The 56,965-nt window shown below is 30.4% G+C and overlaps 5 protein-coding genes across 5 annotated transcripts; 4 read left to right on the top strand and 1 right to left on the bottom strand.

The window, feature by feature from the left end:
* Nucleotides 1-22,524: 22,524 nt before the first annotated feature.
* Nucleotides 22,525-26,610, top strand: PAB5 (poly(A)-binding protein 5). The gene is made up of 7 exons (XM_068634912.2): nucleotides 22,525-23,034; nucleotides 23,467-24,239; nucleotides 24,579-24,656; nucleotides 24,765-24,854; nucleotides 25,173-25,472; nucleotides 25,563-25,745; nucleotides 26,101-26,610. Exons 1-7 carry the CDS (start codon nucleotides 22,779-22,781, stop codon nucleotides 26,326-26,328), a joined length of 1,908 nt encoding a protein of 635 aa, XP_068491013.1. The 5' UTR covers nucleotides 22,525-22,778; the 3' UTR covers nucleotides 26,329-26,610.
* Nucleotides 26,611-32,507: 5,897 nt separating this feature from the next.
* Nucleotides 32,508-34,472, top strand: HGPT (Hypoxanthine-guanine phosphoribosyltransferase). The gene is made up of 3 exons (XM_068635380.1): nucleotides 32,508-32,895; nucleotides 33,356-33,520; nucleotides 34,196-34,472. Exons 1-3 carry the CDS (start codon nucleotides 32,596-32,598, stop codon nucleotides 34,292-34,294), a joined length of 564 nt encoding a protein of 187 aa, XP_068491481.1. The 5' UTR covers nucleotides 32,508-32,595; the 3' UTR covers nucleotides 34,295-34,472.
* A 5,954-nt stretch (nucleotides 34,473-40,426) lies between these two features.
* On the top strand, nucleotides 40,427-43,901 carry LOC137828796 (uncharacterized). The gene is made up of 3 exons (XM_068635498.2): nucleotides 40,427-41,671; nucleotides 42,002-43,434; nucleotides 43,531-43,901. Exons 1-2 carry the CDS (start codon nucleotides 40,432-40,434, stop codon nucleotides 43,396-43,398), a joined length of 2,637 nt encoding a protein of 878 aa, XP_068491599.2. The 5' UTR covers nucleotides 40,427-40,431; the 3' UTR covers nucleotides 43,399-43,434; nucleotides 43,531-43,901.
* A 2,978-nt stretch (nucleotides 43,902-46,879) lies between these two features.
* Nucleotides 46,880-47,847, top strand: LOC137828603 (embryogenesis-like protein). Its single transcript, XM_068635244.2, has one exon. The coding sequence runs from the start codon at nucleotides 47,070-47,072 to the stop codon at nucleotides 47,526-47,528; it is 459 nt and encodes a 152-aa protein (XP_068491345.2). The 5' UTR covers nucleotides 46,880-47,069; the 3' UTR covers nucleotides 47,529-47,847.
* A 3,832-nt stretch (nucleotides 47,848-51,679) lies between these two features.
* On the bottom strand, nucleotides 51,680-56,155 carry LOC137828722 (Leucine-rich receptor-like protein kinase family protein). Its single transcript, XM_068635406.2, has 2 exons — nucleotides 52,714-56,155; nucleotides 51,680-52,462 (listed from the first exon to the last, which is right to left on the bottom strand). The coding sequence occupies exons 1-2, from the start codon at nucleotides 55,574-55,576 to the stop codon at nucleotides 52,080-52,082; spliced, it is 3,246 nt and encodes a 1,081-aa protein (XP_068491507.1). The 5' UTR covers nucleotides 55,577-56,155; the 3' UTR covers nucleotides 51,680-52,079.
* Between the last annotated feature and the right edge of the window lie 810 nt (nucleotides 56,156-56,965).

Here is a 56,965-nt window from a genome sequence, read left to right as displayed (position 1 = left end):
TTATTTCCCTATCTAGCACCCTTTTATTTTTTATTTCTCTATCTAGCCCCATTTCAAAAATAAATAAATAAATAATAAATTATATTTTTTTTGATAATTTTAATTTGGAATGCATTAAAAAATAAGTATTTTTAATGTTTAAAATAGTTAGAAATATAATTAATAAATAAAGAAATGAGATTTTACAAAAAAAAAAATTAAAAATGTTTAGTTTAAATTTTTTTTTTTTTAAGAATGAAGAAAATAAGAAATTAAACCCTACAACAACATAAAAGTTGAATCTATAAACATAAATTAATATTTATTTTATTATTATTGATGATGTAATCATGTTAATTTCAAGTGAAAAATACAGGACATAATTATAAAAAAACAAAAGTCAATTAGTATTAATTAAGGACACACAACTAATATTGAGGTGACTATCCTAAATGCAAAATCCTAAAAAAAAAAACTAATGCAAATACAACACTTAATGCTTAAAAATGAGAAGAAAAAAAAATACAAAAATAAATAAGTATAGAAAATAAAAACAGCAATAATAAAATAAAAACAAAAAACAAAAATAAATAAACAATGGCAGAAAAAAATAATAACTAAAAACATAAATATACGAGATATAAAAAGAAAATTCAAACAAGATAAAGATAAGAGATATAAGACGATATTAGATAAGTAGATGTTGATCATAAAAAGAAAAATAAATGAAAGATGATCATTTATTTAATATTTTCTTCAATGGTACATTAAATAGTTTGTGTCAAAATTTATGATCATTTTTTTGTTCGATCATGTTATTCTCTTATGTACATATCAGTCCTTATTTGACTTGACTTAAGTCTCCCATTTGAGGTTATTTTCATGTCGGGACTTGGACATAGTATTTGACCAGTGTATGCAGGCCAATACTCTTCATTTATGAGTTCCATCAAATAGTATTTCGTAACATGCATGAATATCCGGGAGGAAAGAAAGATCTATTGCAATGTTGTTGTTTTTATTTTCTATATTGATTTATTTTTACATTTTTCTTCTTCTCATTTTTAAGCATTAAGTGTAGCAATTGCATTAGTTTTTTTTAGGATTTTGCATTTAGGGTAGATAGACACTTTAATATTGATTGATAAAGTAGTACAGTGTATAGTAATACTTAATAAATGAATTAGGAAAATAAGATAAGGATGATAGATAATAAAATAATAAAGATGATAGATAATGAAAGAACAAAAAAATATAATGTAAAAGATAAATTAATTATTACTATTAAAAATATAATATATTAACTTATTTAATTAATTTAATAATAAAAAAGATATATGCGCATTCTGTATACAATTTCTTTAATCATAATTTAAGTTAAACTTTTGTCCTCATTAGAGCACATTTGTTATGCATATATTAACTTAATATTCAATGTGGGGTTATTAATACAATTTTATGATTTATGTAAATATAAGAACTCAAACATAACATTGTGATGAAAAAATAGGATAAAAACATCAAAAGTATGATTTTATAAATTTATTTTTAATTTTTATTATGCTCACTGAATCGTTTTTATATTTTAATTACTTTAAAAGTCATGATTTTTGTAACGACATTTTTTTTTTTAAAAAAAAAGACAGAAACAGCGTGCCCACACTATCACTTTCTTCTCCATTCTTCCAAATCACTTTCTCTCTCTACCAACTTCTCTCCTCTCCCTTTTCTCTTAATTTCTCACTTCATACCTCATTTATTTTAGAATTTGATCATACCACGCTGTAGCAGAGGAGTTAAGGAACATTTCTACCCGATCAGATTTTCAAACAGAGTAAGTTCATTTTTACTATAAATATCCTTTGTTCTCTGTTTTTCCTTAGGATTTAGTCATCAATCTTGGTGGGGTCAGTTGAGAAGTTTAATCCTCTCAACTTATTCTATTATATACTGAAATTTTGTTCTGTTTGGATAATTTGCATTAGGCCCGTAAATCTTGAAGCTTATCCAAACAGTGGGGAATAAAATTCTAAAAGTTGCTTGGAAAGCAAGCAATTAAGGTAAGGGAAGCTAAATTTAATTTTTAATAGCACCTAGGATAGAAGATCTGAATGCGGAAGGGACGTGGTCTCAATATTCAATTTCTCTTGCAGGAATGTTGTGTGTTTATATATTGGGTTGTTTGTTTGTATATTATTTAAATTTGTAAAAATATTATATGGAGACATTTTCTTTACGGAGTTAGTTTTAATGTGTTTAGTGATCATAAAAGCTTGAAGTATTTGTTTGATCAGAAGGAGTTAGATATGAGGCAGAGGAGATGGATTGAATTTTTAAAAGACTATGATTTCCAGCTAATATATCATCCTGGGAAGGCAAATGTTGTTGCAGATGCGTTGAGTTGTAAAAAGATACAAATGTCTTCGATTATGATTAAAGAGTTAGCATTGATTGAAGATTTCAGGGGTATGAATTTGGAGGTTTCCATGTCTTCAAATTGCATTAGTTGTAATACCCTTGTTATAACTAATGAATTTCTAGAGAAGGTGAAGGAGAAGCAGTTGGAAGATTCAAAATTGAAGAACTTCATGGGCTTATTAAATACTAACAAAGCTAAAGACTTCTCTTTAGGAGTGGATGGTATTTTGAGATTCAAAAATAGAATATGCATACCAGAGGATAATGAACTAAAGCAAACAGTATTATCTGAAGGTCATAAAAGCAAACTCAGTTTACATCCAGGAATGACCAAGATGTATCAAGATCTCAAGAAGTCTTATTGGTGGCATGGCCTGAAGAATGATGTAGCTAAGTTTGTAGCTGCTTGCTTGACTTGTCAGAAATCAAAGATTGAACATCAATGACCTAGAGGCATGTTAACTTAGTTAAACATTCCAGTGTGGAAGTGGGATAGTATCTCAATGGATTTTGTTACCCACTTACCACGTACTTTGAGGAAGCATGACTCTGTTTGGGTCATAGTGGACAGGTTGACAAAGACGACACACTTCCTACCTATAGACTTGAGAATCTCTATGCGGAAGTTGGCCCAGATTTACATAGATGAAATAGTCAGATTGCATGGTGTACCCTCCAGCATAGTTTCAGATAGAGATCCCAGATTCACCTCCAGATTTTGGCAAACGCTTCAAGAAGCTTTGGGGACTAAACTCAGACTTAGTTCAGCATATCATCCTCAGACTGATGGACAAACAGAGAGAACTATACAGTCGTTAGAGGATTTGCTTAGGAATTGTGTGTTAGATCATTTGGGCAGTTGGGATGAAATTCTACCTTTGGTAGAGTTCACTTACAATAACAGTTACCAAGCTAGCATAGGAATGGCTCCTTTCGAGGCATTGTATGGAAGAAAGTGCAGGACACCTCTTTGCTAGTTTCAGGATGGTGAAAGTGTGTTAATTGGACCAGAATTAATACAACAAACCAATGAGAAAGTCAAAATGATTCAAGAAAGATTGAAAACATCTCTCAGCAGGCAAAAATCTTATGCAGATCAAAGAAGAAGACCTTTAGAATTCTCTGCGGGTGAACATGTCTTTTTAAGAGTTACACCATTCACTGGTGTAGGAAGAGCACTAAAATCCAAGAAATTGACTCCTAAGTTCATAGGACCTTATCAAACTCTCAGGAGAATAGGCCCTGTGGCTTATGAAATTGCTTTGCCTCCTTCTTTAGCTAACATTCACAATATTTTCCATGTATCGCAGCTAAGAAAGTATGTACCTGATCCTAGCCACATTCTAGAGTCTGATTCCATCCAGGTCAAAGAAAATTTGTCGTTTGAAGTGAAGCCAATCAGAATTTTAGATTCACAAGTGAAACAACTTCGTGGAAGAAGTATTCCCATGGTGAAAGTATTGTGGGATCTCACCTCTGGAGATTCCACTTGGGAAATTGAAGAGGTGATACGAACATCATACCCTAATCTCTTTCTTGGTAAGTTCATTTTCGATGACGAAAATTTTTGTAGTTGAAGATAATGTAACGACACTTTTTTTAAAAAAAAAACAGAAACAACGTGCCCACACTATCACTTTCTTCTTCATTCTTCCAAATCACTTTCTCTCTCTACCAACTTCTCTCCTTTCCCTTCTCTCTTAATTTCTCACTTCATACCTCATCTTAGAATCTGATCATACCATGCTGTAGCAGAGGAGTTAAGGAACATTTCTACCCGATCAGATTTTCAAACAGAGTAAGTTCATTTTTACTCTAAATATCCATTGTTCTCTGTCTTTTCTTAGGATTTAGTCATCAATCTTGGTGGGGTCAGTTGAGAAGTTTAATCCTCTCAACTTATTCTATTATATACTGAAATTTTGTTCTGTTTGGATAATTTGCATTAGGCCCGTAAATCTTGAAGTTTATCCAAACTGTGGGGAATAAAATTCTAAAAGTTGCTTGGAAAGCAAGCAATTGAGGTAAGGGAAGCTAAATTTAATTTTTAATAGCACCCTAGGATAGAAGATCTGAATGCGGAAGGGACGTGGTCCCAATATTCAATTTCTCTTGCAGGAATGTTGTGTGTTTATATATTGGGTTGTTTGTTTGTATATTATTTAAATTTGTAAAAATATTATATTTTGATGATTTAGTATTAAAGTGTTATTTTTTTCATGCCAAATAGACTTTTGAATATTGTGGATCAATTTTTGAATGATATTGTATGATGAAATGGTGTGGAATTGAATTCATACATTTGGGATAATGTATGGACTGATGTTTGATGTGTATTAAGTATTGATGCCTATGTGGTAACAGAGATCTCCGAGCTTCACTGATGATCTAAGTCATATAGACTAAGATATCAGGTGGTGAGAAGCTGATGGGGGAGTTCATGCACACCGTGACATATGAGATGCACGACTTGGGTTGTATTGAACTTACCCTGATCCTTTCTGTTGGATTCGCTGGTAATCTTTGGATCAGGTGTTAGTCTCTGGTAGGACTTACTTAATACGGGTCTTCCGGAAGACGTTGTTTGTTGAATATCTTGGATGTGTAGATCCATGTGAGATCTATGTGATTGTTTTAATGTTGGGATTTGAAGAAGATTGTATAATTTGAGAAATTGATCATGTAACTTGGTTTTCTCTTTTGATTTAATTGCGTATATTATAAAATTCTATTTTCACTAGCTTACCCTTGTTTTTCTTGTTGTGTTTGAACTGCGATGACTGTACTACGTACACAAGCAGATGATCTTATAGGTGTCTGATGATCAGAAGAGTTTTAAGGCGTTGATTTTGAAACTTATATTGTAAATATTTGTATTTCTATATGTCCTAATCACGTATTAGGAATGTTTTGAAAAACTGTAAGCTTGTATAGAAATATGTAAAACCGGTATTGTAATAGTTATATGTAAATTATGGGTGTTACAATTTTTATTTTATGTTATTTTCATGATTACGAGTGTCCACATACATAAACTTATCATAATTTTATTTTTGTTTTTTAATTTCTCCATAAACTTTAAATTAAATGAGTTAGACTTTGTAAGAATTTTGTGTGTAAGTATGAATTCTTTTACTTTAGTTTTTATCTTAAAAAATGAATATATTTAATAATTCCATCTATTATAAAGATACTTTATGTTTTCTCCATTTATTTTCTTAAGTCTAATTTAGTTTTATAATTTTAATTTATTGTACGTTCTTATTTAGTCAAAAACTTTTTAAATTATTATTTTTAATCTCAACTCAGTTGAGATAGTATTATTAAGTTAATTATTTTATTTGAAATATTTTGTATTTTGAAATTTGGAATTTCGTTACAATTTGATTTTGTTAAAAAACGTTTAAGTGTGTAAAAATAAACTAAACTTACTTTGATCTTATTCCTATTCTAAGCGTAATTATATTGAAAATATCAAAATACCTATTTTTAGAATTTACATTATTGAAAATATTATTTTTAAGTTCACAACAATACTTATTTAAAATTCATTCATATTAAACGTGGAAAAAATATACATAGTTTAGTTTGAAAAAAAAATCTGAATCAAGCTAAACCAACTTTTGTGGTTTAGTTACGATCAAATTTTATGATTTTTAATTTTTAATTATATTTTTTTATTAAAAATATTCTTTCTTTTTATCTTTTAAAATAAAATAATACCAAAAAATACAATCAATTTGAAAGTTGCAATGAAAAGAATAATATAAATTAAAAAACAAAATTTGGAAGTTATAATTCGAAATTCTCAAAAGAGAGAGGGATGAGGGAGGTAGGAAACTATTCTAGCTATAGATGGAAAGGTTTGAAGATTTTTATTACAAGTTCCATTTTGTAATGAGATTTTTTTTTTGGTTACACAGCTATAACAGCAAAAAGCTACATGATTATATTTCCAACTAGTGTTCCTTTTTTTCTACAAGTGTTATATAAAATTTATATTATTCTATTTTCCTTTCATATTCCAATATATAGGATATTGTTTGAATGTTTCATATTCCTAAATATAGGATATTGTTTTAAAGCCTTATTTATTTATTTATTTTTTGGGTTAAAAGTTAATTGGAACAAAATCCAAATCTTCCTCCCTAACTTTCTCCTTTTCCTCGTTTCTTTATTTTGAGAAGCAAAAAAAATAATGAAAGAAAAAAAATCCTAAAAGGATAAAAAGAATCCAAATTATATAATATATTGGTTCTCATATTTTCACTTCTTTTAAAAATCATAATTCTTATCCCTTATTTTCAGTTCATTTTAGTTGAGTATCAGTTATTTCTTTTGCGAAAGAATAGTGATACGTGGATTCTCTTTATATTTAATTGAATTATAAAAAGAAAGTTTATTAATATTATTGTAACATTCTGTTGCGTGAAAATTGCACTAAACTTTCCTTTTTCTTCCTAGTTTAGACTAGTCTGGATGATTGATTCTGCCAGGATAATGGCTCATTTTGTTTAGACTAGTTGTTAATTAAATGTCTATAAATATCTCCTTGTTAATTACAAATAGATTATAAAAATAAATTTATTGCACAATTTGCAATTTAGTCTCATAAGTTAAAAAAAAGTTTAATCTGTCAAAATTCTTTTATTGGATCACATATTTCTTTTATTCAACTATAACTCAGTTTTTTTTTTTTCAATTTGGTTTGTGAAATATTCTTGATTAGTTCTAAACAAAAAAAAATGTAAGTTTTCATTGTTAATTTTAATTTTAGTCTATGTAGTTTACAAAATTTGTAAATATTTTTTTTTTCTTAATTTTATTCTTGGATTTTATTTTATTCAATATTGATAATTTAATTTTTAATTAATTATAATTTTGTTTCAATTTAATTATTCATACCATTTTTAAAAAAAAATTAGGACATTTCAATTGCAAAATCATCCATAATATCATAAACTTCAAATTTTCTCGTTAAAGTATATTGATATAACATAACAGTTAATATCTGAAAGCATAAAATAAATATCTTTGGAACACACATTTCTTCTTACAACAAATAAATCATTAATTAAAATATATGTTTTATAAGATTTTGCATTAAAATAAAAATTAAAAAAATACTTTAATAAATATATGTGATAATAAAACCTCCCGAATTAAATTAAAATATTATCAGAAACACCTTCCCAATATAAATGACCTAATAAACTTTAAAAAGAAAGTACAATATTCTCACTATATGATTAGAAAATATGTCATTTAGATAAATTATTATCACAATAATGATTAAATATAACTTTTTTTTCAATTTCCAAAATTGAACAAAGTAAATAATGATTAAATTGAAGAGATTTAAATTGGGTTAATAAAATTTATAAATCAAACTTATGAATAATGTTAAACAATTCTAATTTATTTGAGGTAAAAGTAATTTTTCTTCTCAATGATTTTAAGAGATAAAATGGAGTACCTTAGTTCTCATATAATTATTTAAGCATAAAATAGTGAAATACAAAATATTGATATAATAGAACTTCTTAATCACATTGTATTCATTTGATTCAATGGAGAGATAAACCACTGACCTGGTTAGACTAATCCACTTTTTCGTAAGTTATATATTTATTTATATAGTTTTTTTAATTATAAATTTAATTAATTTAATGTTATTTGAGGTGTCAGTCGTTGATATATTAAGTTATATAATGATATCTAACATGAAAATTTTTATAAAAAAATTGGTTAATTTCATTATTTATTATATATATATCTAGTAAGAATATAATTTTATTGAGTATTTGAATATTGAGATTTTACTCGACACTTTGGCATCTCGACACATCACACAAACTCACAGAAAACTTATGAAGTTTAACTAGGAGTGGCAAAGCGGTCCGACCCAGCTCGCTTAGTCCCGCCAAATGCAGGCCGGGTTGGCCCATCCCGCATGTGGGTTGGCCCACCTAACTTTTATAAGTTGAAGACACCATATAAGTGAAGACCAAGAAAACAAAGATGACTCTCAACAAAACTAGACATTTTGCATAATGCAAGCTCAACCCAACATACACTTACATACATAGGATTTGCATTTTCTAGCATCCATAACAAATTATCAAGGAGGAAGGGATAAAACCTGGAGGAAGATGGTGGTGTTCGCGGTGGAGGACGATTCGCGGTGGAGGAATCTGGTGGACGACGATCGCAGTCGCAGAGATGGTGGTGTCCGCGTCCCAGTGGAGGACGAAATCGAGGTGCTGGAGGAATTGTGGTGGTGGTTTGCGGTGGTGGTTCGCGATGGTTGTTATCGAAATCGAGATCTGGCAGTATGCTACGGATTCATCAATCCAAAACTGAATATATTTTTTTCTAGATGAGGGAGTGTTTCAGAAGCAAATTTTGCATAAATTATTGATTTCTGATTGCTGAATCTGGAAGCTTAATTTTGTTACGAATTGGTGAATCCAAAATGCTTTTTTTTAATTATGAATTTCTGAATCCAAAATGCATATTTCTGTTATGGATTGGTGGATCCGAAATACTTTTTTTGAATGATGAATTTTTGAATGTGAAATTCATATTTTGAATTACGGATTGGTGAATCCGAAAATTTACGGAAAGTGTCAATTCAAAATTTTTCCGAATTCAATAATCCAGAATGCAAAAAAATAAATACAGTTCAAGTGCATTTTAGAGTTTTTAAGAAATAATAGAGACAATTTGATCTTTGCATAACATTATGGGGGTGCAGTAAGAAAAATGTAGGGGTGCAAAAAGAACCTGCCCACATTTTTTCGTACGGGCTACGGGTTGACCTACACCGTCTGTCCCGTTTTGCGAATCCTAAGTTTTTTTTTTTTTTAAATAAAAGCTTTCATGTTAGGTATCACTATGCCACTTAAGATCTCAGTTAGGCCGACACCTCAAGTAACAACAATCATTTACCATCACATGAAAAAAAATATTATTAAACAAAAAAAAAGAAAAAATACAAAAATACGGAGGAACTAGACCAAAATCCATATGTTAACAAAAACGATACATAGGTAGACTATATCTATTCATAAAGAATTATAAGTTTAACACCCATATTTACTACCATTTCACATTAAACACCTAACAACTTATAATTAGAGACATTTGAACCTATCAACTTAATCATCCGTACAAATAAATACTAACATAATCACTATAAATAAAACACCCAGTAATGAAAGATAATAAAATTATGATTTTAAATATATATCTTAAACTAACTTGAAGTATAATCACAAATACCACCAAAAACATTCGAGAGATTGAAGACTTAAAAACTCCAAAGATCCAGTACCAATAACATGAAAAGAAAAAAAAAATCTAATTCTACAGGAACAAACATAAATTATTTATTCTTAATCACAAGTTAAAATTAGAGTTACAATAAAAGCTAATATATTGTTGTGTTTTGCTATCACAACTAATAAAAATAGACAATCCCCAAATATGAAATCTTCTTGAAAAAAAAAAAAAGACTTTTTCTCATGAGATATTATAATAGTGCTATGGGAGTGACATCTAACAAAGGTTTTGAAGATTTTTAATATAGATGAAAAGTAAATATATCTTCTACAATAACATTTAATGAGATTAAAAAAATATAAATTGTAATTTCATTTTGTTAGTTAAACAGTTATGACACCAATATTATTCTAATTTCCATTCATATTCCTAACTATAGGATATTGTTTTAATGCCTTATTTATTTTCATTTTTTTAGTTAAAGCTTAATTGGAATCAATGACACTAACTAGAATAAAATAAAATAAATCCATAAATAATATTAATGTTAGATTTGAATTATAAATTAGATGAGAAATCATAAATCAAATCACTAAATATTTTAAAATTAAATCAATAAAACTCAATTATAAAAGGGAAATATTTTAAAATTATTGACTGATTTTTTTTAATCACTAAATATTTTAAAATTAAATCAATAAAACTCAATTATAAAAGGGAAATATTTTAAAATTATTGACTGATTTTGTTTTCAAATACAAAAGATCCTTCAAGTAATGATATAATATTAATAATGTACTTGATTTAGTAATTTACTTTACCATCTACTTAATGCAACTAATTATTTAATATTTATACATATCCTATAATAATAATAATAATAACAATGATAATAACAAAACAATTAATAATATAGATGATTTTGAAAATTAATAGGAGAAAGGAGTGAAAGTAGTTGTAACAATGTTTTGGTATTAGGATAACAGTACGAGTAATATATTTTACTACAACGTTTTAAAAAATTATTTATAAAATTCTGAAATTATATTTTAAATTATTTTAAAGAGAACAACAACTACAAACCATTATCTTTAATTTAAACTCTAAACTATAATTTTTTTTTTAATTTTACAAAATTAAAAAATATAATTTAATAAATTAAATATTTATCTTAAATTATTGATATTAAAAATTATTAATAACATAATCCATTAGAGAATGGTTGAAAAATATCTATATAAATTTATTCTAATTTTATTTTTTAACAATAATTTACATAATAAGGATGACAACTCATAAGTTGGAATTCACTATTCAATCTCTATTATCAAAGTAAAATTTCATCTTCATCTCCATTATCTCCATGCACGTCTACAATATCTTCATTTCTGTCGGGAACCATTTCTATTCCAAATATTTGAAAAAAAAATAAAGATCATAACAAAGAAAATAACAAAGAAAATATGATATTAGCAATTGTTTAATTTCAAAAGATACATCTCTTCTTTTATCCACGTCAAATGTTAAAAAAAATTATAATCGTATAAATATCAAATAAAGTATATATAAATGTCAAATGATTATATAAAAAAGTAAAAATCATCAAATGTGAAACCTAAAAATTATTATATAAAAGAGTAAAAATCATCAAATGTGAAATCTAAAAATAAATTACAAAACTAAGAAATTAATATAAATTTATTAAGTTATATTATAAATTAAATGTATTTTAGTAATTTAAAATAGTATTTATACGCACAAACATCTTTCAATAAAAAAATTGAATATTATATTTGTATCCGTACCATTCAAACACACATTCCCCTTAAAATCAAAACATGTTCGGACAATTTCCAGAAACAATGATAAAACTTTTGTTACCCCAATTTTTATATATATATATATAATAATAATAAATTAACAAATAAATAAAATAATTTTATTGGCCATTATTTTTCATCCCAAATTATTCTATGAATACAACATCTAAATAAACACTTTTGGTATTTTTTTAAAATTAAAAAATGATAACAAACCAAAACTTATCACCAAAAGTATTTTTTTTTATAAAGTTATAATGTTAGACACCACTATGAAATTTGACATCTTAGTTAGGTTGACACCTCAAATATCAATAACCATTTGTTATCACTTGAAAAAAAGTATTATTAAAAAAAGGAAAAAAAAAAGAAATACAAACAAATATGGAGCGATGAAGACAAAATCCATATATAAAAAATCTAATAAAAACTATATTTAAGTAATTTGTACTTGTTAATAAATAATTTTAAGATAAACTAGATAAAAGTCTATTATATCAATAAAATTATTTTCTATGAATGAACCTAAGGTAAAAAAACTTGTAAGTACATGCATTACCTCCATGAAAGATGTGAGAAATCTTAAACCTGATTTTTTTAACCTATTTCACCTATTATGAAAAATAAAAATATTTGATAGAGATTCAATTTACTTTTATAATTAATATCTTCTCATAACAATTACACCAAACCAAAATGTATTCTTCATATATTAATAATATTCATGAGTTACTTATAATATTTACATGATATCTTTCTATATAATCCTGTAAGGTCAGGTGAGAGGCACAATTAATACTGTTCCTGCACCATACACCCTGTACCAGAATGGCCCCTTAAAACATGCCTATAAAAACAAATATTATTTTCCTTTTGAAGATCCCTTGCTCAATTCCAAGAGGTTATACCTACAACCAGTTATCAATCCCACCATACAATAAAACCATCACCCTATTTCTAGCCGCAGCTTATCATGATCACAGTAGTTATCAACGAATTGTGTTACTACCACCATTCGTCATATACTAATAATATTCATATGAGTTACTTATAATATTCACATAAGATCTTTCTATATAATCCTGGTCAGGTGAGAGGCACAATTAATACTGTTCTTGCACCATACACCCTGTACCAGAATGGCCCCTTAAAACATGCCTATAAAAACAAATATTATTTTCCTTTTGAAGATCCCTTGCTCAATTCCAAGAGGTTATACCTACAACCAGTTATCAATACCACCATACAATAAAACCATCACCCTATTTCTAGCAGCAGCTTATCATGATCACAGTAGTTATCAACGAATTGCGTTAGCCATGTCATTCCACCATCTTCTCCTATCCATTCATTTGACTCCAAAAACACTTTCGAAAATATGATTTCACCCTCCACAGTGAGGGCAAACTCTTCACACATTCACCAATCATTTCATCAACACCTCATCAATACCTTCCACCCTTTCCAACTTTCCACCCTTTCCAACCTTTTATCTGGCATCCTCCCCTCAAAAGATATTTCTAGCAGTAACCGTGCCACGACTTCTTTCTTCATGTGGCACTTCTTTCTTCATACGCACTTCAATTGTGCTTAAACAAGCAATCTTTGCTCCATAAGACTTTGAGCACCTTACTTCATTCACCTTTCAACCTTCTGTAGTTCAGACCAGTACCACCACTTTGACCAGTTGGCACAGTCTCCTTATTCTAGACTCCAACATGCCAATCACACATCACCACTGTATATTTAATCACTGTTGCAGCAAGGCTCGTGCACCTACCTCCAGTGCCTACAACCATGTAACTTCCTGTACCATTCCTTGTTGCCAACACCACTCACCTATACCATCTGCTTTGCCAAATTACTGGATTAGGGGAGCCCCAAACCTGCACCTACACATCCTGTAATTCTCCACATCAGCTCCTTACCAGGTCACCCTACCAGCATCCAACCAATGTGAGCTGCCTTCTGATGCTTCTGCATAGCTCCAGATTAAGTAGTCATTATCTTTTCCAACTTGATAATCTCTAGTCTTTCTTCATACCTGTACTTTTCGTCTAAACATTCCAAAGCAAGGCCTGTACCCAGCCATACATGGGTTTAGGCTAAGGATACCTTGAGTTACACTAGTTATAGCTTCTGATACATAATAATAGATTCAATACCCACTCTGCAAATGAGTGACTAAAGAATTGACCCCTATGCTTTAACCACATCCAAGACTTGAGGTGCGCCATTTGAAGGATCTCCTCCACGTCTACTACTCCTTGTTTAAACACTATAAAGGACGGTTGATAAGTTATAACAGACAATTTGACAAGTTATAAAGGATCGTTGACAAGTTATAAAATACAATTGAAATTATCTTCTATGTATACATTTAAGTTAAAAAAACTTGTGAGCACATGCATTACCTCCACGAAAGATGTGAGAAATTTAAACCTGTTTTTTCACATATTCCAACTATTATGAAAAATAAAAATATTTGATAGAGATTCAATTTAATTTTATAATTAATATCTTCTCATAACAATTGCACCAAACCAAAATGTATTCTTCATATACTAATAATATTCATATGAGTTACTTATAATATTCACATGAGATCTTTCTATATAATCCTAATAAGGTCAGGTGAGAGGCACAATTAATACGGTTCTTGCAGAGGATTTGTTGTAACATAACTTTCGACAAGAATGCAGATGATGATTTTAGTCTAAATAACCACAACTCTAAAATGGTGATCACTACCACATTAGCCAACATTCAATTTAAAAAGTTCTTATTCATCAGGAAACCTTATTTAACATTTTATATTGGTCTGCCTTTCAAAAGTTGGTATCCCTTTCTCTCACCAGCCCTATTCATAACCTTTGATTTAGGTAGCAGGAAATCAGTTGGAAACAAGAGGATGTGTTAGTTTGCTAACAACGGTACCAAATAAAAAAAATTAAAACTTTAAACAAAGTAAATAATAATGAAAAATTAAGAAAGTAATGTCTAAAAATGTAGAATTAAAACTATAAATTTATAAAACTAAATCATAGACAATTACTTAAATATTGATAAATCAATAAATTTATTTTAATTATTGAAATAAATTTTGCATTCAATATATATTTATTGAGGATCCCAAATTATTTTATATATCCTTAGATAAGTTATAACGGACAGTAGATAAGTTATAACGAACAGTTGATAAGTTATAACGGACAATTGATAAGTTATTATGGACAATATATAAGTTATAACGGACAGTTGATAAAAGTTATAACGGACAGTAGATAAGTTATAACGAACAGTTGATAAGTTATAACGGACAATTGATAAGTTATTACGGACAATATATAAGTTATAACGGACAGTTGATAAAAGTTATAACAGACAGTGTTGATAAGTTATAACAGACAGTTGATAGTTATAACGAACAATTAATAAGTTATAACGGACAGTTGATAAAAGTTATAACGGACAGTTCATAGTTATAACAGACAGTGTTGATAAGTTATAACGGACAATATTGATAAGTTATAACGGACACTGTTGATAAGTTGTAACGAACAGTGTTGATAAGTTATAACGGACAATATTGATAAGTTATTATGGACAATATTGATAAGTTATTACGGAAACTGTTGATAAGTTATAACGAACAATGTTGATAAGTTATAATGGACTATTTTGATAAGTTATAACAGACAGTTGATACTTATAATTGACAATTGATAAGTTATAACAGACAGTTGATACTTATAATTGACAATTGATAAGTTATAACAGACAGTTGATAAAAGTTATAACAGACAGTGTTGATAAGTTATAATGGACAGTTGATAGTTATAACAGACAGTGTTGATAACTTATAACGGACAATATTGATAAGTTATTATGGAAACTGTTGATAAGTTATAACAGACAATGTTGATAAGTTATAACGGACAATGTTGATAATTTATAACAGAGAGGGTTGAAAAGTTCTAAAAGACTATGTTGATAAGTTATAACAAACAATTAATAATTTATAACGGACCATTGATAAGCTATAACAGACTATTGACAAGTTATAACAGACCGTGTATAAGTTATAAGTTATAACAGATAATTGACAAGTTATAAAGGATCGTTGACAAGTTATAAGATACAATTGAAATTATCTTATATTAAAAAACTTGTGAGCACATGCATTACCTCCACGAAAGATATGAGAAATCTTAAACCTGTTTTTTTTACATATTCCACCTATTATGAAAAATAAAAATATTTGATAGAGATTCAATTTACTTTTATAATTAATATCTTCTCATAATATTGCACCAACCCAAAAATGTATTCTTCATATACTAATAATATTCACATGAGTTACTTATAATATTCATACTATATAATCCTAACAAGGTCAGGTGAGAGACACAATTAATACTGTTCTTGCAGAGGATTTGTTGTAACTTTCGGCAAGAAAACAGATGATGATTTTAGCCTAAATGACCACAACTCTAAAATGGTGATCACGATCACATTAGCCAACATTCAATTTAAAAAAAAATTTATTCATTAGGAAAACTTATTTTACATTTTATATTGGTCTGCCTTCAAAAGCTGATATCCTCTTTGTCTCACCAGCCCTATTCATAACCTTTGATTTTGGTAGGAAGAAATCAGTTGGAAACAAGATGATGAGTTAGTTTGCTAACAACATTCGGTACCAAATAAAATAATTTTAAACTTTAAACAAAGTAAATAATAATGAAAAATTAAAAAAATAATGTCTAAAAATATAGAATTAAAAATATAAATTTATAAAACTAAATCATAGACAATTACTTAAATATTGATAAATCAATAAATTTATTTTAATTATTCAAATAAATTTTGCTTTGAATATATATTTATTGAGTATCTCAAATTATTTTATATATCCTGAGATAAGTTATAACGGACTATTGATAAATTATAATTATAATGGACAATAGATAAGCTATAATAAACAGTGGATAAGTTATAACGGACAATTGATAAGTTATTACAAACAATTGATAAGTTATAACGGAAAATTGATAAAAGTTATAACGGACAGTGTTGATAAGTTATAATGGACAATTGATAAGTTATAACAGACAGTTGATAAAAGTTATAACGGACATTGTTGATAAGTTATAATTGATAGTTATAACAGACAGTGTTAATAAGTTATAACGGACAATATTGATAAGTTATAACGGACACTGTTGATAAGTTATAACGAACAATGTTGATAAGTTATAATGGACAAATTTTGATAAGTTATAACGGACAATGTTGTTAAGTTATAACGGACAATGTTGATAAGTTATAATGCACAATTTTGATAAGTTATAACGGACAATGTTGATAATTTATAATAGAGAGGGTTGAAAAGTTATAAAAGACAATGTTGATAAGTTATAACGGACAATTGATAAGTTTTAACATACAATTGACAAGTTATAACGGACCGTGTATAAGTTAGAACAAACCGTTTGATAACTTATAACAGACAGTTGACAAGTTATAAAAGATAGTTGACAAGTTATAAGATACAATTGAAATTATCTTCTATGAATACACTTAAGTTAAAAAACTTGTGAACATATGCATTACCTCCACGAAAGATGTGAGAAATCTTAAACCTGTTTTTTTCACATATTCCACCTATTATGAAAAATAAAAATATTTGATAGAGATTCAATTTACTTTTATAATTAATATCTTCTCGTAACAATTGCATTAAACCAAAATGCATTCTTCATTTATTAATAATATTCACATAGTTACTTATAATATTCACATGAGATCTTTCTATATAATCCTAACAAGGTTAGGTCAGAGGCACAATTAATACTGTTGTTGCAAAGGATTTGCTATAACATAACTTTCGGCAAGAAAGCAGATGATGATTTTAGCCTAAATGACCACAACTCTAAAATGGTGATTACTGCCACATTAGCCAACATTCAATTTAAAAAAGTTCTTATTAATCAGTTTTAACATTTTATACTAGTCTACCTTTCAAAATGTGGTATCTCATTTCTCTCATCAGCCCTATTGATAACCTTTAGTTTTGGTAAGAGGAAAAAGTTGGAAACAAGAAGATGTGTTAGTTTCCTAACAACCTTTGTACCAAATAAAAAAAATGTAAACTTTAAAATATTGATAAATTATAACGGACACGGTTGATAAGTCATAACGGACACTGTTGATAAGTTATCATGGACAGTTTTAATAAGTTATAACGGACAATTATGATAAGTTATAACGGACATATCAATAACGAATAATGTTGATGAGTTATAACGGACAATGTTGATGAGTTATAACGAATAATGTTGATAAGTTATAACACACAATATTTATAAGTTATAATGGACAATTTTGATAAGTTATAATGGACAATGTTGATAGTTTATAACAAAGAGGGTTGATAAGTTATAACGAATAATTAATAAGTTATAACGGATAATTGATAAATTATAACAGACAATTGACAAGTTATAACATATTGTTGATAAGTTATAACAGATTGTTGATAAGTTATAACAGACAATTCAACTTATTTTCTATGAAAACCTCCTAAGTTAAAAAACTTTTGAGCACATGCATTACCTCCATGAAAGGTGTGAGAAATCTTAAACTTCATTTTTTTCACCTATTCCACCTATTATGAAAAATAAAAATATGTGATAAAGATTCAATTTACTTTTATAATTAATATCTTTTCATAAAAATTGCACCAAAGCAAAATGCATACTTCATTTACTAATAATATTCACATGAGTTACTTATAATATTAAGCAAGAAAGCAGATCATGATTTTAGTCTAAATGACCACAACTCTAAAATAATGATCCGGCCACATTAGCCAACATTCAGTTTAAAAAAGTTCTTATTCAACAGGAAAACTTATTTAACATTTTATATTGGTCTACCTTTCAAAAGTTGGTATCCCTTCCTCTCACCAGCCTTATTTATAACCTTTGGTTTTGGTAGGAGGAAATCAGTTGGAAACTAGAGGATGTGTTAGTTTGCTAACAACATTCGGTACCAAATAAAAAAAAATTAAACTTTAAAAAAAGTTAATAATAATGAAAAATTAAGAAAATAATGCCTATAAATGTAAAATTAAAACTATAAATTTATAAAATTAAGCACGTTGTACAAAAGCCAAATCTTTCTCGCTAATTTCTTCCTCTTCTTCAGTTCTGTATTTTGAGTGGCGAAAAAAGAGAAGAATTTTTTTTTCCTAAAAGTCAATTTTTTTTATCTTGACACATATATTAGTTTTATATATCTGATATAGAGAAAGGAGAAAAAAAATAAGAAAATGATATATTTTATTAATCAATAATGGTTAGTTATAACTGACACTATATAAGTTATAACGGATAGTAGATAAATGATAACGAACGGTTGATAAGTTATAATGGACAGTAGATAAGTTATAACGGACAATTGATAAACGGACAATTGATAAGTTATTACGGACGGTTGATAAGTTATAACGGACACGATTTATAAGTTATAACAGACACTGTTGATAAGTTATAACCAACAGTGTTGATAAGTTATAACGGACAATGTTGATAAGTTGTAATGGACAATTTTGATAAGTTATAACGAACAGTGTTGATAATTTATAACAGACTGGGTTTGATAAGTTATAATGAACAATTAATAAGTTATAACGGACAATTAACAAGTTATAACAGACCGTTGACAAGTTATAACAGACAATTGATAAATTATAATGGACAATTGATAAGTTATAATGAACAGTTGATAAGTTATAACAGATAATCTTGATAAGTTATAACAGATCGGGTTGATAAGTTATAACGGAGAGTGTTGATAAGCTATAACGGATCGTGTAGATAAGTTATAACGAACCGTGTTGATAAGTTATAACGAACCGTGTTGATAAGTTATAACGGACAATTAATAAGTTATAACAGACAATTGATAGGTTAAAATGGACAGTAGATAAGTTATAACACACATGGACAGTAGATAAGTTATAACACACTATTGATAAGTTATAACGGACAATTGATAAGTTATTACGGACAATTGATAAGTTATAGTTAATAAGTTATAACGGACAATGTTGATAAGTTGTAATGGACAATTTTTATAAGTTATATGATAATTTATAACCGACTGGGTTTGATAAGTTATAATGAACAATTAATAACTTATAACGAACAATTAATAAGTTATAACGGACCATTAACAAGTTATAGCAGACAATTGATAAGTTATAATGGACAATTGATAAGTTATAATGGGCAGTTGATAAGTTATAACAGACCATCTTGATAAGTTATAACAGATCGGGTTGATAAGTTATAATGGAGAGTGTTGATAAGTTATAACGAACCGTGTTGATAAGTTATAACGGACAGTGTTTATAAGTTATAATAAATAGTTGAAAAGTTATAACGAAAAGTTAAGAAGTTATAATAGACAATTGTCAAGTTACAAGGGACAATTGATAAATTATAATCGTTGATAAGTTATAACGAACATTTGATAAATTTGATAAGTTATAAATAAGTTGTCACATAATAACCGATGATGGAGAGGTTTAGTCTGAAATCAATTGAATTCCAATTTATTTGTGGTAAAAGAATTTTTTCTCCTAAAATGGAGTAAATTAGTTCTCATAATGATTGAAGTATAAAATAGTTAAGAATAAGAGATTGATATAATAGAGTTTTTTAATCACATTTTACTATTAAGATTTTAAGGAGTACATTCAACTCTTAGACATCACATCACATAAGCAATTTTAGTCAGATACGAAGTATAACAACATTAAAGAGCATTTCGCGTTAAACACCTTACCAATCATAATTAAGTACATTTAAGTCTAATTGAAATCAACTTATCTCCCACATATCACAATAGGTGAATCTTAAGATGAAAGATAATAAATATGATTTTTTAACCTATATACATATATCATAAACTAGCTTGAAGGTTGAAGTGTACAAATATGAGAAATTGAAGACCTAATGACTTCATATACTCAATACTAATAACATGTAAAAAAAAATTCTAATTATATAGAAACAAACATAAATTATTTATTTTTAATTGTAAAAGTAAAGTTAAAGTTAGAGTTACAATATATTTTGTGTTTTGCAATCACAATTAATAAAAATAAAAGAGAAAGTCAAATAGAAAAAATCTTATTGCAAAAAACAGTTTTTTCTCACTAGAGAATGACACCTAACAAAGGTTTGAAGATTTTTACTATAGATAAAAAGTAAATATATTTTTCTATCCTCACATTTAATGAGATTTTAAAAAATATAAATGGTATATTATTCGATTTTCTGTTCATATTCCTAAATATAAGATATTGTTTTAATTTCTTAATTATTTTTTAGTTAAAAAATAGAACCAATGATACTAACTAGAATAAAATAAAATAAAACCATAAATAATATTAATGTTAGATTTGAATTATGAGAAATCATAAATCAAATCACTAAATATTTTAAAATTAAATCATTAAAATCATAGAAATATAAAAATAAAATCAATTATAAAAGCAAAATATTTTAAAATCATTGACTGATTTGTTTTTTCAAATACAAAGATCTTTCAAATAATGATATAATATTATAATGTACTTGATTTAGTAATTTACTTTACTATCTATTTAATGTAAGTAATTATTTAATATTTACACATATATATTTTATGTTAATAATTAAGGATTATATAATAATAGTAGTTATAGCAACAATAATATAAACAATAATATAGATGATTTTGAGAATGAAAAGGAGAATGGAATGGGAGTAGTTGTAAGTTAATATCAGGATGATAATAGGAGTAGTATATTTTACAAAAAAAAAGTTTTCAAAAAATTAAAATTATTTTTAAAATTCTGAAATTATATTTTAAATTATTTTAAAGATAACGACAACTACACATCATTATCTTTAATTTAAACTATAACCTATAGTAAACCAATTAAAGTTGTAATTTTACGAAATTAAAAAAAATATCATTTAATAAATTAAATATTTATCTATAATTATATATATTCAAAATTATTAGTAACTTAATCAAACATTTATTCTAGTTTTAATTTATAACAATAATTTACAGAGTAGGATTAAGTGTGAGATTCACTATTCCATCCCAATTATCAAAGTTAAAATTCATTTTTGTTTAATGGTATGAATATTTTGTTTTACTCCCATTTTTTATGGAGGAATGATGTATTTGTACTTATACTTATAAACAATAAACATGATATTATAATTTTTTATATCAAAATATACATTTTTTTCTTTTTCATATGTCAAATATCAAGAAATAAAAAATTATAATCATATAAATATTAAATAAAAATATTAACAAATATCAAATAATTAGATAAAAAAATAAAAATATCAAATATATGACTTAAAAATAAATTATAATCAAATGTATAATCGAACATATAAATTACGAAACCAAGAACTAAATAATAATAATTAATATAAACATTTTAAATTACATAATAACTTAAAGATGTTTTTGTAATTTAAATATGAGATAAGTATTTAAATAAACAAATAAATATGTACATAATTATTCTTGTTTCCATAAAATAATTGAATATTATACTTGTCCCTATATTCAGCCAATACAAATATTTTCTGTTAAAATTAAAACAGGTACGGAAAATATAAATAAAAATAATTTTATCTCCGATTATATTTTCATCCATAAGTATGCATTGCATGACTACAACATCTAAATAGAAAAAAATGCAAACTTTTTAATGATTAGGAAAGATAACAATTTAAATTAATAATAATGAAAAATTAAGATGTAGAATTAAAACTATAAATTTATAAAATTAAATCATAGACAATTACTTAAATATTGATAAATCAATAAATTTATTTTAATTATTGAATTAAATTTTGCATTGAATATATATTTATTAAGGATTCAATTATTTTATATATGATACGTTACAAAAACTAAGAAGCAGGTATGACGTTCTACAAAAACCAAATCTTTCTCTCTAACTTCCTCCTCTTCCTCAGTTCTCTATTTTGAGTGGCGAAAAAAAGAGAAGAAAAAAAAAAAATCCTAAAAAGGAGAATGATATCTCCAAATTATAACAACTAGAATTCATTTATATTAATTTTTTCACAAATTTTCATCTCTCTTCAAATTTATACTTGCTATCCCTTTTTATCATCTCCTTTCCATTGAGTATCAGTTATTTATTTTATTTTTGCCAAAGAATAGTGAATGGCAGCAGCGGTTGTTTCCTCACCGATGACTCAGTCTGTGACTGCAACAGCGGCTCCGTCAACAGCATTGGGCGGAGGACCATTTTCGAATGCCTCGCTGTACGTGGGTGATCTCGATGGCAATGTGAATGAGGAGCAACTTTATGATCTTTTCAGTCAGGTTGCTCAGATTGTTTCAATTAGGGTTTGCAGGGATCAGAGCAAGCGATCCTCTCTCGGTTACGCTTATGTCAATTTTTCGACCGCTCAGGATGGTTAGTTTTATTCTAAACTTATTTATTTTTTATAATCTTTTGTATGATATGTGGATTCTCTTTATATTTAGTTTTTATCATGATCGGTATTGAGGGGAAATTGATTTCTTTGCATCGAAATGTAAATCATTTAATATATACATATATATGTGTGTAAGATATAAAAAATAAATGAATTAATGTTCGATCTTTTTTCATACTAAAAGAGATGTCCTTAGTGTTCATGTTGGAGTCGATGTTTTATAGGATAGAAGATTCATCATATCATAAGAACAACTGATAGAATAGTTGTAAATGTGTAAGATTGGCTTGTTGTTTGACAGTTTGAAGGACGTACACTTACCTGCATTGAAATGTTTTTGCTGTTTTTTTTTTTCTTAATCTGTATTTTTTATCCCGAGGCTGTCTAACTTTTTGACAATTTTATCACAGCATCCAATGCCATGGAACTTTTGAACTTCACTCCTGTTAATGGAAAACCGATTCGAATTATGTTTTCTCAACGTGATCCAAGCATTCGGAAAAGTGGACATGGCAATGTGTTCATCAAAAACCTGGATACCTCAATTGATAACAAAGCATTGCATGACACTTTTGCTGCTTTTGGCACTGTACTTTCTTGTAAGGTGGCTACTGATACCGTTACTGGCCAGTCAAAAGGGTATGGATTTGTTCAGTTTGACAACGAAGATGCTGCTCAGAATGCAATCAAACAGTTGAATGGCATGTTGATCAATGACAAGCAAGTTTATGTTGGACTCTTTATTCGGCGTCAGGTTCGGACAAATGGATCACCCAAATTTACTAATGTCTATGTGAAAAATTTTTCTGAAACATTCACTGATGACGACCTTACTAAGTTATTTGGATCATATGGTACGATAACTAGTGCCACTCTCATGAAAGATATGAATGGGAAGTCTAGAGGTTTTGGTTTTGTAAATTTCCAGAGTCCAGATTCAGCAGCTGCTGCAGTTGAAGTGCTAAATGGCTCTACCATTGATGACAAGGTTTTATACGTAGGGAGAGCTCAGAAGAAAGCAGAAAGAGAGGCCGAGTTGAAAGCTAAAATTGAGCAAGAAAGAATAAGTAGATATGAAAAATTACAAGGTGCTAATTTGTATTTGAAAAATCTTGATGACAACTTCAGTAATGAGAAACTGAGAGATCTTTTTTCTGAGTTTGGGACTATAACATCTTGCAAGGTATGTGACATGAAAAATATTCATATTGTGTATGTCTTGTTTTATATGTGCAGTGTCAAATACTACACAACATTTTTGTTCATCCTTATTTTTGTCTATCTCATGCATCCACTTAGCTTTTTATTTGTTGTTTTTTTTATATTATTTAACTGAATGGTCATTATTAAACGAATGTTAATATTGGTTCATTTTATCATTATTATTTGAGCAAATGGAAATTCCTGTTGATTTTATCTGTACTATTTGAGCTTATCATTACTATTTGAGCGGATGACAATACTGATTGATTTTATCATTATAATATAATTTGAGCAAATGATTGTACATTGAATTTGTTAGGTGACTGTGGATTCAAATGGACATAGCAAGGGGTCTGGTTTTGTTGCTTTTTCTACTCCGGAGGAAGCAAGTAAAGCTGTAAGTCATAATTTTGTTTGGTTAAAAAAATCTAGCATATAGATTAGGTGATGCTACCTGTTATATTTTGTTATTGGATGGGTAACCTTTTTATCATGTGTTGTCTAGTTGAATGAAATGAATGGCAAGTTGATTGGACGAAAGCCTCTTTATGTTGCTGTGGCACAACGTAAAGAAGAGAGGAAAGCTCATTTACAGGTTACACTTTCCTTTAATCTTATTGTTAATTATTCTTATATGTTTTAAATTTTAAATACTTTCTTATTGAGTAAATCACAGTGGTAGTTAACTGGCTTTTTTTAATTGTATTTGTTGAAATATTCATCTGTGCTTTATGATGTATGTGCCTTATGATGTTAGTGTCTTATTTTGGTTCTTTGAGTTTTTCTGTTTTGCTGTTTTTATTTATTTATTTTGAATCAGCATGTTGTATCCTAAAAAAATATTATTCTTTTTATAATCATCTTAGCAGTTTTCCTTGAATTTGATGGACGGTAACAAATTGATTTTGTTCAGGCTCATTTTGCTCAAATCCGAACATCGGGTGGAATGACACCTCTGCCTGCTGGCATTCCTGTGTATCATCCAGGGGCACCAAGACTTGCTCCTCAACAATTATATTTTGGTCAAGGCACCCCTGGCTTCATACCACCACAGCCTGCTGGATATTCATTCCAACAGCAAATTTTGCCTGGTATGCGGCCTGGATTTGCCCCCAATTTCATTACTCCTTACCACCTTCAAAGGCAGGGTCAGTCTGGACACAGGACAGGAGTTCGACGAAATGGAAACTTTCAACCGGTGCAACAGAACCAGGTGATTATTCTATAATTCTTTTGGAACTAAATAGTTGTAATCTTACAATTATGTTGTCATTATTGAAAACAATTCATTGTTTCAAAGCAGATGCTACATCGTAATTCCAACCAAGGGTTTCGATACATGTCTAATGGTCGAAATGGTCCAACTACTATGCACTTTGATGGTTCTGGAATTAATGCAGCACCTAATGATGGTCAGCGTTCTGGAGCAGTGTCTACTACACTTGCATCCGCTCTTGCATCTGCCACTCCAGAAAACCAACGCATGGTATGTATAAATTGTATTTTTAGTTTGAATATGTAAAGGACAAATCACACTCACTAGTTAAATCTATGAATAAATATAGGATTGAAATTCAGTTCCTCTAAAGATGAACTAAATTTGAATTGAAGTGTTATCTATAAACACATGTATGAAAATAACAGATTTCATATGCCCACTTTAACTAGTTAATTCAGTGAACATTTTGTAGGATTAAACTGTCTTTTATTAATTTATCTGTTTGCTTTAAAAGGATAAGTTTACAATGACGTTGACTTGCTATTCAATTTATAACTACAATTTTTGTAATAATACTTGTTTGATAAGTGTACTGATTGGTTTAAATTGTTGAATTTAACAGATGTTGGGGGAACATTTATACCCTCTTGTGGAGCGTCTCACATTAAACCAATACACAGCGAAGGTGACTGGAATGTTGCTGGAAATGGACCAGTCAGAAGTAATCAATCTCATTGAATCTCCTGAGGACCTGAAGACAAAGGTGTCTGAGGCAATGCAGGTATTGTATGAGGCTACACCTGATTCTGCAGTTGGTGATCAGATTGGATCATTGTCTGTGAATGAATGAAGCAACATCAGGTCTAACGAGTAGACATTTTCACCAATATCATATCATTTTTTTGTGGGATTATTAATTTTTCAGATGATATAGGGGGTGATGATATTGGAGGGTTTTAAGGTTTTGTTTTGGTAGTAGACTTTTTAGCAATTTTGTCTCGGTATTTAACATTTTTTCGACTTTTTCATCATTATTTTTATTTAGGACTGAGTTTGCAGTAGAGTTCGTTTTATTAGCTTTGGAAACAATTTTGGCTTTTCAGACAATTGAAATGGGATTTTGTTAGACTCATCCTTCACTCTTTTAATTTATTAAGTTATTGATTTTATGTGTTTCAATTGGAAAATCCAACTAAGGTGGATTCTGTGGTGATGAATTACAAATGCAACTTAGGTTTATAGTCTGGTACTATCATTATAGCAGCAATGGTTTATACGGATTCGTCATTACTATTTATCAGTGTATTTTGTGCCTTAACCTTTTCTGCAATAGTTGTGCGTATTTACCGTAACGAGTTATTCGCAATAGTTGTTTATATATAAAAGTTATTTTAATATAGATCATGTACGTATAAAAAGTGTAGAGATATTTATATAAGTATTTTTTTATTATTTAAACAATTATTTTATTAGAATAATATTCTTATTTATAAGAAACTTTCAATCAAAATGGTGTAATAACATCCCAAAGGCTTTACTGAACTCTATCGGGTGCCTATTTCACAATTCGTTTCACCTTTTTCTTTAGGCACCCGATCAACTCTAACCTGCATCCTATAATTTTTGAAATTTAAGAATTGCTTGTGTTTCATGCTATCTGGAATTGAAAATTATGTTCTGAAAAAAGAAATTCAGAATAGTTTTTTTTTTTATGTTTTAGAAATGAAATTATGGAATAGAATTGGAAAATCAAAATCTCATTCTAGAAAGACAAATTCAACATATAAATAATAAATTATAATTTTTTTTTTCTAGAAACATATTTCAGAAAAGGAATTATTGAAAAACAAAATTCGAAAACATATTATAAAAAGACTTACACCCCATACCCCTATTTAAAAATTAAAGATGACATTCTATCATTTCACATTAGCATTAGTGATAGGGTATAGGTTAGAATTATTACGTGCATGAAACAAAAGCATATACAATTTGATTTAAAATGTTTTTTCGGAGAACTAATTCCTCCCATTTATTTAAATCTCATCATAGTTCGATAGTATCTTATAGTTGTTGGAGAGTCAAGGGACTGTTTAGTTTTGCTGAAAGTTATATTGGATGATCTTTGCTGATGAATTTAGAATAGGATGTATTTTAGCTAATAGTGCTTGTGTGGTATGTATAGTCTAAAGTTCGAATAGGATGTATTTTAGCTAATAGTGCTTGTGTGGTATGTATAGTCTAAAGTTCTTCCTTTACATGTTGAGTCTAAAATTTTCTCTTTTCATGTATTTGAAATTCTCCTTTTGAATTAGTAAGATAAATTCATTGATTTTATTTTGTAAGAAATAATGTTATGTACTGTAGTAAGATTGCTCTTTTGAGTTAAAATGTAGTAGATTTTTGAAATTGTCTTGGTGTTGATGCATAAGTATCTTTTGAGTCATTTAAGTAAGTGTATCATTTAATACTCTTATTCTGTGAAATTATGGTTATTTACAAAAATGTATCAGGTATTGTTTAAACGAGTGTGTCATCTAATACCATCACTTACAATTGACTCTATAAGGGTGGTTGAATGAAGCCTAAAACTCAATTCGCTTAATAAAAAACACAATCAATCACAAATTATAATAGGCAAGGGATAGAGAAAAGTATGCACACTGGTTCACCCCAAAACACTAGAACTACATCAAATCCCCTTAAGCAACCAGCATAAGAGTCTTTACTAACACAAGTATTATACACCTTTTTTGGGAGTATTCTCAACCTCTTCAGGTAGAGTATTCTACATCTCTTTAGGTAACAAGTATTTTTCACCTCTCCAGGTAACAAATATTCTCCACTTCTCTAGATAATGAGTATTCTCACCTCTCCAGGTAACAAGTATTAATCACCTCTCCAGGTAATAAATCTTAATCTCCCTCTGAGACAACAACTTTTCAACAAGTGAGAAACATTCTCAAACAGAGAGCAACAATAAAAGCACACAAGGTTATCTTCACACAACGAAGGATTTACTGTGCAAGACTCATTCCCCAAACAATAAGTGTTTTAAACAACAAATATACAAAATTTTCGCACAAAAGATTACACACTACAATAACTTTGATTGCTTTGTATTCTCTTGTATCTAGTGTAGTTGTGTGTTGTCTTTTTCATCTTCAATGTCTTTATATAGTATTTAGATTATGACCGTTGAAGCTTTGACTCTTCTCCTTATTCACATGACTGTTAGACGCTAGATATGGGAATTCTTCAATCTGATTGATTCTTTTGTGTCTTGGTCTTTAATGTAATTTGATTTGTTTCTTCTTTGATTCCAAATGTGAACGTTGATACTTAAATATTATGATCTTGAATATCTTTAATGATATCCTTCATCATAATGTATTGTTCATCATCTTCTTATTGTTAGACGTTGAATATGACAACTTCTGCTTTGATTTGATTATGCACGTCTTTGACACCTTATAATGTTTTGTTATAATCAAAACTCTTAGACTCTCAGTCTAACTATCGTATGTTATCTTTTAAAACAAAATTATGGTTGTTTAAGCAAATGTATCGACTGAGTTGCTCAAATGTATGTATCCAATGATATTGTCACTCAAAAAAAGGTATTGTATGATATCTTTATTCACGTGAGAATAGCATATGTCATATGAATTACGACATCTAGTGGCTTCATTAAAGAAGAGTTTATTACACATTTAACACGTCACGAGTTGTGAATTTTGGATGTCTTAAACTTATCATATAATGGAGCTAAAGTATGTAATGCTAATATGAGAAACAATTTAGTTTTTGATAGAATTTGTTTAATTTGTGTCTAAAAAAACATCAATATATATATTTTTATAAATATTCTTAAGAATTAATTTAAGAATTTTGGTATGAAGATAGAAAAAGATAAATACGGAAGAAAATTTCAGGACAAAAAGAATGACAATATAATTTATTTTCTAAATTATTCAAGAAAAACACACACAACACACATGTTTTTATTTTTAAAAAAAATTAAAATAAAGCTTCCCTTCTCATATGGAATCAAAATATATACATATACACATTTTTAAGAAAAGGAAATAAAAACTTCAAAAATACACACACACGCACAAATATCTATTAGAAATCAAATGTTTATTTCACAACAAAATTGTTACATCTCATGCTATGATCTACTAACATCATACATCATAGACTGTTGACTCTACTCCTGAAAGACTCATGCATTGAATTTGACTCAAAGATTTGCATCTGTCATACTACATTCACTAAGTTGTTACCATAACAAAGCTACAAAATAGGAATTCAATCCACTCATATGATAGAGTAAATCCATATAACCCACCAAACACAATTCTTTTTCACACCGCAGACTAGGTCATAGAATTTTTCATCATCTCTCACCACCTAATATTTTTCTCTATATGAGTCCGATATCAGTACAGTCGGGATCATTTTCATCAAAATCTCAAATTCAATACATGACTTCTCAACATAGTATTTTATCCTTAAAAATAAGTGTGTTTACCACACATCGACATTTAAAAACATGTATTTTCAAAGTTAAGAAAACATTGTCTCGCTCAATCAATACATGACTCGCTAAACGAATTTGCAATTTGCCTAGCCACCATTCTCCTCTTTCAGACAAAGGTGTCAACATGTTCAATGAATTTTAGTCTTCCAACGAAAACTATGCTAATCCAACGACCAAAGTATTTGCCCAATGGCTAAACCATTGAAACTTTTCATAAAAGCAACACATTGATCAAGAATTTACTCGTCCAACAACCAAAACTATCAAGTTTTTAATTAAATAAATTTTGTTCAGTGACCAAATCACTAGGATTTTTTATTTAAATGACTCATTCAACGACCAAAACTCTTAAGTTTTCAATTGCTTAAATTTCGCCCAACGAAAGTTTTGTTTGTCCAACAACTCTCCTTAACTCAAAAATTTTGCATAATTCAAAAATTCTATAAAATATAACAAGGAAACCAATTTGTTCAAACTAAGATTTTTCTTCAATTCTTATGCCTAACATGAAATATTTTTGTTATAAAAGAATAAGAAGATGATTCACTTTGACTCAATTGAAATATTATACTTTTCACAACTAAAATATAAAACATAACCCATTTAAAATCTATTCACTCAAATTATACAAATTTTATCTTAAACACTTCCAACTCTTTATATCTCAAACATACCATACATAACTAATCATTATCTACAACAACAAAAAAACATTTATTCATAGTACACCACAAACATCTTAAAATTTAAACAATTTGAATATATTCAAACAACACACATTTCATGCATAAAATCAAATATTGTGACCACGTCACTTGCACATCTAGATCATCTACCCTGAGATACTATCAAAACTTAATTAACTTTTCTTACTTGTTATAAGTTGTTTAAATTTAAACTAACTATCACACAGGAAAGCTAAACATGTATTTAAAATACTTTTATTCATGATCTGAACATATCTTTATGATCCTGAACTAACAAAAAATTAAAAAAATTAAAAAAAAATAAAATATATATATATATATATCCTAGAAGGACCACATATAAGACCCTTAATCTCTATACATGCAAAACTTCCTAAAACCAACTCAAGACTTCCTAAAACCAACTCAAGAAGATGGACAAAGAGTAATTTATTCTAAAACAAATTATAATCAAGCAAACTTGTTCTCTTTACAATTTTTTTTTTTGGTATGGATAAATCTTTCATAAATATAAAGAAAAGATAGAGGTAAAATATTATAGAAAAATAGTGAATTAAAGTACACCATTTTTATATTTTATTAAAAATATAATAATTGATATTAAGTAAATTATTTTTTACTATAAAATTAAGTATTAAGATTTTTATGCATTTATTCTTTTTAAAATATTATACTAAATCTTTTTGTTTTTATAACATTTTCAGTCAAACATTTTTCTCTATTAATTTTGACATCATTTCAGGGCTTCTATTATACTTCACCAAAATGTTGATTAAACATTTTATTATTGTATATTCTTAAAATATTTACTTTTTGAGTTCGAAAATAATAGTATTTTAATGTTACAGTACACTGGCTGAAAATATTTTGTTATACAAATTTAATAGAAAATACTTTTGTTAATATTGTTAAAAATTAGGAACTAATTGAAGAAAATAAAAAAGGCAAAAGGTTGTAGCAACTGTAATTGCATAAAATTGTAAAACTAATCTTATTCATTTTGATTTACTCAATCATATATATATATATATATATATTAAAATTACAATTACTGGAAGTTATATAATAGGAATACTAAGAGTTATACAAATAGAAATACTAACCTGTAAAAAATAATTTAAGAGTAATAAAATCTAAATTAATAATAATAAAATCTGAATTAATAAAAAAAAAGTCAGCCAAAAAAGAAAGATAAAAATAAGTCATCGATTTTAAAAAAGACTACTATTTTAAAATGAAAGAAATATTTACGAAAAAAAAACTTTAGAACATTGAGTGAGTTAATTAAGACTTGTGAGTAATTTGGTAAGTTAAAATTTTCATATATTTTGAGGTAAAAATAAATAAAATATTTTAAATAAATGATAGAAAATAAAGTATATAAAAAAGAAAGGCTTACTTATGTATTTTCAATTGATTTTCTATAAAATAAATGTAGTCTATTGTTTACCCAAAAATTTCTTTTATATTTTTTAATTCACTTATTTTTATTTGATTGCTTTATTATATAGAGTAGGTGATTATTATCATGTTTTATTATTTTGTTTACTTGTGTTATGTATTATTAAAAGATATAAGGTTTTGTTGTAAGACAAGTAATTTTTATTTTTTTAATTAAATGAAAAATATTTTTCTCATCATCTATATAAATGAGGATGACGAAGACAATTCATTTCAACACGTTTTTAATTTAATTAATAAAAATTATTTATCATTTTACGTTAAAATTTTGAAAAATTTACTACTTAATTAAGAAAAAAAATTAAAGGAATATCTAAGGTTTATTCCAATAGAATGAGAAACGGCACGGAATTAAAAACCCTAGTGTGGGTGGAAAGCATATCAGAAACCCTATCTGTTGAACATGGCCATGCATTCCCACATTGAGAGGATTCTGTGGAGCGAGGACCAAATTTCTCGCCGTGTCTCCGAGCTCGCAGCCGAAGTCTCCGCCGACTTTGCAGGTTGTTCTCTACCGCCCATAGTCGTCGGTGTGGCCACTGGTGCCTTCCTCTTCTTGGCAGATATTGTTCGCAAAATCGAATTCTCTGTACCCGTTGATTTTGTCCGAGCTGAATCCTACGGCTCCGGAACCGAGTCCAATGGTGCACCCACCCTTTCCTTCGATTTGAAGGTGGACATCAACGCTCGTCACGTCATCTTGGTATTCCCACTATTTTGCACTCGCGACACTGTTTTCAAATTGCTGAAATAAACTAATACTTTTTATTTTCAAATGAAAGTAATTAGCTAATTCACTCTTCTTCTCAATTGAATCTGTGCTTTTAATTTCCGATTTTCTTATTTCTCGATTTCTTTTTCTATTGGTTGATACCCCTATGTTGTGTTTTATATTGGACATGATTGTAGGAGCTTTAATGGAGGAAAATGAAAAAAAAAATAGTAAATTTGAATTTTACTTGAGCTAGTAAAATTAGTCTATGTATAAGTTAAAAGTAAAAAAAAAAATCAAATAAGCCACACAACAATTTTTTTACAAATTAGTTATAATTTTAACATAATTTTTTTTAATTTTTATTTGATTTTTCAAAGAAAGAGATTGTGGAGAAACTGCTCCAAATTGTTATCCATGTTTTAATCATTAAGATTGGATTGAGAACTAGGTTGAAGACATTGTAGATACTGGTCATACCTTGTCTAGTGTCATTAAGCACTTGAAATCAAAAGGAGCATCCTCTGTTTCTGTGTGCACTTTCCTTGACAAACCTGCAAGGAGAAAAGTCAAAGTTCAGCTGGTGGGTGAAGGAAAATTCTACCGGGGATTTGAGGTATGATGCTTGTTTTTGGTTATTACAAGTATGGATTTTTTTTATGCACAACAACACATGCCAATGAGCTTCTTTCATATCTTATAGCTGTTGAACTTAAACAGTGTTCTTAACTTCTATGAGACTTGCTTTGATAAACTTGTCTAGTATAAAAGTAAAAAGGTAAGAATGTAAAGTCAATCAAATTTATCTCATACCTTAAAATTAGTTATGCAACTCAACTTTTGTAGAGGTTCTCTCATCCAATTTTTCTTAAAAATGTCGTGAATAACTTTATTTTAACTTATGAAAGAAATTTTATATATTTTAGTTTTTTATTTTGAGTTTTTTTTTTAAGAAATTTATCCAATAGTTTACTCTCTATTTTCTTCTTTATTTACATGGTATGATAGAAAAGTACATACCTTGTTCTGGTATCAATGGCTAGTTGACCTTTGGGGTGGAAATGTATTATAGATATGCAACAGTTATGATAATTTTTGTTTTCAAATTTTCTGCTTAAGCTGATTCTTTATTCCCTAGATAACACTTTTAGCACGAGTCTAGATATTATGTTGTAAGCAGCAATAGTGTCTATATTTATGGTACTGACATGAAGTGCTATGGTCTAACTGCGAAACAGAATGAGTTGGGAGTGATATCTATTGATTCTGTCTACATTTGTTTTGTATGCAGTGCCCAGACTATTTTGTTGTAGGTTATGGAATGGATTTTGCCGAACAGTATAGAAATTTGCCTTACGTTGGTGTTTTGAAGCCTGAACTTTACAAGTGATCTTATATCTCTTAAGCTTTCTGGATTGAGGAGTAGATTTGAGGGTGAGGAAAAAAATTGATTTAAGGGAAAATAAAGCGGAAAGGAAGGGAAATGAAGAAAATATTTATGAAAGTTTGTGAAAGGATATGATTGAAATTTTTGTTTTTTTTAATTGATACAAAATTAAAATTATAAATTTGCCCTTGGGATTATTAAAAATAATTAAAAAAATAAATATAATTTATTTATTTGTGTATTTTAGTAGTTTGCAATTAAAACATTGTTTTTGGTATTTTTCAAGAATTTTTTCTGTTTGAATTAAAAATAAAATTATAATATTCATAATTTTAAAAGATGTCTCCCAAAATTTGGAAATGTAATAATATATATATATATATAATATAAAGAATAGGAAAAAAATTGATATTAGAATAATGTTTCATAAAATAATAACAATCATTTGTTGTTTGGTTGTGTGAATTAAGATAAATAAATTTAGAATGTGTGTTTGGTTGTTTGGATTAAGATAAATAAATTTGAAAAGTGAAAAGGAAAGAAGAAAAATAAATAAAAAATTTATGAAAGTTTTATAAATGGTTTAATGAATATGATTGAAATTTTACTTTTTTAATTTGATAAAAAATTTAAGATTATAAATTTGTTCCTGTATTTATTATTAACAAAATATGATTTATTTATGTGTATTTTAGTTGTTTTCAATTAAAACATTCTTTTCAGCACATGATTTTGAAAAAAATTCGTTACATAGTTGGATCATGCAAAATTATTAAACTTTTTCCGGTTTGAATTAATATAAAATTTTAATATTTTTAATTTTAAAAGATGTTTACCAAAATTTGAAAATGTAATAAATTTTAATAAGTTAAAGCACAATTGATTCACAACGTTTCTGCGTAACGAATATTAAAGAATGTCCTATTTCAATTCAATGCGCATCAAGAATAGAAAAAAAACTAATATTAAAATAGTGTTCCATAAAAAATAAGAATCATACTTTCAAATTTCTATCATTCAATTCAAAGAAATTCGTCTTTATCATTCATCTGTAATCAAAAGAATATTTGTCTTAATTATTGTATAAAAATCAGATTTAGTGTTACTTATATTTTTTGTGAAGAGAATGCATATACTGATAAATTGATTAATTTAAAATTTATTCATAGAGAATTATTTCATTAGTATATAAGTTTCCATTTAGTCCCAAAAGTATTTATGAATAAATATAATCTACTTATATATCGTTTTTGTTAAATATATAAGTTTTGGTCTAATCTTTCCTTATTTTTGTATTTTCTTTATTTTTTTAATAATACTTTTTTCATGTGATGGCAGATGATGGTTATTATTTGAAGTGTCAACTTATCTTGTAAACTTACTATGTTTAACATGAAAACTTTATAAAAAAAATATCTGTCATTCAAAAGATTCTTCAAAGTTATTTACTAAATTTGTTAAAAAATTATTATTATTATTATATCTTTTAGTACTTTTGAATAATTTTTGTATATTTTAGATTTTTAGTTTAAATTTTAAAGTTTAAAGTTTTATGTAAAAAAATCAATAAAGTTTGTACCATGATTTCAGGGTAATCTTTAAAAAAAATTGTTAATCAAAATCGTAAAGTTGTGTTACTTATAACTAAAATTATGTTACTTTGACACAATTTTTCTCTACACAATTTTTCCAACTATTTTTTTCTAAATCAGTTCCATTTCGATAATAAGCTTGTAAAAATTGTCCCCAACATGTAAAAAAACCTAATAATGATGGGGTTGTTACGCTTCTTACACAATTCTGCTATGTATTAAATATATAATAGAGCCTAGGCATAATATTTGGAATATATTTTGTGTGGCTGGGCATAGTGAATTTTGATAATTTCTTTCAGACGCGGGTTTAAACCATGCACGGGTTTAATCTTGAGATACTAAGGCAGTAGTAATAAAGTTTAATTTTTATAAAATGAGAAAATTTGTATACTCTCAAGCTCTTTAAAGAGACTCTCATGTATGCTATTCAAGATAGTAAGTGTAAAAAATAAATAAGATTACTGCGTATAATAATTTTGTAATTTGGTGACAATAAAAATAACATTAATATTTGAGTGTAATTTAATTAAATTCATAGAAATAAAAACACAAAAATAATAGATAAAGGAATAGATAAAGAAATAAGGCATATAGATCCATAACTTTATTTGTCTGATTATATAGTCACGTTCTAATTTGACTTATATATGTAATTTATGTCTCACTTCAAATCCAAAAGTATAAAAAAAAAATGAATATTTATCAAAGTATTTATATATATATATATATATATATATATATATATATATATATATTACAAAACATTGATACAATATGGATATGGAGAGATACATATAATTTTTAAAATGTAAAATACCAGAACACAAGTCTATATATTATATAAATATAAACTATATAAATTTACAGTAAAGATTTATCTGTACAACTATGTTTTAACTTCTTTTGAGTAAATAAATGTTTTTTATGGCGGGTTCCAATAATTGTAATTTTATTATATATATTATTGAAGTAAATCAAAATAAATAAGAATCAGCACAACAGTAATCTGGTGCAATTATCTTCAATTAGTTTCTACAACCTGTTGTCTTATCTTATTTTCTTTAATTAGTTCCTACAGAAAGGGATTTGTTTCTTATTTTTATAATTATACTAAAATTTATACTAAGTTTGAATTTTTAGAAAATTAATGTATTTCTCCGTTTTAAAATTATGTTAGAATCATGCTAAAATTGTTAGAAATTCAATAAATATTTTTTGAATTTGACACTTCATCGATACGTGTCCTATGAGTGTTGTACGAGTCGGTGTCTAATATCGGACACAAACACATCAGTTAAGAGGAGTGTTTAAGTACACTTATTTTTATTTTCTTTTATTATATAAAATCCAATAGTTCTATATAGTGCAGCCATAAATAAATAAATTTAAGGGATAAATTTTTCAAATTAAACATTGAATATCATGTTTAGTAATTAAGACAACAATAATCACCAAATATGTTTTTTTTTTTTTTTTAATCAGCAAATATGTGGTTTCAGAAACAACATAATTAGAATAGAGAATGAAATATTGTTTTTTTTTGCAGTGCTTTGATCTGTTAGAACTTCAACTCAACTTTTTTTCCATCTTTGTCTTTTCTTTTGTAAGATGTCTAACAAGAGTGAATTATCTGATAGATTGAATAGGGTGAATTATGTTTATTGAATGATATATATAGTTGTATTAGATTGGTTGGTAGATTAGATCCAATCACATTGCATTGCCTCACTTTTAGATTTTAGCTGTAATCTCCATTGGTCAACCACTATTTCTGATTAACATGCATCTGCCATGTCCTTCATAATATCTCCTATAATAAAACTTTAATTGTCTGATGAATTCTGCTACAGCTAATCACCCTTAAGTTTTGTGTTGCACATGTTATATATACTTCCCATGAAAGACGAAACAAAACAATTATTAAGCATTTGGTTTTAATATTATAATTCTCCTTCATTAAGTCAATGTCTATTCTGAAAAACACAGATTTCATCACCTTCTCAGTTTTAACTCTAGCATATTACAACAAGAGAGAAGTTTACAAGATTGACCAAATATGCAAATGTACCAAAATCATTTGTTATACAACTCAATTTGGCATTATACATAAACCATTTTGCTATAACAAAAGCTTAAAAGCAAAGTCTGTATTTCTGATCCCATACCCAGGAAAAGAACAAAATGAAAAGGGAAAATTTTGTAACAACCTGAAATTAATTATATGAAGATAACTTCATTCTGAAGAATTGTAACAACCTGCCCCCCCACCTAAAACTTAGGACAAAAAGTGGTTGGTGATACAATTAGATGCTCTTGAAGGAAAGGTTTTTTTGCTTTGATTTTCAGTATTTTACTGATTTACTCTCATCATTACTACATTATAAGCATTGAAAGAGACTCAAAGAGTCATGTTTTCTCTATCTAATTATCCATTCCCTTTCCAGACTGTCTGTGACAAACCTTCTCTCTTTTTAGCTTTTCTACCATTATGGAACCAATATCCAATTTACCTTTAAATTTTTCTAATCAAGTCAAAGTGATTTGTATTCCCTTAAATTCAGCAATCATCACGAATTTGATGTTCTATTTACACCTCAATCTACTACACGGCATTGACAACCATAAACAATTAGAGAGAGAGGGATGAGAGTGGGTGGCTATTACAAATTTAGTGTCACTAGTTGCTTCACATGGGACACAGTTCATATGTACCCATTATGTTGTATTTTTGACCAATGGGGCATGTAATTACAATGTATTTCAGTGCCAGGTTAACTTAAGAACGGTAAATAGAAATAGAGAAACCCCATGCGCTGAAATAGTGAAAAAAAGTTACTAAGAATTAGACTTTATTAAGTTTAACTCAACCTTTTAAAATCAAACTAAAGTCGGTTCATATAAGATGAGGTTTGCACCTACTTATATATTATGAAATGTTTTTATCTTTAATTGATCTGAGATCTTTAACATATTCCTTCACACAAAGACTTTCCAACTCTTGCATGAGATTATATTTTTATGGGTGATCCGCTAGCAGTCCAATAACGGGTGACCGGATAAGCCAACAAACTCTTGAAATGATAGGTTCTAAATGACTCTGTTAACATATTAAGAAGTAGACTATGCATAAAATCTGGTTGCACCTGTTATAACTCAACCTTATAAGCCTAGCTATAAGTCTATATATGAAATATCGTTACCTCTAATCGATGTAAGATCTCTAACAATCAATTTTTCCTTCAAAACAATGCACATCATATGTCTTTGATTATATGGTTCTTTTTTCATTTTTTTCATCACTAGTTTTGAAAATTAAGGGAATGAGATTTAATCCGTAGAGATAGTATTACTAGAATCAATCACTACATTCGAAATATTATCCATGATTTTATTCTTAAAAACTTTTTATATAAATTGTTATTATCATCGATTCATGATAAACTATATTAGACTTATTGAAAGAGTTTTTTTTTTATCGATAAAATATTGAAAGGTTACTTACCATATACAAATATAAGTGCTTTCCTCCGCTAGGGACTAGAGCTATTTTTAGTTGGCAAATGCTTAGTTGTTGCATTATATTATATTATCATACAGGGCCAAACGCAATTTCATAAGGGAGCAATAGTGTGCACGTTTCATTCATTTATGTCACAATTATTGATTATTGATGTTAAAAAATAGTGTTAAAAGGCGACATTGATCAATTCCTAAAACCAATGCCTCTCACAAAGATTAATTTTATCTATAATTGGCGAATGCATAGTTGCCAACTATACGCTTCTCATGAAAAAATTACGCGGCAACTTGAAGTTCATGCCAATTTGACAACATCACATGTTAATCTCATCATCGATGAACCACATGGCTCACAAAAATCTTGAAGAAAGAGAAAGAAGGTAGTAAGGTGAACCAAAGCTGGTGATGAAATTGTCCTCTTCTCATTCTCATTCTTTGTGTCTGTCCTTCTTCGTGACAAAATATTCAACCAAACAAAGTAATTTATGTGCAAGTGAATGATTATGTATAAACTATTTTTTTGGTAATATTGGAGATAACATAATGAATGATAATTTATAACATTGGACTAAGTTTTATTTGTATAGCAACACGTGGACCTGTAGCAGAATAAGGCAAATTTGGATTATATTCTTTATCATAGAGCTCATGTTCAAAATATGGTGAAAAAAAATAACAGCCTAAATAATATCTTCACTCATTAACGAAAGAGGATTTGATCCAAAGCTTGTGAGTGTCATAAAATATCATGACTGCTGAAAAGTTCAAAATGATTGAAAGAAAAAGAGAAAAAAAAAAGAGCATTTTGGAGTTACCTTTGGTCAAGATAGGCAACTGAGAAGAGAAGAGGAACTAGGAAGGAATGGTGATTGTGGCCATGTGGAGGAAAACATATAAGAAAGAGTTTACAAAAATTGAGAAGGCCAGCTAGGGACTCTTCTTTTATAGAATTAAAAAGCAATTGAACATTTTGAATTCTCTCATGACAGCTCTTCTTTCACCACTCACTCTCACTATAAATATTTCATGCATGCAGCTTTTTCTCACCACTCATTTACACCAAACCCTCTTCCCTCTCTTCTCTCAACTTCAAAGAAGATCTTTGCTGCATTGGCAGAGGTGGAAAGCTTTTTCCTTCTACACATGACTTCCAAGGGCAACGACCCCACAAGGGGTCGTCTTTTGCCACAAATGATCATGGCATTGGCCATTGCTTTCATTTCTACTACTCTGGTTTCTGTTAATGCTGATGCTTACCCTTACTTTTCTCCACCACCACCACCATCCCCTTCTCCATCACCACCTCCTCCTTATGAATACAACTCACCACCTCCACCTTCACCATCACCTCCACCTCCTTATCAGTACAACTCACCTCCTCCTCCATCACCTTCACCACCACCTCCTTATCAGTATAAGTCTCCTCCACCACCCTCCCCCTCACCTCCTCCTCCATACTATTACAAGTCTCCTCCACCACCCTCCCCCTCACCACCTCCTCCATACTATTACAAATCTCCTCCTCCACCTTCTCCCTCACCACCTCCTCCATACTATTACAAATCTCCTCCGCCACCATCCCCCTCACCTCCTCCTCCATACTACTACAAATCTCCTCCACCACCTTCCCCCTCACCACCTCCTCCATACTATTACAAATCTCCTCCGCCACCCTCCCCCTCACCACCTCCCCCATACTATTACAAATCTCCTCCGCCACCATATGAGCACAAGGATCCACCCTACTATTACAAGTCACCACCTCCTCCTTCCTCGTCACCCCCACCTCCCTACTATTACAAGTCTCCTCCACCGCCCTCTCCCTCACCTCCACCCCCTTACTATTACAACTCCCCACCACCACCTTCACCATCTCCTCCACCACCCTACTATTACAAGTCTCCACCTCCACCTGAAAAATCTCCATCTCCAACCCCATACTACTACAAATCCCCTCCACCACCATCCCCAACACCTTCTCCACCACCCTACTACTACAAATCTCCTCCTCCTCCATCTCCATTACCCCATCCACCTTACTACTACAAGTCTCCTCCTCCCCCTTCACCCACTCCTTACTACTACAACTCTCCACCACCTCCATACTATTATAACTCTCCTCCTCCACCAGCTGCATATCCCACACACCCCTACCCACATCATTACGACCACGCATTGACTGTGAAGGTAGTAGGTAAAGTTTACAGCTACAAGTGCTATGACTGGAACCACATCGAGAAGTCTCATAACAAGAAACACCTCAAAGGTACATCATATTCATTTCATTATCTTTTTGTTTAGATATATCATTTTATTATTGGCTAAAAGTTAAGACTAATTAAGAAAACTTTTATATTTCCAACATCTTACGAGCACTTTTTTTTGGTTATTTTAAAGTTAAATGAGAATATTGATTATTACATCTTTAATATCTTACAAATTATACATAAACAGAAATAAATAAACAACAATATGATAAAGAAAAGAATTGAGAGAAAGATAATTAACATAGTATCTTATCCAATATATAGTGCGTTTGCTTACAAGAATAATTTAACTTATGTATCGTAATGAATCGTTTTTGGGGGGCATGTAGGTGCTGTTGTGGAGGTGAAATGCAAAGCAGGGTGGAAAGTGATCAAGGCCTATGGTGAAACTAAGAGCAATGGAAAGTATAGTATCACAGTTAAGGATTTCGATTACGTCAAGTATGGAGCCACAGTGTGCAAGGCCAAGCTTTTTGCTCCACCTAAAGACTCACCCTTCAGCATACCTACTAAATTGAATGAAGGAACCAACTTGAAGGTGAAATCTAAGGACAAGTACGAAGTTGTGCTTAAGGCTAAGCCATTTGCTTATGCTTCAAAGAAGCATTTTAAAGAATGTGAAAAACCTTCTCCAACTCCTTACTACTATAAGTCACCTCCTCCTCCAACTCCCGTTTACAAATACAACTCTCCACCTCCACCATCCCCCTCTCCTCCCCCACCATACTATTATAAATCACCACCCCCACCTTCACCATCCCCTCCTCCTCCATACTATTATAAATCTCCTCCACCTCCCTCTCCATCTCCACCACCTCCCTATTACTATAAATCACCTCCACCACCATCTCCATCACCACCACCTCCTTACTATTACAAATCCCCACCACCACCATCTCCATCACCACCACCTCCATACTATTACAAATCCCCTCCACCTCCCTCTCCATCACCACCTCCTCCTTACTATTACAAATCCCCACCACCACCATCCCCATCACCACCACCTCCATACTATTACAAATCCCCTCCACCTCCCTCTCCATCACCACCTCCTCCTTACTATTACAAATCCCCACCACCACCATCCCCATCACCACCACCTCCATACTATTACAAATCCCCTCCACCTCCCTCTCCATCTCCACCACCTCCCTACTACTACAAATCACCTCCACCACCATCTCCATCACCTCCACCTCCTTACTATTACAAATCCCCACCACCACCATCCCCATCACCACCACCTCCATACTATTATAAATCCCCTCCACCTCCTTCTCCATCTCCACCACCTCCCTATTACTATAAATCACCTCCACCACCATCTCCATCACCCCCACCTCCTTACTATTACAAATCCCCTCCCCCACCATCCCCATCACCGCCACCTCCTTACTATTACAAATCCCCTCCCCCACCTTCCCCATCACCACCACCTCCTTATTACTATAAAAGCCCTCCTCCACCATCTCCCACTCTTCTTCCTCCCTACTATTACAAATCCCCTCCACCACCAACGTCGCACCCTCCTCCTCCTTACCATTACGTGAGTCCCCCACCACCTTCTCCATCTCCTCCTCCACCATACCATTACACATCACCACCTCCTCCCTCCCCAGCTCCCGCTCCCAAATACATTTACAAATCACCTCCTCCACCAGTAAAATCACCGCCACCTCCAGTTTACATTTATGCTTCCCCACCTCCACCTATCTACAAATAAGCTCCGAATGGGGAAGCACCACTCCTGATAAATCATGTAAGCTACGATCCTTACTTCCTTACATTCTAGAAATAAATCCATTATGTACATGTATAATTTTAGTAATAAAATTTGTTGTTTAATTTCTTACAGATTCTTGTTTTCATTGAGGAATAAAGACAATCTCCATTAGAGCCAAGTGATCTATCTTCTTTTTTGAATAAAAGTCTGAAGGTGTATATGCACTTCAATACTCGTGATTCAGACCCGAGTGATTCTATTTGTTTGATGGTGGTCTTGCACCTCCCGATCTTATTGTGTTCAAGCAGATAAGAACAAGAGATTTGAAATGTAAATGACAAGTGAAAGTGGAAAGTATAGTACACTTTTAATTTATTTGTTCATAGATTAATTGGCCATATGTATGATTGGTTTTCATTTATGCGGCATTTCCGTATTCTACCATGTAGTGTTTGCAATAAGAATATTATTAAATTACAAATAAAGCATCACATTCAGTTTTTCTTTCTCTTTCCAACTGCTAGTCTTCTAACATTTTGAATAGGAAAAGATAAATCGGTGATAAAATTTTAGTCCTTTTCAAATTAACTTGTGAACAATTTAAAAATGGAAAACGTTGATTTCATTACTAATTACGCAAAATAACTAAATAACAACATCAGTAGCAGTGAACTGCGGAGAAAACTTTATCTAGTTTTCTCAAATCTCCCATCCTTTGTCTTGGAGATCACAGACATACAGTAGTAGTGTTGTTCCAACCAGATCTCATAGAATAGAAGTACAATCGGAAGGATTGTCTACCCGTTGAAGTGTTTGGTTATGATTAAAATATATCTTTTCTCCTTTATATAAAATTAAATTAGTCATCTATTTTGTTAAAATTTACGGCAAAATTCATCTAACAAAATTATTCAAAACTTTGTATCTTTCTTATTATTAACTTTTTTATAAACTAATAGGACGGAGAGGTATAACCGAAAGAATATACCGAGAGTTATGCCGAAAAATATATATAAAGGATCAAATAAATATATATAATCACTATAGTGAAGCCCAAATTAATAAAGTTCAAATTAATGGGTGGGTTTAAAATAATAAGTGGTGCAGAAAGAAATGCTTAAATAAGGTATAAGTCCAATAAGAAAGTCTTATAAATAGAGGATCAAAAGGTAAGTAAGAATGAATTTTATCTGATGAATGCATAAATTATTTCTGATTTTGGCATCAGAGCGCCTTCCAGGTACACACTCAACTGTGAGAGGAGAAGTCGAAAACTCAATCTGGAGAACCCAATCGAGAGAGGAGAAGCCGAAAGTCCAATCCGAGATATCAACTTGTGAAGATTGTGTCATCAGCTTGAACCAGAGTTCTCAACCCTTTTTGCAAGAAGAAACTGCTCAAGAATTTCAAATGAAAGTTCCACCTTAAAAAAAATTACAAAATGAAATATCACAAAGCATGTGATATATTTTTATACCTTTTACAAAACCCTAGACTGAATTAATATAAAATCTTCTTTCAACAAAAAATAATTCTTTTACTGCAATTCACCTGTAAATTACTAATTTAGTTCCTCAATTGTGTTTAGTTGGATTGAGAACGAGATTGGATTGATCTAATAAATGTATAATTTAAATAAAACTAATTAAATTTCATGTTAGTTTGGTTAATCGATTAGTTCTGGTTAAAATTTGAATAAATCAATTGTAATTAATTCAGATATTTAAATTATCTCTACTGAATTGAATAAACGAATACTAAACTATAAATACAATTGTTTATGCAATGCCTGTTTTCTGTTAGCTGATATATCACTCTGAATACTTTTAACTCATATCAAATAAAAAATAATAATTTCATTCACGTTGATCTGACATGCTAAAAAAGTAATTTTTGTTGATATTAGTAAAAAAAAACTCTTATTAACTATTTTTTTATCAGCACTCTTATTAATTATTGACATTAGTGAAAAACAACAATAATTGGAAATAAAATTTCTTAATATTGACAGAAAAATTTGGGTTTCACATTCATAAAAAACAGTATTGATGTTATAAAAACACGGTAGAGAAATAACATTACTTGGTTTATGTTTGCAAAATAATAACGATGGTAATTAAAAAATTATTATGATTCATTTTAATTAAAAAAAAAACTCATGTCAAATCAATTGAAAAAACGATATATGTAATATAAATTTCAAAGCGAAGTTTACAATATTTTGATAGAGATAAATTTGGAATAAGAATATATGAAGATCATAAGTAATATATATTTGAAATACAAGAGAATGTAAAGAATTTTAAATTTTTGCTTCTAAAATGAAATTTATTTATTTTTAAATTTTTAAGTAATTAAATTGTTTTAAACAAATTAAATTTTTATTTATTTTTAAATTATATATTCAAATTATACATTTTTTATAAAATATTTTTAATTCTTCTATAAAATAAATTATCCTTTAAAATTTTGCATTCAAAATTTGCTTAAATTTATTATAAATTTGTTATTGAGTTATTGTTGGTTTTGAAACGAGAAATTAATTTTGTTACGATTGTTTCTAAAAAGACATTTGAGTTATGGAAATGTATTTTGTTTTGATCTCAGACTCTTAAACGATAGAAACACAACATAAATTTTTTTCATTTTTTATTAAATACAATTTAACTTAATTTACTCGGTATATTAAGTTTTAAAAAAAAAATTAATTTAAAATATTTTAAAAAGTAAATTATATTATGGAATGTTTAAAAATATATAATGAAGTATATTAAATAATAATTACATTATTATTATATAATCAATTAAGAAAAAATCAACTAAATTTATTTAAGTTATTTGATTAACAAAAAACCTAAATAAAATTAAGTAACTCATAGTAGAGACTTGCTAGAGAGAAAAAATTGGAAAGTATAGTGAAATAAAAGTGACAATATCAATATTGTTTAGCTAACTAACATACCATATAATAATCATCCCACTTTTGTATTAATATTTCAATTTAATTAAACCCAAACTTATCAATGAACCCAACAATATACTCATTTAAGACTTAGTAATTGAATTTACACCGAATTCGAATTAAAAAAATTATAATTAAAAACATTAAATAATATATAATATTACTAAAATTATAAATTTAATTAAAATCTGATTATATTAAGTTATATTAATTCAAATATATTGAAAACGTGTTAAATTACACAACTTATTCATTATATTAATTTTTTAAAATTTTAACTAGTTTAATAATTAAAGTATAAAATTAAAAGATTCATCAATCTAGTCTTAATTAACTGAGAATTATTTTCATTAAATAAAAAATATTAAATATTAAAATTTCAATAATATATATGTATATTTAATAAATGTTTGTTACATAGAATAAAATAATCATAATTGACGAAAAAAATCATTTGAAAAAAGTAAAAGTAAAAAAAGGCTGAAATTACATATAAAGATAATTATTTTAATTTAATGTTGTAAAGGAGCTAGGGATCCTTGATCTCTGGCAGAATCGTATTGGAATTTTTGCGAAGCTATGAATGTAAGTTGAAGTTCCATTTCAGACTCTGTTGCTTATTCTTCCACTTTGAGGTTTAAGCGCCACCCTGTCTCTCTTTGTCGCCGCCGCAGCTGCAACCGCAACTTTTGTTGTCACCAAAAGCAAAATGAATGGCCGCACGAGGCTTTCCCTCTTCTACGCGTTCTTCAGAACCCGACACCCTTTTCGCCAATCCCCAATTGCTCCCTTCACTTCATCCACCCACCTTGCCTCCACCTCAAAGTTCCACTCTTTTTCCTCCATCCCGACCACCCACTACGCGATTCGGCACAATCCAAGGAGTTTCAGTGGTGGGTCGGGCGAGTTGGACCACACCAAGGAGGTGGACACCATCAACCTTAAGTTTGCAGAGGCGAGGGAAGAGATAGAGATGGCGTTGGAGTCCAAAGACACCGTTTATTTCGACGAGGAAGCTGAGTGTGCTCGCGACGCCGTCAATGAGGTTTTGGGCTTGTTCGAGGGGTTGTTGGCCAAGTTGCCGGAGAAAGAAAGAGGGGCTTTGCAGAGGTCTATGGGTCTCAAGATTGAACAATTGAAGGCTGAAATTGCACAATTAGATGAGTAAGAGGTTTTGGTATTTGATGGTTGTGACTTGTGCTCAACATTTTTTTAACACTGTATGGCTGGTTGAATATTTTTAAGGTGTTTCATTGGCTCTAGTTTTGAATATTAAATTGGAAGCCAAACCAGCTCTTTATGACTTATTTGGGAGGACTGACTATTGCTGTTCTTTTCATTTAAAGGGATGTTCGTTTTGTTATACCAACTATTGGATTTTGTGATAGTGTGAGGAAACTAGTTTATTGAGGTGCTTATAAGATATTAGGAAACTGAAAGTAACAATCAATAATCTTATTTTAGTAATGATAATAACTCTTAATGTTGCTTGCACTTCTCTCATCCTCTGCTAGATACTTGTTGTTCTGCTTAGCTGTGGGATGAAAATTTTGGATAATCTCCTTTCAAGTTAGGACATATCAGCATTTTATATTTTATACCATCTTAATGTAGTTTTTTAACATTTTTAGAAAGTGGCACATTGCATAATACTAATAAATAGCCAAACATTTTTCAAGCCTCAAGTCTTCACTTCACGCTTCCACTTGTAGCTGTTTAGGTTGTTGCTACATAACTGATTCAATGTGATGATTACCATATTAAAGTTATACAGACAGTGGGTCTGAACGAATTGTATTTATATGAAGAAGTTGTTAGTCTGGTGCTATTCTTATAGGCATAGCTTAACTCAGACATCTCTGCACCCTTTATAAGGTTATAAAGAAAGACAAGTGTGACTTGCATGAAATCTTAATCCCACTTGCGTTGCCATTCCCTAAAGCAATAAAGTGAATAAACCACGGCTGCTTACTACAGATAGGCTTTATGGCTAAAGGAGTTCTTGTATCTGATTTCGGTTGATTATGGCAATGCTAATTCAACTGACTTAAATTATGGATAATTGGTGGTTGTCAACTTTTTCTTTGGCGTAATTTGATGTGTTTGATGGCTAATAATGCGAAGAAAGCAAGATGTTTAGTAAGTCATGTTAGAAGTAAGAGATACTGATCTTGACAAGACTTTGCGCCACAGTAGTAGCATTGCCACTGTTTGCAGTGTCGATACCCTTTCCTTCTTTCTGAGTTAGCTTTGTTTCTATTGCAAGACATAATCCTTGTAGAAAATAAATAATATCCTAATCTGAAAACTATTTTTTTGATTTATTTTTTACTTCGATTATTTGTTTGAGCCTAGTGTGTAAATTGATTTTTTTGCTGGGAAACTTGAGAGCTAATCCTTGGATGTTATGAATATTTATGATCAACTTAAATAAAATTGTCTCCCATGGTCTAAATTAAAAAATAAATACGTATTCAATTTATATGTGAACCATTTCACAATAGCTGCTCTACAGGAGCCCCTTTTGTTGCATGTGATCCATTCACTTTAAATAACTATTTTATAGGTCTAGTTTTTGGATTCAAATAAACCAGAAAATTCTCGATGTAGAAAAATTTATGCAAAAAATGTTCATCTAACCTGTGGCGGCTCAGAATACCAGGCCCGCGCTCGAATGTGTAGGTTTCTCTAGTAGACTGCAACTTTGTTGAGCATGATGGATGGAGGCCATGTCCCCCGTAGAACCTTCAAAACTCTAAGTTAGCAGAAATTCCAATAGAGTAACAATATTAGGATGAAGAAGATAATTCTCTGGGAATAGTTATAATTTCTATAGCCAGAGTTATTCATTGGCTCCCTTATCTCTGGGTAAAAGGTGCCAGATGGTGAGTCATTAAATGTCTACAAATCTGGCCTTGGACTGGCAGTAAGGTTGATCTCGTTGTTTTCTGGAATTGTGTGATGTGACAGAGTACAAGATGATGTACATTGATGATTCTAAAGGTGCATTTTTTTAAGAGTGTTATTCAGTACGAAAATCATAAGTATGAACTCACACGAATTTAAAAATATCCAATCAAAGTATTACATAACCGTTCAGCAAATAAAAGGAGAGAATTGACTCCTATATATATATATATATATATATATATATATATATATATATATATTAGCAGAAAATGGAAAATATAAGAACGGATATACTTGTGTCATTCAAAAGATAATGAATTCGGTAGTGACCACGTGATGCTAATCTGAAATGAGAAGGTTAAAATATTGTAATAGAACTATAGATATTTCTTTTAAACTACAACTTAGGAGGAAATATTACGGAAAGGATTGTCGAATCAGAAAATCAAGACGAGATTTCTGTCATCATCGCAGTTCCACTGATAGAGAATGAAGGTATAAAAAATGGAATGTAATCCCTTGTGTCAAGAATCCATTTCTTAAGTCAGTATTTTTTAAATACAGTTACTGTATGGTCTAAGCATGAAGGAACAAATGTTGAAGACTCAAGACATGCCAACTTCTTGATAAGTTTAAGATTAGCATGGGAAATTATCCTTACAAGAAAATTGACAGATAGTCCCAAGCTCATGAATGAAAACATTTTAGAAGGAACATGATTAATTTCCAACAGTCACGGGCCAAATTCAGGACCATATCAGGTTACATTACTGATGACGAATACAATGAATACTCAACCCAAAAACAGTCTTAGAGAACAATCCAAATAAACCAGCCGAGACACAATTTCAAATAATAGTGTTGTATTCTTGAAGAGTAAAACAGAAAAAAATTCTAAAATAACACCTTTTTACTGTTGACAAAATTTGCTATCCTACAAAAATGATGGAGGTCCTTGGAGGGGATGAATAAAATATAAAATGAAGAAGGGAGACTATGAGCATGACGATTCTGCCTTTTGACGAACATTGTCTGACAAATCAACGCGCAATGTAGTGTCTGATAACATATGGAAGAAGGAGGGGAAGCAAGACTTTGTTTCCTTTTGTCTCCTTACACGCTGCTATCTTGGCCCCCACACCTAAGCCTCCCCATATGGCTCCTGCCTCTGTAATGTAAGCCTGTGACATTCTTAAAATTCAATGGTGCATGCATGTTCTACAAATATTAACTGAAAAATTAATGAACAAGTTCTGGTTAGAATTTATGATAAACAAAATATGTTACTGTTTCAGAGTAAGGCCTAATCCTAAAAGTATGATTCTCCAAAGTAAAAAATAAGGCTTCTATTATTCTACTCCCTACTTGATGATATGATAACCATTCCAACTCCAAGATGTCTCAAGCCATTGAAGGCCTTTGGGTCTCGTCCATGATAAATATCAAGACTCCACTTACATTCATGATAATGTTCTTTTGTTAAAATCACTTCTAATATGAGCATCGAAATCTTTACAGCTATCACTTGTTCACCATTGGAAAAGTACTTCATTAAAGAAAATAAATCACTATAAACTTGTCATTTGGGTCATCTTGGATCGGTTACTAACATTAAATCTTACATTTTTTTTATATATAAACTGTCTGATCTCAGCTTTCTCTAAATTTAATTTAAACAAGAAGTACTTCTTTCAACATTGAGCAATAATTGAATGAAATTCAACAAATGCGATGGCATGATGTGTAAACTTTAAAAAATCAGTTCTTTCATGATTGAAGCATTAATTTTCTCTGCAGAAAAGCATGCGCTTTGTCTATAGCCACTATTATTGTTCAAGGAAACTTCCAGGCTAATGGGCCATAAGGTTCCGAGTTTTCCTATCAGGTCACCTCACACCTTTCGGCTCTCTCTCGTCTCTTGTACCCTTTTGTTGATGTGAAAACTAATGTCGCCAAAGAAATTATTTACATAGAATCAGAATCTGATCTAAAATATTTTTTTAAAATAAATAAATGGGTGTGTATTTAATTTTTTGGTGTTGGAACGTTGGAACTGACATGCACCATGCACATAGTGGAGGCAGATAAATTCGGTTAAGTTCCAAGTGCTTGATTTCTTTGTTTACAAGAACTTGAAACAGTGCCTAATGGAAACGAGGCTATTCGCCACTTAAATAAAAGTAAAAACCTTGTACTTTCTTAAGATTGGAAGCTTTATAACTCTATAACTTTCTCCTATAATTCTCAACTTTGTAAAAAATTCATTCATTTTAGTTATATTTTACTGTCGTTCTGCAACGAAAAACATTAAAGTGAATTACAAAATTTGGAAAGGGTGTTTTGCTCAAATTTATGTATTACTTTTGGTTCCTACCTTAAACCAATTTATGGAAGAAAATATCAGCAGAATTTCAAGCAGATAAACTGGTACCATTCAACAAGCATAAGTGACAAATTTTCTGTACCATGTGAAGTCCACGCAGCCAACTATACAGGCTTCAGCAAATCATAATAACATGGATAAGAAACTTGAAAAGATGGCATGTAAATCATAATTATTCAGTAGTAAATGGTGTCGAAACACAAATATTACTGCTTCACAATCACATGATGTGGATAACTGACATCTGTATTTCTAAAACTGTACAACAGTAGCCGTTTCAGCGAAACATTAGTTCCTCTCTAGCTCCCTACTCTCAAATTTCCACGTTAGCAGCATCCTTGTTTTCATCTTGGAAGAGATGAAAATCAATCACTAACCATTGGAGTTTAGAAGTAAAAGAAATAAAGAAAAAATAAAGGGGTGGAATCAACTTTGATTTAAGGACTGTTTTATTAGAGGTTGAGAGGTCTTGCCCATCTCCTCAGGTTGGCTCTTCACTTCCATTAGTAGTGCAACCACTTCTTTCATTGTGGGGCGCTCCGATGGGGAAGAGTTCACACAAAACATAGCAATTCCAAGTGTTTGAAGCATCTCTTGCACCATTTGATCTGGTAGACCTTGCAGCTTTGTGTCTAGTATTGATACAGCCGGTTCAAAGCTTCCCATCTTCCTCTTCACCCATTCCACTATGTGTTGGCCATCTCCAACATGAGATTCAACAGCACTGCGACCACTTAGTATCTCTAGCAAAACCACCCCATAACTATAGACATCACTCTTCTCTGTTATGTTCATGGAGTAGCCATATTCTGCGTTAGCGATAAAACATGGTTAGTTTTAAACCAATAGTACTGAATGACCAAATATGGATCTCCACTAATTCCTGGGCTTGAATTGAATGTGTGCACATTGTTTGTACTATGGATCTCCTCAATGTATGCACATTGTTTGTACATTAAACCAATAGCACTAAATAACAAATTAAGGGCATTGATTTTGTCAATTATGTAAAGGATGTAAGAAAGGTTCAAAAAAAGTAAAGAAAGCTAAGCGGACTTGCCTGGGGCAATATAACCGTAGGAACCGGCAACTCTGGACATTGCATGATGATAATTTGGCGAATGCATTAGCTTTGCAAGACCAAAATCTGCCAGATATGCCTCAAATTTGGAGTCTAGAAGTATGTTATTGCACTTGACATCTCTATGGAGAATTGTAGGGACGCAATCATGATGAAGGTAAGCTAAACCTTGAGCTGATCCAACTGCAATCTTGTATCTTGTTTCCCAGTCTAAGTTCCTGTTCCCTTGTAAAAGTTGTCGCAGATTTCCATTTGGGATGTACTTATAAAGAAGAAGATTAACACTCCTGTTAGAACAATAACCTATGAGCCTCACTATGTTCCTATGCCGAATGTATCCAAGAATCTGTATCTCTGCAGCAAAAGAATCCAGTATTTCATCTGCTTTGCTTGCTTTCCAAAGCTTCTTTACGGCAATCAACTCCCCATTTGGCATCTCTGCCTTGTACACAACACCTGAGCAGCCCTTTCCAATCACATTTTCATCCTTCAAGCAATCCAAGATATTATCGATGCTGAAGTTTACTTTCTGAAATGGGATGAAAGTCCAAGGATAAGAGAAATCCTCAGCTCCTGATGCGGAAGTTGATGCTCCCAATGTTTTTTCAACCTTGTATACATGATTACGAGTCACTAGAATCCAGGATGCAATTAGAATTATAGTAACAGAGGCTAGAATGACTGTGATCATAGCAATGGTTTTTGCAGATTGTAGACCATTTTTTCGAATCAGACTAGAAGAACAGGTAGCCCCATCAATGGACTGACAAAGCTCAGGGTTCTGAATATATGAATTGAAGGATAGAGTTCTGAAGAATGGAGTTACTGGGATAGGACCTGAGAAGTTGTTGTAGGAGATATTGAGAGAGGTGAGGCTAGTCAGAGACCCCAGAACCTTGATTTCTCCATAAAGCATGTTATGAGAAAGATCAAGTGATTGTAACTGTGTCAAAGCAGACACTGATTCTGGGATTTCTCCTGTAAATGAATTGGAGCTCAAGTCCAAACTGATGGTTAAGCTTGTAACATGACCAATCTCAGGGGGTATGCCACCAGAGAGACTGTTGTAACTCAAATCCAGAAGAGTTAACTTCTGCAAATTTCTAATGGATTTTGGGATTGATCCTGTCAGTAAGTTATTATTGAGGATGAGCTTGTTTAAATAGCTGAAGTTTCCGAAGCTCCAAGGAATTTTTCCCGTCAAACTGTTTCTACTGAGATCAAGCTGCTCCAAATTTTCAAGCTCCCCAATCACAGATGGAATTTCCCCAGTGAGGTAGTTGTTGTGCACATCTAACAGCTCAAGAACTGTAATATTAGCAACCTCCACTGGTATGCTTCCAGAGAAATGATTCATGTACAGGTCAAGAAACACCAAATTCTGCAATTGACCTATCTCTTTAGGAATCTGGCCTGAAAGCTGGTTCTCTCCAACCCTCAACCTCACCAAAGACTGGCAATTTGCAACACTTGGTGGCAATCTTCCTGTTAATGAATTTCCCAGAAGCAGAAGCTTACTCAGCTTCTTCAAGCCGAAAATCTCTTCTGGTAAAGAACCTGTTAGGTTATTCCTTGAAAGATCAAGTGCATAGAGTTCTGAGCAGTTTCCAAAAGATGATGGTATAGTTCCAGACACTAGATTACCCCATAAGAAAAAGCTCTGTAGAACCGTTAATTTGCCTAACTCCCAGGGAATAGTACCTGATAACTGATTCTTGTCCAGCTGAACAGTGGAAAGGCTGGTACAGTTGCTCAACTGCCATGGTATTTTACCTGTGAGTGAATTATCTGATAGATGAAGCTGCTCCAGAACCACGAGCTTCCCAAAGTCCCCCGGTATTTCACCAGAGAGGTCATTAGAAGAGACATCAAATATAACAAGTGATGAACAGTTGGAAAGCTCTGCTGGGATTGGACCAGTTAAGGCATTGCCCCAAAGTAGCAAGCTAGTGAGTTTTTGCAACTTGCTCAATTGTGGAGGGATAGAGCCGGTGAGCTTATTCATGTGCAGATACAGATTTCTCAGCTCAGAACACAACCCAAGTTCTGGTGGCATTGAACCAGAAATTTCAGTATCATAAAGTGCTAGAGTCTGTAGATTGATCAAGTTGCCAAATGTAGATGGAATGGCACCGGAAAGTCCCGTGGCAGCTGCACCAAAAGTGGTGAGGTTGGTAAGTAGGCCTAAATGTGAAGGGATTTGTCCAGTGAGATATGGATTGCCCCCTATCCGAAACTGCTGCAGAGATGTCAAAGAGCCTAACTGTGATGGGATTGAGCCGTTGAGAAGATTGTCTTGGAGGCAGAGAACTTCAAGTAAAGTAAGATTAGAAAGATGTTGAGGAATGCTTCCTGTCAGTCTGTTGGAGTTCAAGAAAAGGAATTGAAGTAAAGAGAGGCTTCCAAGTTCAGCAGGTATGGGTCCAGTGAGAGAGTTTGAGGAGAGGTCAAGTAGCTGAAGATGGGAAAGTTGACCAAAAGAGGGTGGAATGGAGCCAGAGACATTGGTGGAAGAGAGATTGAGAAGTTGCAGCATTGATAAAGAGGATAGCTGAGGAGGTAAAGAGGAGAGGTTGAGAAAAGTATCTGGAATAGAGAGGGAGATTACTCTACCTTGAGGGGAGCAAGTGATACCTTTCCATGAACATGGTGTTGAGCTTGATGGCTTCCATGAGGAGAGAACAGGTGATGATTTTGCAGCAGGACCTGCTGCAGGAAGAAGAGAAAGAAGGGCTTGTCCATCTGGTGAGAGACAAGTGACTCTTATCTTTGTCAGGGTGAGGCAGAAAAATATCATGGAAAATAACAAAGTGGTAACACTCCGGGAAACAATGTTTTCCATTTGGACTGCGAAAATGGCTTGGTTTTGGAGATTAAGAACTTGGTCTAATGGAGTGTGGGTTATAGGGTCACCACGTCAGTCTTCCAGCTGTTGAATAATGGTGATTGGTGAAGCTGAAGCTGAAAAAAAGTCCACTCTAGGAGACCAAGTGCATGTGAAAGAGGGTCTCTATTGCTTAAGTTTCACACTAACATTTTCAATACTAGCATGTGAAACAAAAGAGACTGCATCATTATCTTTAGGAAGATTGTATAGCTAAGATAGACAGTGAAGAAAGCAATCTATTTCCCTCTTACCCCAAAAAGTGGCTCTGCTCTCACTACTACCAAATGGTAGAATCAAAGCTAGGCTTCTGATGATGCTTATTGTTTACTATGCTGCGGTTCCAGCATTTCTGATGCTATGCAAATGGTGTGGGAATGGTGGCATGGCCATCTAAGTTCTGGCACTTGTGGTGCATCCACCGTTCTTGGTTTCCATGATTCGCGTGACTGCTTACAGGTAATAATAACAAAGGAGAATACCTCAGCGGTGTAGTGCGGTGGCTGAGCTTTTTTGAGTTCAATGCACTTTGAAAACCTCCCCTTTCAATATATCTTTTACATTTAAATAGTAGTTAGTGTAGTTTTAATTTCATTGTTTTGGCTGTATTCATTGTTGTGTACATGTACCAAATTAGCCCTCCATTATGTAGAATATGAATATGTAGTTTGTGAATTGGGACATTGACAGTTTACAAAAAATCAAATTGTTCTCCTATCACTCACTGACACTCCCTCGCCCTTTCATTATCTTACTATTTAGGGAGGAGTGGGGCTTCCCTGTTTGTTCTTGAACCTGCTGTAGTGACTGACTTATTAAACAGACCAAAATTCTCACAACATTGATGAATCCTGTAACTACACAACCTGTAAATTTCAGTAATTTAATTCATAAAATTGCATGCCAAATATCTATTAAATGTAATTTGGATACACTTTCAACAGTGTCAATGTTCCAATTAAATTCATCTCTATTCACATGACTTAAAATTGAATCTGTATTCGTTAATGATAATGAATTTAAGCAGAGAGGTTTGTGACTTAAAATTGAATGTACAAAAGGTTTTTCAGTACATTAAAAAAATTAGAGTGAAAAACTGTGAGGCTTGTGACTATGAGAGCAACCTTGGAGTAAAGAAGTGATGCCTAAAAGGACAAAAGGCCCCTATGTAGACCTGCATGAATTTATCAAGGTTTTATATGAAATGCAAAACAGTACTTGCATTACATCAATGTGACAAAATTAGGGATTGTGGATAAGTTCCCTCTATCTCAATCCTGCTGGTAAGGGCTCGGATTGGGACAATGCAAGAGATTCAGAGCTGTGTGTTTATGTGCAAATGTGTCC

This window comes from Phaseolus vulgaris, chromosome 7, assembly GCF_051622355.1.
Source record: "Phaseolus vulgaris cultivar YP4 chromosome 7, ASM5162235v1, whole genome shotgun sequence".
Taxonomy (NCBI): domain Eukaryota; kingdom Viridiplantae; phylum Streptophyta; class Magnoliopsida; order Fabales; family Fabaceae; genus Phaseolus; species Phaseolus vulgaris.
This window is presented reverse-complemented; position numbering and strand designations above follow the sequence as displayed.

Coding starts and splice junctions, on each gene's coding strand:
- PAB5 (XM_068634912.2), top strand. CDS start 22,779: ATGGCAGCAGCGGTTGTTTCCTCACCGATGACTCAGTCTGTGACTGCA. Junction 23,035..23,466: donor TTTTTCGACCGCTCAGGATG/GTTAGTTTTATT, acceptor ATTTTATCACAG/CATCCAATGCCATGGAACTT. Junction 25,473..25,562: donor AACCGGTGCAACAGAACCAG/GTGATTATTCTA, acceptor GTTTCAAAGCAG/ATGCTACATCGTAATTCCAA.
- HGPT (XM_068635380.1), top strand. CDS start 32,596: ATGGCCATGCATTCCCACATTGAGAGGATTCTGTGGAGCGAGGACCAA. Junction 32,896..33,355: donor ACGCTCGTCACGTCATCTTG/GTATTCCCACTA, acceptor ATTGAGAACTAG/GTTGAAGACATTGTAGATAC. Junction 33,521..34,195: donor AATTCTACCGGGGATTTGAG/GTATGATGCTTG, acceptor TTTTGTATGCAG/TGCCCAGACTATTTTGTTGT.
- LOC137828796 (XM_068635498.2), top strand. CDS start 40,432: ATGCATGCAGCTTTTTCTCACCACTCATTTACACCAAACCCTCTTCCC. Junction 41,672..42,001: donor TAACAAGAAACACCTCAAAG/GTACATCATATT, acceptor GGGGGCATGTAG/GTGCTGTTGTGGAGGTGAAA.
- LOC137828603 (XM_068635244.2), top strand. CDS start 47,070: ATGAATGGCCGCACGAGGCTTTCCCTCTTCTACGCGTTCTTCAGAACC.
- LOC137828722 (XM_068635406.2), bottom strand. CDS start 55,576: ATGGAAAACATTGTTTCCCGGAGTGTTACCACTTTGTTATTTTCCATG. Junction 52,463..52,713: donor CTACGGTTATATTGCCCCAG/GCAAGTCCGCTT, acceptor TCGCTAACGCAG/AATATGGCTACTCCATGAAC.